We start from the raw sequence: 60,948 nt of genomic DNA, 5'->3' as shown, positions 1-60,948 counted from the left end.
GGGCACTGTTGGTAAGAGCCTGGCTGTGCACTCTCTGCCCACTCACTTGAGGTATTTCTACACATGGATGAAATCCTTCTCTTCTCCAGGCTGAACAGCCCCAGCTCTCTCAGTCTTTCCTCATCAGAGGGATGCTCGTCTCTTCAGCATCTTCATGGCCCTCCACTGGAAGGCCCAGTACATCCATATTTCTGTGGCACTGGGCTATCCAGAATGGGATGCAGTACTCCAGTGCAGTGTGGTATTCCCTGGTACTGAGTACCAGTGCTAAGCAGAGCAGCAGTTTCCTCCCTGCGTCTGCTGGCAGTGCTTTGTCAATGCAGCCCAAGACATCATTCCCTCTCTTTGCCATAGGGGAGAAGACACCAAGACTTGAGGTAATGTATCCTGAAGGACTGGTCAGCAGGGAGGGCATGCCAATCTGTAAATACGGGCTAAAGGCTGTATTCAGCAGGTATGTAAAGTGCTGACTTGTAAGACATAAATGGGGCTTGCTTTACAGTGACTCAGCCACCATGCTCTAAGCAAATCTCCACATTTGTCTGCTGGTACTGCAGGCACTTTGAAACCCACTTAGTCACACATTCACCTGAAGTGCAAACAGCCCCACCCACTCAAGGCATGGCTGAACAGCCTCCATCTATCCCAACTGCATATGGTCATTCTATGTAGGACACTGGGCAGGTGAGAGAACTTGGGGTGCTTTGAGATGCCCAAGAATCTCCTTTCACAAGGTCAAATCACATTGGTATGCATAAGTTTTGTTTCAGGAAAAGGTAGGTATAAGTACTTTCTACTGACTCTGCTGTCCCAAATTTTGTTTATGGTGCATAAAATGCATACTAGGGATAATACAGACATAGTCATCCAAGCCAGATTAGAAGTGCAAATGAGGAGCTGGCCTCATTTGCTTCTGCTTACAATACAGAAACCAGTGAGGGAAATAATAATGAGAGGGAAGAACCTGAGGTTGCAGGAGCAATACTTGAGAGCAAAGTTCCGGAAAAAGATGTTTGAATACCTGGGGAGAGTACTTAGGAAACAGCCTAATCTGAAATACTGAGAGAAAATCAAGCCAGGAAAGTAACATGAGAGACTGATTTTAAAGTATTCAAAGGAGTAATAGAATTCAGTGTGGTTTCTCCCTGAACTGCCAGTTACACAGTATTGCTAAGCCAGGTCTTTCTGTTCTATTGCTAATGAATTAGGTCCACAAAAAAGCAAGGGTTTCACACTGGTGGAAATGGAATGAAGTGGTCCCTAGAATCAGAGGGAGGCAGACAGAGATGTAGGTAAGAGGACTCTATACTGCAAAATTTTCAGGACAGGACTTTCTGTTCTTTTGCTAATGAATTAGGTCCACAAAAAAGCAAGAGTTTCACACTGGTGGAAATTGAATGAAGTGGTTCCTGGAATCAGAGGGAGGCAAACAGAGATGTAGGTAAGAGGAAGAGTCCTCTGCAAAATTTTCAGGACGTGTAAGCAGTATCCTAGAGCTGTAAAAGATTTTTGCTGGCTTAGTTGAAGTTAGATGCACACAAAAAGCATATTTGAAAATTATTAGGCTTGAAGCTCAGTTTCAGTTCCTTGTTTCTCCCTTCAGTTTTAATTAGACTTTTTATAGAATTAGTTCTCCAAAAGCATTTAAAGAAAAATCAAAGTAAGGAATCAATAAGGAAAGAGACAACCAGCAATGCCTGCTAGCAAAACACTATTCTTCCCTCATTACTGCCTATGTTTGATCTCTGACTGACACCTTTGCATTTTAATTGACACCACCACTTGACACCACCTGATACATTTATGATCTAAATGGCCTTCCCAAATGGACATCTTCATGTGTTAAAGACTAAGGAGAAGCCCATAAGAAATATTGATGTACAGAGACAGAAAATAGAAAAATATTTATTGGAGGAATTTTGCCTAGCCCATTTTATCTTATGTATAATCTGTTGAGAAAATAAAATTGAATCCCACTTAAAAATCAACAAAATCCTCACAAATACAACAGAAGTGGCATCAGGAAAATTAAATAAACAAAAAACCCATCTTAAAATTTTATAATCATTGTGGAATACATTGATTCTCAAAATCTCCTTTGTGCCCATTATTAAATGAAAGCCAAAATCACATAGTTAAGTTTTTATTTTGTAAACATTTATCTCTACTCAAGCAAAAGGAAGATGATTGTGAATAAGAAGCAGAGGGGACAATTTCACCTCTTCATTCTGCTTGTGGTTCTTTGTGCTTTCATTTCCTCTTTCCATGTCTTACTCTGCCAGTGTCAGTAACGGCTTGAGATCAAAAAACTTCCATAGTTGCTGAATATTCTTTTCATAAGTAACAGCTTCTATATCCAAATAGTGGGTTTTTTACACCCAGTATCTTAGAGCAAATGTCAGCTTAAGCAGGCTCCGAATTCAAAGTGTGCCTCATGCTGTTGAATAAAAAGAGAAACCTTGACTCAATTTCTGAGATCAATATATGTAAATCTTTTAAATCAATATGAAATATCACAGCCAGCCAAAGAAGAATCAAGGAAAAGCTATGTCTAATCAAATACTATCCAGTGAATCAAATAATTAAAGATTATTTTTTTTCATCTCTAAATTCTACAGTTTGATCAAATGTCATGAAGTATTTAAAAATATATTGTGAAAATTATTCTGACCTAGAATATGTCCCCTCTATTTCTGATTTCTGTGATTAAAAATAGACCTATGCCACAGCCCAGTTGCTGATATATTCCAGTATGATTCAGTTTGATAGGCCCATTCCCCAAAGTAAAAGTATGGCTAATATTTCTGTGTTTCTTGCTCAAGCCTGTGTATATTTGGTGAGTTTTCATAAAGACATGGAAGATTTCCTGCCAGATGGCAAATTAGAAAATAAAATGCAACATTTTTTTCTTTATATTAAAACCTCTAAGAATTATTAAAGTCCCTCATGAGCAACCATTCATCACCACAAATAATGTTTTACAATCTGCAACATTTTTTTCTTTATATTAAAACCTCTAAGAATTATTAAAGTCTCTCATGAGCAACTATTATCACCACAAATAATGTTTTACAATCGACTATGTGCCGAATGTGTCAAGATTCTTCCATAAGCACTCACGTGAAGCTGGAAAGATCAGTGGAGTTGTATCACATGGTGAAATTATTTTTTTATCCAAGCATCTAACTACATAGCAAAGCAAACTTATACAGAGAAATCCATCTCAGAGTAGCTAAAACTGACGGCCACCACATTTGCCACAATTACTTTCAGTTTGTTGAAAACTTTTAGTGTATTGATCTATTCTTAAAAAGAAATTGATTGCAATACTCTGTTGAGCTGGGTGTTAGAGAGACTGGAGCACCAGATTTCATCCCACACTCTCAGTAGATGTAATCACTGACACATCTTAATACTAGAAAACAACACAGGGCATGCAAATATCTAGTGTTTGGGGGGGAAAAAAATAAAAATCATTATGGGACAGAGGGAATTCTCACCTTGGCCATGCACAAATGTAACTGGTAAGAGATAGAGCAAGAAAGGCCAAAGAAACAAAGAGTGAGGCTGAGGCTTTGAAAGGAAAAATAAAAAGAGACAATCACAGAGAGATCAGCTACAACTAGAACAGGCCTGGAGAACTCACTCACTGGGCTCTTTGGTCACCTTAAGGAAAAGTACACCCAATTTAATGATATTTGGATTGGACAAAACTAAATGTTCATCTAAAACTAGATGAAACTTCAGTTTTTTCTTGCTTTGCAAAAGTATGAGGTAAAATGATTTAAGAAGGACTTCTACTGGCATATCCATAGCTATGTATTTTCAAAGAACTGCAAACTTGCAAATTTAGTCACATCTCACAGTGTGATAAGGGATGACGTGCACTGCATAATCTGTCCAGGTTTTTGTTGAAGAATAGATGGATCACAAGATCACATTCTGGAAAAGAAGCTGCATATCTTAGGTGATAAATAAAAAAGGAAACTTTTCCATCTATCCCTTCAGAACATTTTATTCTGAAAATAAAAATCTAAATTCAGTCAGAATTTCTAGGCTTACCATGATTTAATATGACCTGTTCCTCTGCATAGTGAAGAAATACACTACCAAATTACAATATAAATATAGATTCATTTATAAAGCCATTTTAATTTCTTAATTTTGAAAATTTGCATCGAAGGGTGAAATCACTTCATCTCATTGACAGAATCATGGTACATATGAATAAATTTAATTTTATTCACCATGCAAGGCATTTGGAGGGTTCCAGAAGAGCAAAGTATTTCAACAGCTGGGTGGTCAATTTGGCCATACAATACATAGATGCACCCAAGTTTTACATGTCTACCTAGCAAAGTCCATCTTCTAAGTGAGCATTTAAGAAAGACAAACACATAAAATGCTCCGTGGAGCACTTCAGCTTCGCAAAATCAACTTTGGAGCATTGTTTTGTTTCTCAGTAATCTCTCACTTTTGGCTTGGGCTGTGCCTTATAAAACAGACTGTGTCCTAAACCAGCAAGCTGAAGCATGGAAGTGTGCTGGAAAACAAACACAGTCCAGGGGATTTACCAAAAGTCAATTTGTTTAGCTTACATATTCTGTATTCTGAATTGCCCTCTTATTTTTTAAGAACTACCCTGCTAGTAGAACTGTAAAAGATAACATCCCAGCATATAAAGACTGTTATGTAAGTTGCAAAAGCCAATATATGGAAATAAGAAACCAGCAGAGATACAACATCCGGTGATAAAGTCACAGTCCCTGGTCTCCTTTCATTACTGGCTACTCAGTTTGTGAAAACCTACCCAACAGCTGGCAAACTAGAATTTAAACTCATATTTTTCATTGTCTTTTGGGCATTATTATAACTCATTTACTCTTATTTTTTCAGTTTAGACTCAGCTTTATAAATTGAGCAATTCACGTTCTGAGTGAGTAAAACCAGTTTATTCCAGTACTGCTTACCAATTTTTATTGTGGTTTCTGGTTTCATTCTGTCTATTCTGGGACAACCACAGCAAAAAAAACTATAAAACTGTACTAAAAAGAAAAAAAGTAGCTAAAAAGATTGATAGCAAAATCACAATACTCCATTCCTGAATATAAATTGTGACTAAAACCCACAAAAGAACAAAAGGCATTCTTGCAGGAATTCAACTGAGGAATTATTTTAGTAGGAGAGTAATCATTCTTGTCTGTAGTCCTCAATTAACGTTAACTGTAAGAGAAAGCTTATTAGGAATATTTAAATTTTAAAGTCCCCCTGTGCAATCATATCTGAATTCCCAGAAGCTAGTTACAGTGCAAAGTGTATTAATTAAAATACCACTCTGGGAGATCCTTCTTTATCCAGTGTTCATTATTAACATGAAAGATAGTGGAAAGGTTTTGATTTTTTATAGAGATTTTAGTCATTGTGACAGGGATTCAAATGGTGAAAAAGAGTATTTGAAATGTTAATGAAATTCTGATCATTTTACAGGACTCAGTAGTTTTTTGACACTTCTGCCCCAAAGAAATTGTTTGCACTGCTTTGCAAAAACCAAGGGCAAGGTATTGTCAAAACTCTGGATCCCAGAGTCTTTTTCTAAAGTGACTAAAGACGTGGAATTGTACAGTGTAGGGATTATCTATATTGATCCATACAGGAAGCCATATTTATTCCACAGCTCCTCTTGGCCTTGCTTATAAGATTCATAGCCGATTTCCTACAGCAAACCCCCTTTATCTGGAAAGACTGTTGGACATATGATTATTTCTAATTTCAGAGATTTTTGCATTGCATTTTACCAAACATATCCTTTACCTTTCTGGGTATCTCTCACACAAGAGTGGTTACATGACAAACAGGGCTTACACATAGGAAATGAGTCGAGCTTATTGTTGCCAGTCAGGCTGTGCCAGCCATAAACATCCAAGGGCTTACACATAGGAAATGAGTCGAGCTCATTGTGCCAGCCATAAACATCCGCCAGTCACAAACAAGTAAAAGACAACTTTACATCTCAGTAAGCAAAAAGATGACTTTACATCACCTGGGACCTGCAAGGACAGTCCTCCTGCAAGAGGCCTTGACAGATTCTGGCAGAAAGATTTGGTGCCACTGCTTCCCTAAGTTTTGAAATTCAGGAAAATTTCAAATCTTAGACCACAGTCCCATGTCTCTAGGCACTTGAAAATGCTGACTTATGCAACCAACCTGTAACTTTTACATATGCCCACAAACTATAGGGAAAACGGGTTTTTCTAATATATCACAAACTCATAATTTATCTCTTGCAACTTATCCCTGTGGGCAGACTCCTCTTTTTTGCCAACAAAAAATGAAAAACTGTCCCTTTACTGGCCAGCAGAAGGAGACCTGAGTATCTTTGGAAACTGTGTCAATGTTGCATGGCCTCTCTAGATACCTGCTTAATATCTGAGCAAACCTTAGGTTGACTTTTACCTCTCTTCTTTGGAACTCCTTCTGGAATTTGGGCATGGGTAAGCATGGCTGTGCCAGTGTTTGTACTTCAATTCTTTGAAACAGGTTTGAGCAAGGAAGATATATCTTTTGCATTTAGGACTGTGTTTTCCTGATTCTTCTAAGAGACTTTGAACACTCAGGACGGAAGGTGTTCAGACTGCATTACTTTTTAGAGGCAAAAATTTCTATCATCATTCCTGACTCCACAAACCAACTGATATGGAAGAGGAGCTAAATATGTACAGGTGCCTACAGGCTTACCATAGCATAGCAAATGTAACCTAAGATATATTCATAGAAATATTGCCAGCAGGGGCAAAGAGGTCTCAGTGATGCAATAAGATCACCTCTCTGGGACAGTTTAAGATTCTGATCAGACATGAAATATGAACTAACATGGAATAGGCCCAATAAAGGGTACCATGGTGGCTATGGAAATGGAAAGCATAGCTTCTGAAGACAGTGCAGAAGAGCTCTATTTTGTTTAGGCTAACAAGCCAAATACTGAAACAGAACGGATGCTAATTCCCTATAAACGCATCAAAGAAGTAAACAATGAAATACATCAGCCAGAAATAAATGTTGGCACAAATATACATGATGCTAACTAGCAATTAATAAATTTAGCATATGGTTTGGAAAAAAAAATCCTAAATGTTATAGGATATCATTGCATCAAAGACTTGAGTTTGGCACAGTAGGTCTACAGAAGGAAAACATGGGCTTGTGTTTTTTTCCAGTATGAAGGTAATTTTGTAAAGGCATTCATGTAGCACAGTGGCTATGATCATAGAGGACTAGTCCCCTGCTCCCCACAAAGACACCACAGTTAAAAGACAGCTCCTTTTCTCTTGGGATCTCCTCTGGTCAAGATGGCCCCAAGATGTATTAAAAATCTCTTTTCCCCAACCCAGCTGTCGAAGGAGTCAGAAGTCTTTGGCTCACGTTCTCAAGGTTGTTTATTATTTCTTATCTAAAACATTTTCTGTCTGGCCTGCCAAGGTCTGTTCAGCAGGTCAGTCCGAGGCACACTGCACTGCCCTGAGGTGGTGCTATCTCTTTATACTAAAAACTACGTGTACTTTATTTACAGTTATTTTCCAATACCTATCATCTATGTTAGACTGTGTACTTCTACTCTAAACCAATCCAAATATGCTAACATCACCCAGAAGATGGAGGCTAGGAAGAAGAAGGAAGAAGGACAGGACAACGCCCAAATCCCTCCATCTTGTCCCCTAGACCCCCATAGTAAAATTCTTCAAAATTCCACCTTTCATCCTGTGACAACTACTGTTAAGCTACTTAAACTTTTGTGACTTATAATTCTTCATATAAAGTTAGTAATTTGCTCCATGGGTTGAGATCGAATTCCCAAGTGTCTTTGGCTTCCTGCCAGGGTCTCCAAGCCCCTGCCAGGATTTTGAGCCATCCAGGGCACCCAGAGGGATCTCCTGGCTTCTGACACATTTCAGCATCAGAAGTCCTTTAAAGAGTGCTGTCCACAGTTATAGTTGTGCAACACCATGTTCAGAGACCACCACAAGAGCCAAAAGAACCTTTTAGTTTTGCAGCAGAATCCTGCTCTGAGGCAGGTATTGATGATCCACTTGTCTCTTTCCCAGGAGCAGATGATACATTTGGCCAAGCAGATCCCGTAGACCATACGAACGACAGAAACAAAATCCATTTGTTTCTTTGTGTTGCTTTCACAGTTGTGCTGTGATAAGGACAATAACTGTGATTCTATGTACAAGTGAATCTGTATCAACCAACTTGTCTAGCTTAAAAAGAGAAATTATTTGTATGTGCTTGTAAAGACAGCAGTAATTTCTTTAAGATTTATTGTACTTTAGAAAAACTTTATTAGTTGCTCGTGGCACATTGCCACAAGAAAGACAAATAAAAGATCTTAAGAAGTAAATCTAAAATAATGGCTTGAAGAGAGAAATATTGAAATGCTTTGGTTGCTAAAAATGTGGAGACCTTTTGTAAAAGGATCAGAAAATTTTCCATATGTATCAAGCATTATTTATATTAATTAGCCAATGGCAATTTAGTGGCACTATTTTCAAAAAACATCCATACTCAAATGTTGTCCTGTAGCAGGAGATTCCATCAAGATACTAATCTTTTATTAGCATCTATTTCATTTAAGAAAATAACAGAGGGAAAGAGGCTGGGGGAATGCATTGTCGGCAATTATTTTCAGGGCATGAACCTGAAAACGTTTTTTTCCTGTGTTTTTCCTGTAGTCGTCCTAGTTTTCTCATGAGCAAGGGGACACCCAATAAGGCCACACATCAGCACCCAGCTGTGCAGCTACTGGGTGCTGAGGGTGGAGGGTCCCTGGCACCACCCGAGTTGCTGCCCGTATCCATCCAGAGACGCTGGATGCTTTGTCAACTGCAAATCGGCAATCGACGATCATTTCTCCTTATCAGCTTCGCTTCAGTCTTCATGTTCAGGGAGGGTCGTGGAGTCTCCCTCTGTGGGGATATTAAAAATCCACCTGGACTCGTTCCTGTATCACCTGCTCCAGGTGATCCTGCCTAGGCAGACGTTTGGACGGGATGATCCCCAATGGTCCTTTCCAACCCTAACGATTCTGTGATCCTTTATTTCATGTACAAGCGCTGCTCCTGGAATGAGATCCCTGATCACAGCATAACCTCAACCTATGGGGTTCAGGACCTGAGCCAGAACACGCCCGGTTTTTGCAGGGAGATGCCCAGACCCGGTGCCCCGCTCTCCTGGGAACCCAGCCAGGGCGCAGCCTAAGGCCAGGCGGCCTCTCCCGGCCCGGGCGAGGCGGGGCGGGCAGTCCCGGGGCCGGGCGGCGGCTGGGCGCGGCGCAGCGTGCGGGCATCTCTGCCAGGAGCCCTTTTTTTTGCCAACAGATGGCTAAGGTGGGCGTTCAGATCCGCTTATCGTGCTAGGGAAATGTTCAGTGCGGTGAAGGAAAACTAGGTATGAATTTGCTGACAGGGTGTTTTCAACTTTGTCCTGTGCCGGTTGAATTAATGGAAACGTTCCTCCTCTCCGAAATGATAGCATCATTTTCATCGATGATGTTTTCCGTCATAGCACAGATATCAGCTTGGAATTCATGAAGTTACAGCTAGCAGTCTGAGCATTTTTGTAGGCCTGTCGTTACTGCATTTTGTAAGCTGCTTTAACCATACTACTTTAAAAAATACCTGTTCTGAAAAAGTATACAACACAGTCATTAAATCTTCCATGCTCTACTTCTCTAGAGGTATCTGAGTGCTTAAATAGGAGTAAGCACAAACTAACCTTTGTTCTTTATCCCTTCTAGAACAGTTGAAGAACTGAAGTAATTTTCACAGAATACCTGTGTTCTGTCTTTAGTAGATTTTACAGTAATCAGACCCTGTTCTTGAGCCTAGTGACTTCATCAAGACTCTAAATTTGGACATAACTTGGTATTAAAATCCCAAGAGCTTTCTTTGATTCACTTGGCATTCTTTGCTGACTATCAATGCCTTTGAAATTTGAAACATGGTGTCCAGTGTTTTTCAAATAATACCTTATCATGCATTTCAGCACTCAGGACCATGGTATGTTACCTCTCCAGAAGGGGAGAGCTTGCTTTAAATTTGAGTAAGCTGTGCATTTGACTGCATTTCAGACTGTACATCATCTGCAGTGCATCTATCAATTGATTTGCTATGTGCTAATTTACCAGGACCAGCTATGCTTGCTGTGTTATATAAACTGTAGCACTTTAATTACAAGCGGTAGGAGAAAAGTATCTACAGGTAGCAGCAGAATAGTGAAAAAAAACTTGTGATTTTTTTCATAAAATTTGTCCAGTTCCTGACTTTGTTGGAAATGGTTTGTATCTTGTTTGTATTTCAGGAGGTACTGGGAGTGAAGGGAACTGCTAAATCATAGGTGAAATCTCATGTTTTACTGAACCTTTTCTTGAAAGTACTTTCTAAAAGCTAGAGCTTATGAAAGCATTTTTTCCATCATGTGAAATTATTCTTCTGAACACTTGAGATTAATTCCAGAATAGCACAGGAAATAAGTTATGTCTAAAACTCCACTTGTCCTTGCCTTGTGAATACTCATATCTCACACTGTTATCCACTGTCCTTGAATGCAGAAGTTTTGAAACTGAAGAACAATTTTCTTCATTTTTATGGGTTATTTTGTGCCATGTTTTTATTTTTTTAAAACCACCAGAAGATAAAATACTTCTCTTTCTGCTTCAAAACATTTGAAGCAAGTGAGTTTGCTTTTATTTACAGTTTTTCAGTTTAGGCTGTCTCTGTTCATGTATATTAGCTTAGGCTCAGATTAAGATTTTGTAGAAAGGTTGCCCTGGGACAGAAGAAACGTAGGCAAAGCCAATAATAATAAGAATAAAAAAATATTTCATTGGATATTATGCTTTTATTCAGTCATTGCTCCATTGGCAACTCAGAAGAGCGTTGCTGGTTGCCGTCTTGGATTGAATTTATATTTGGATGTGCAATTGCACAGTCATACCCATCTGACATAGAAGTATGGGCAGCTTCTGAAATCTGGCTCAGCCTGCTGCCTCATTATATTAGTGCTTAGTAATATCATTTCCCAGAGCTGGCTGGTGCAGTAGGTGCTTGGCAGCTGTGTCTGCGAGGGTCGTGGTTATGGGGAAGGGCAGGAAGCTGTTGGCAGCAGTCTCTTGTGTGTCTGTGATGGTGGCAGACCCCCTCAGGCTCAGGATGCTTGTTCTTGACTTTGCAGCCTCAGAAGCTGGTGCTTTTGCTTTGCTGAGGATCAGCATCATAGATGAGAGATCTGGTTTACTTTGGTTTATATAAGCATGCTATTAATAAGAAAGAGCTTTACCCAGTTTATAATGATCTTTCCAAAAAGTGGAGAGATGAGTGTGTAATGGTTGGCATGTGGAACTGCATTAATGACATTTAAAAAGCTAAATAATATTTTCAGTATCACAGTTGCATTTTTTCACTCTGTGCAAGTTTAAATGTTCTTTGAAATGGCAAAGTGGGTTTCTATGTCAATTAAAAGTTCCTTCTAAAATTTACTTTTGTTGCTCCTTTAAGGCTGTTGCTCTATTAGGTTTTTATCAGTATTGTTATATTACTAGATTGAGTAAAATTCGTACCTTTAAAGGTTTGTAAAAGTAATGAGTGCATGCTTGTCATTAGAGGTGACAAATCTTATATTAGTGGCTAGCTCAACAACATTTGTTACTTTGCAGCTTGCATGCTGTTTGGCTGTTTTTCAATTTTCATTTTATTTACTGATGAAAATAGAGCCACAGACTGGCTCTGTCTGACAATGTAGTGATCTCTTCTAAGGTGAGCTTAAAAATCCTTCCATGAGTAGTTCACCGTGTGGTTAATCTCAGGACCGTTTTTGATGGATTAACATGTTCTTGTTGCTTTCCCTGCTGGATGTCAGGAAAAAAGCTGTCACACTGGCGTGTTTGTTGCTCTCTGTTTTGCCTGAGCGAGATGGAACCAAGCACTGAATTCCTGACTTCATTTAAGCCAGAGCAGTCCAACAGTGGTGTTTGATTGGCTTCTCTCCTTTGCTGGGAGGATGCCCACAGCAGCTGCTTGAGCCAACTAAATGCTGCTTCCCACCCTTGTTCACAGCCCATCCCAGCCTAAGGAGTAGGGGCAGAGGGGCTGCTGTGTCCGAGGGCAGAAGTCCAGCTCTCGGTGGTAGGTCATGGCAGCGCTTGCCCAGCCCCACGCTCCAGCAGCCAGGGAAGGCTGGTTGTGGTTGGAAGGGGCTGGCTGCTGGCTCAGGAAATAGCCTCCAGGGGCAAATCCAGAGCTTTCCCTTGCTGATCTGCCGAGGCACTACACTGGGACCAGTCTCAGTGTGTCCTCGAGGTCTCTCTGTACAGCATCTTCTGCTGAGAGCTGGGGTCTGTGCTGTGACAGCAGGTGTCCCTGGACCTTCCCTGGGTGGGGAATGTCTGAGATGCCTTGCTCCACCCCTAACAGTGCAAGACAGAGATCTTTGGGGTTTTTTGTTAGTAATGTGACTCTTGAGAGCTAGTGCTTATTCTTGCTTTGTCAGGATTTCTGAATGCCCAATCTTATTTTTTTTTCCTTAATAATGTAGAAAATTTTTGGGTTTTAAAACAAAATTAGTATTAGTGTGAGTGTTCTTTTCCTTTTAGAGTTGTCTTGCCTCACTGGATCCATGCAGCAGCTTCCTTGCTTTTGTGGCCATTTTCTTTAGCTCCATTTGACTTCAGACTTCAGCTTTCATTTTTCTAATAGGTGTATCTTTAGTCCAACAGAAGAATATGTTTTATTGTACACTGTTCTTAAATCAGTAACTTGGAAACTATTAAAGATTGAAATGCAAAACTAATATTAATGTTTATAATTTTTAATAAGTAATTTGTCTCTGGTAGCCATTAAAACACACAGATAAATGTGTCTTTGCACTGAACTGATGCTTTGCTGGGCATACTTGAACCTCTGTTAAATGATGTGAATTTGACATTTAGCACTCTGTAACTGCTCAATGTATTTACTCTTTCTAAAGCCATCATGTTTTTATTTTTTTAATTAGTGGTTATTTTGCTTAAGGAAAAATCCCAAAAAGTAGTTTAGGCTGATAAAATATGGAGAAGTCCACTACCAGAATATGTTTCACCTTTAAAAGAGAGAAAGTAGATAGGAATTTGAATGTTTCAGATTAGTTTCTTCAGTATCTTAGAATTAATAGATTTTATGCCCTTTTCTATAGGTTTTATTTTTTAGATTTCTTGTGTTTTTAATTTAAATTGCAGAAGCTAGATTAGAAGCTACTAATTGACTTCAATTGGTTGAATATAGTGGAAAGAAGAACATGTTTTACCTGCACACAACATGGTGTGATTGCCATCAAAAGCAGCTGTTGCACCTTGATGAAACCTGGTTTCAGGGGTATGGTAAGCACTTGACTGGACCAACTGAGGAGTGGGCTTACTTTCTCAAGAAATGCTGAGGGAGGGGCAAACTAGGAATGAATATATTATAAATTGACTTTATTACCAGGGTTTTTTTAACGCATCATATTTTGCCAATTAAGATTCTGATAAGCAAGCAGACTTAGGTAGGGATTGCTCTGTCCAATTACACTTGTGTTGTAGAGTGCATAAGCCCAGCTTTGCATTGGGGATCACTATGGCAGAACAGTCTTGGTGTGAGGAGACAAGTCTTTGCCTGACTGCCCTCACAGTCATCACAGTGCCTGTAGCCTAATGCGGGAGATCAGTGTGTATATGAAGCCAAAGCAGATCAATGTAACATTTACATGGGTTTTGCAGGTCACATGCTTTCTAATGCTTCTAGTTGGTCTTAAAGCTTGTTAATAGAAAGTCAGATGATGCATCTGGAATTCAGATCTGTCAAATAGTGCTGCTGGTTCGCCTTTGGTTGAGTTGCATTTCCGTAGGCTTTGCAGGGGAAAGTTTCATAGATTTTTCTGGATGACCATCATGACTGAATGACTCTCTAGAATGCCTGCACGTTAACACTCAGTATGGGAGCAAATGGCAACAGTCAGAGGTCTGCTCTCTGTTGCAGGGCTAGGATCTGGTTGGGATCATGTGTAGGTGGTAGGACAGCTCACAGGACTGCAGTGCTGTGGTGGATGAGTACAGGCTCTTCAGGAAGAACCAGCTGGACAGCACGGGGGGAAGTTTCCCTTTATGTGGGAGAACAGTGAGAATGCAACGGAGCTTTGCTGTGGAACCACCTGGGGGAGTGTGAATCAGGGTTAGCAGGCAGACCAGTGTGGGAACAGCTGTTGTGGCTGTCTGCTAAAAGCCACTTGATCAGGTAAAATATGAGGTCTCCTTCATAATTGGAAAGATCAGTGTATTCACAGTGTATTCCTCATGAGATACTTTAATCTGCTAGAGGGACAAATCAGTAAGGTGCAAGCTGCTAGGAGGCTTCTGGTGTGCATTGATGGCAAACTCCTGACCCAGGTGATCAAGGAGCTGGCAAGGGGAGGCAGTCCTGCAGTACTTCATATGTACAGATGTGTGAGATGTAAAGGTCAGGGGCAGCCTTTCCGCCAGTGACTGTAGGATGGTTCAATTCAGGATCCTGAGAGGAGGGAGCTGGGTAAATAGAACTCAGCCCCAGAGTTCAGGAATGCAGTCTGTGACTTTAGGGATCTGCTTGCAAGAGTCCCATGAGAAATGACCGTAGAGAGAGCTGGTTATTTTTAAGGATGTGTAATGTGACTGGCATGTTTTCACATTAAAAGTTACGCTTCCTATGAAGAAGGAAGCAAAGAAAGACAGTTGTAGTAAAGGGGAGTACACCATGATGTGAGTTGTGTGTGCTGCTTTTACTGTCATTCTTGACTGCATGGAACTCATTTCTCAGTCACCAAAAAAACCTATACAGAATCCTCCTCCAGGCTGTCACTTTGAGGCAGTGGGTCTCACCTTGATGTGTTATTTTCAAGAAATACAAATGAAATTCACCATCATCAGACTCATTCATGTTCAGTGCAATAACATGGTTTTTGAAATAGAATGCATTTTCATTGTCAGAGTGAAAAGCTGTACAAAAATGTGCAGAGGTACTGTGAAAGTCTTTTCAGCTTGGAGGAATGGATGCTACAGTGCTAAGGTGTTATCTTTTGGAAACAGAAGTGACAGGTTTATACAAGATTGTCAGTACAGGAGAATTCATAAGGCTTTCCTATAAAATTGGGAGTAGATAGATAAAAGTAGATTGACTTGCTGTTTGTTAGACAATTGTCAAAACTTAGCTGCTTAAAAATCTCCAAGTATATGAATGGTTGAATAGTAAGAGTCAGGGCTTACTATGGTTTTCCTCTTCCTTTGTCTCTTTCCTGCAAACTGCAGAATGGCACAGGTGAGAAGGGATGTGCTTGGTGGGGTAAAACATGCACAATATCATTTTCCAAGCAGACTTGACTGAAGTATGGCAAGTACTGCCTGTTATTAAGAATTACAGTCAGTGTATTTGCCTTAGTTGCGTTTTCATTTTAAAATTTCTTTTGGCAAAATAATGCAAATTTGCAAAGCTTCAATCATTATTAGAATACTTTTTTCCTACTTTGGTGCATTCCTATTTTCATTATGTTATTTAATTCTCTGCAAAACTGCTTTAAAAAATTAATGCTCTAATTTAAAGGAATGTCCAGAGGTCTGTGCAACCTGGTCTAGTTGAAGGTGTTCCTTCCCACAGGAGGGGAGTTGGAACTAGGTGATCTTCAAGGTCCCCTTCCAACCCAAACCATTCCATGGTTCTGTGAAGTGTTCCTACCTGTGTCACTGCATTGGTATCATTTTTAGGTGACCCTTGCATGTGGTATTTACCATTGGTTAGGCTATGGTTAGTTAGTGTGTTAATTAAAAAAATATAACCCAGTCATTATTGATTATTGGACATATGTTAGAGACTGGGCAGTCCTCAAAGAACCAGATGTTGTGCCTTGATGATACAGATTCTAACTAATATGGGGAATGAGCATTTTTTTATTGTACCATAAATATGTGGAACTCTTACGTTACAAATACCGTGGTTTTGGAGATGAGAATGGAGTTATGCTAAAAGCAATAAATACAGTTTTGTAGAAGAATTTGGCAAGTGCTCTTCAAGTGCTGACTTTCAACATTTGCAGATTACTTGCTGGCTTTAAATAGGTACCTGGTCCCAAGGCAGGGAATTGTACCAGGCTGTTTCTGCATGTTTGAATTCAGAGAGGCTTGATGATTCTGATTACCAAAGGTTTCTGGCCTAAATAGTTTAGTACTGTCACTGCTGTTGAGAAATAAAAGGTTTTGGAGGGCAGTCAGATTTTACAACCTGATTAAATACTGTTACAAAGTGCAGTCTTGTTTCTGCAATTTGTATCTATGTGCACCCCACGTAGCTCTATATACTTGGGTATATGGAGCTCTCCAAAATAAAAAAGTGTAACAAAACTTAAGTTATTCAGCAATACCGGAGGCTCCTGCTCCCTCTAAGTGTGAAGTCTATTTACACAACTGCTTTATCTGTGAACATGACAGCAAGAACAAGTGACTGTGACAGCTATGGCTGCGACTGTGTCAGATCAAGCTTGTATGTATTGATGGGTCCACGCATTGTACTGAGAAAGATAAATAGATCTGGTAGCTTGCTCTTTCTGCTGTAAATCAATTGTGCTATTTGAATATGAGAAAAAAGAAAGAAAGAAGTCGTTCTCTTGAAATCCAGGTTCAAAGAAGTCTAAACTTATCTATAATACTGAAAGCACCATGAAACTTCTGGAGACTGTATAGCTGTACTGTTAGACTTAGTGCTCCACCCAGACTTTACAGCTAAACTCCTAACTTCAGGATCAGAAAGTACAAGCAGGCTGTAACCGTACTCAGAAGGGATGTGAGCAGTAACTCGTGTAGGTACAAACCCAGTGATTTGGAAGTAGAGCTGGAGGAGAAGGACATTTTACAAGCATGAACAATAAGATTGTTGTAGTCCTGCTAATAAGCTTCCAGTCTGGTTAAGTCAGATACCCAGCATCATACTAGGTTGTACACTCTGTTTTTGTCTGAGACCTGGTCTCAGGGAGGCAGTAGAATAGGATGTAAAGCTCTGTATCATAGATCTGGCATCACTTCTGCTGAAATACCACTTCTATGGTCACATTACAATTCTGATCATATTTATCTTTTCTCTAGATGTGTTTTGATTAGATAAACAGTAATAATTATTTCAATCCTTCTCCAAGTTAACTATATTAATTCATGTTAGTACAAGAATCTAAACTGTTGGTGATTAGTGGTATTAAAGTTGGTAAAAAGGAAAATAGATATAGCTGCTGTATAACCAAAATGATTTTTAAAAGTCCTGCATTGTTGCTAAACTTACAGACTGAAGAAAATTGCCATGGCACTGTCTTACTACCAATTTCTATTCTCAGACCAATTTCTCAAGCGTGTCCTCCTTCTGTTTCCTGATTTGAGTGTGTTTTTTTTTTTTCCTTTAGCCTCCTCCCTGCAGTACATCCCAGATAACAAACCATTTTGGTTAACTTTTTTCAGGAAAAAAAATCAGGAAAAATATCACACATTAATGTATTTTTAAAAAATAAAGCCAAAATTAAGTCAATTGCAGCTTACACAATTTTATTCCCATGTCTTACTTTTAAGTAACCAGATTTCATGTGGATAGCATTGCTTACCCTTCTGTAAGGGAAGACTCATAGACTCCTAGAAAGAAATGTTAAGGTTTTGTGGTTTGTTAGGTTTTGGTTTTTTTTGGTTTTTTTTTAACTTTAAAAATGAGAGACTCCTAGAAAGAAATGTTAAGGTTTTGTGGTTTGTTAGGTTTTGGTTTTTTTTTTGGTTTTTTTTTTTTAACTTTAAAAATGAGGAAAATCACAGAGGAATTAAGAAGCTAAAGGGGTGTGTGTGCCCCTTCATAAAGGACACTTGGCTTCTCATTTTCAACAAAACTTCAGGAACTCTCATTTTTTAAAAATAACTTCCTTATGTGCTTTGGGTCAGTGATTTGTGTTACACAGTAGGTGCTGGCAGTGGAAGTAGCTCCAGGCAGATGTGATTACCTGCCAGCAGCAGGGGAGGGTGGGGGTGCTCTAAGGAAATCCAGGTCTGTAACTGCAGCTGCTCTAAGTGGCAGTTGGCATTCCTTGTGCTTTGGTTTGTCGTGTGTAAATACTGCTCGTTCAGGTCAGCAGCTATCAAGTCTGCTTCTTTTCATGTGGAATTTAAACACCAGCTCAAATTCTAGAATACAGAAGAAAACTGTGGGACATGTAGTTTCTTTTACTAAGGCAGATATTTGAAAGAATTCTCAGCCAAATTCTTGACCTTGTCAAGATCACTAATTCTGATTTATTTCACCTAATTTATTGAAGACACAAATAGTGTGACTTCATATTTTTGGGAAATGCCTCTCTCACTTGTTTCTGCAAGGCTGAGGATTGTATCAGAATGATGTCATAAAAAGAAGTTGAACTCTTTAGCAGAAGTGAGTTTGGGGTGATGTAGGTTGTCATTATTAAGAGTGCTAGGGACTCTGAAGAATGTAGTCATGAAATAAACAAATCTGTGCATATTTTTTTTGCATTTTTGAGTGGAGTAATTGATGGTTGCAACCATTGCTGCTTACCCTTCAGAGCAGTGGTGAGGGCAGGTTCCCTGCCATCTAAATCTAAGCTTTGTACCAATGTTCATGTGCTCAGGCTTGTGGATTTAAGAAAACAGACCTATGGAAAAATTTTCGGACATGATTTTTTAAAAAAGAATGTGAAAAAATACAGTTAAAAACCAAGTTCCTAGTAAATCTTTATCACATTCAATTTGAAAGTATCCAAATTTCTTTATCACAATTCAAACACAATTCAAATGCAAGAATAGGAAAAAAATCAAGATTCATCTGCATGTTTTGCATTTTTCCTACTTCGTGTACTTGCGTGCATCTAAATGCACAAATATTTAGATGGCACAAAAGGAAACTTGATTATGAATTCCATTTGTAAAGCTGTTTACTGTCAGTGCAGTCCTGCTGTGTTGTGGTAAGGAGAGGCATAATCATATCTGCATGGAAAAGGTGCATAAATTAATTAAAGGTATGAACTAAATGTTTTGAACTGCACTTTTCATGTGATTTATGATTCTTAAAATGTACTGTGCTCCATAGTATGTTCATACAACATTGTTATGCTCTATTGTTATGAACATAGTATGTTCATACAATATTGCATGCAGTTAGTTACTGGGGGTGAACTTGCTTTAAATAATTGAAAAAAATCAGAAATAGACAATAATTGCTTTTTGGTGATACACATTTCACTCAGTTTTAATCTTTGCATTTGGGCAAAAAAGGTTTTCAGTGGGAACCATGGCTGCCTGAATCTGTTTGTTTGCTGTGAAATATTTCATTAAATTATTTTTTTAGTTAGCAAGTGTGTATGTTTAGATGGAAAACAGGTTTCCACTAGGAAGCTGGGAGCAAAAGCTGATCAAATGATTGAAGATTGCTATGTTGGTAACTTTGTTAGTTTAAGATGCTGCTTCGCCTAAAATACAAGTAAATTCGAAGTGGTTTCATTTTAATGGGGTGTAAATAGAGGCAGTTGTATTGTCTGCAATAGTCAGATTGAGTACAGAGAAAGCTACTAGTACATCTCAAACATAATCCAAATCTACTGCTTCTTTCTTGATATATACATGATATAAAAATATCCCTGTATTCCTCTGGTATAGTACTAGATATAGTAGATGCCTTTTATTGGGAAACACTGCAGTTTTTCATCTCTGCCACAACTCTATTGCATAATGCATGCTATATAAATATATTTGCTTGCATAGGCCTTGATACTTTGACTTGTTGGTCTTCTGTCTGGTTCTGTGGATCTGCTGTATGTCAAATATGCTGTTTACATTTTTGTTACCAATGCTTAAATAGCAACATCAGAAATACTTCTGTAAGCCATCAGTAATAATCTGAATAAAATATATAGTAAAAATGGCATCAAGACTGTTTCCTTTACAAGAGAAAGTGGGATAGTTTATCTTGATACAGCAAAATAAATAATGGAATGTGTCTTTTCTATATTTGATACTAAATATGATCTTTTCCAAAGACACAGAAATACCCACTAAATAGCTTTATTCTTGGTGTGTATTTGAGCTGTCATTGGGACTTACAAGGGATTTTTAATTTCCATATTTATATGCATCCTTTTAAGGGAGTGGAGTTATGTATTACAAATAAACAGATTTGCTGGTAACATGTTGCTGGGCCTGACAGCTTCCAAAAGTACCTAAGGACTTTGGTATATTTTTTGCCTTTCTCATCTGCATAGCCTCTGCACAAGTCAAAGGATGTATACTTTACAGTAACAACTGTTATTATGGCTAAGTGTATATGAGGTTCACATTTTTGAAATAATGTTTTGTCATTAATTTAATCAAATTTTCTTAAAGAAGTATGTTGTTTTTTTTTTAAGGTGAGGTTACAGTGCAAACTGGAGATCTGTTGCCATGTAAGATTTGTGGAAGAACTTTCTTTCCTGCAGCACTGGTGAGTAGTGTGAGGCCTCTTGGCATTTAGATTTGATAAGTTGATATGAAAGTTAAGCAGTGCTCAGTATAGCTAAATAAAATAGACCTAGGGGCTTTGTTTTGGTTGGGGTTTTGTTTCCCCCCCCCCAAGTAATTACTGATTCCAGTTGTCTCAGGTTTTAAGCTCCTTAGAAGGGGTTTAATTTTGTTTTAAGATTTCATACTTTTCTGAAATACATGCCTCTAAAAGCATCTTTTCTAGGGTTACAGAATCAATCCTTGTCTTCTGCAGTTTTAAGTCTCAGCTAGTAAATTAAGTGTTTTGTTTGCCATTTCCAAAATTCTCTTCTCCATTTGTTAATAGAAATTGGTCTGTCCTTAAATGTGAATATGAATTTCAGACACAGATTTGTTTTGCTACTCAGTGCAAAAGCTGCCTACCTATCATCAGGTTTTTTTACATACAAGGGGCAAATGTAGATGCCTTCAACTTTTCTTCATTATCACCTGTGTTTTTGTGACTCTCTGTATACATCAGTGAATTCCTGTAGTTCTGTTTTAAAGGTAGTGGCAGGCATAAATGTTTGAGGCAAAACAGTCTCAGCTTATTCATCAAGAGTTGGGGGGTTTTTGCTAGTTCTTTTTAATCAAGAAAGAGGGAAATAATGTGTTAATAAGTTCTGTTTTCAAAACTAAGTTCTGCATTCTCCTTTTATTTTGCTTCTGCTTTCAGAAAAAGCATGGACCCATTTGCCAAAAAACTTCTACCAAGAAAAGGAAGACATTTGATTCCAGCCGACAGAGAGCAGAAGGAACTGACATTCCCACAGTAAAACCTCTTAAGCCACGGGTATGTGGTAATTTACTCTGAATATGACCATTTTAGGCATACTATATATGCATTTTAATAAGGCTTATTTCTGCTGGCAGTTTGTGTTAATTAGATCAACTAAGATTTGAAAGAAATCTTAACTATGATGTTATGTACTAAAATAAGGTGCATACTTAGCTTGAAGTAAAAACTTCAAAGCCTTCTTTTTTGCCTCTTAGCCAGAACCACCCAAAAAACCTTCTAACTGGAGACGAAAGCATGAGGAATTCATAGCAACTATACGAGCAGCCAAAGGACTTAATCTTAAAGACGGTGGAAAACTCCCTCCACCACCTCCACCATCATATGACCCTGGTATGTAAAACAGTCAAGTTCCTTAGAGATTCTTCTTTAAGTTAATATGAAGAAGTTTGAATTGAAAAGAAATTTGTTGGAATGCAGCATTCACAAGTTCTTGAAGATGACTTACTATCCCTGAGCAGGTGCTGGATTGTGACTTTGGGTCTGGCTGGCTCACATCCTGTGTAGCTTTCAAAGCCCATGACTTTGTTTTTAATGTGTGAAAAGATAGCTGGGGCCAATTACTGTCTTGTAAACCATAGGCTGGACAAATTATTTCAATACTTTGTTTGTGCTCCCAACAGTAACAGATTGCCTTTTTGATTAGCTGACACCCATAACATATTTACATTGTGGGAATGTAACACTTTTGTGTTCTTCAGATGTTATCTCTCCCATTTCTGAATTCACATTTGGTTTCATGTATACAGTGTATGCCTCAATGCCTCTTGTGGTGTTGGTACTTGTGTTTTGGATATGTGAGATGTGTGGAGTTCATATTGGCAAGGGCAGAACAGTCCTTGGGTATCTTTGAACTGAGAGTGGGTAAAGTGTTCGAGCAGTCTGATGTGAATGAGAAGGAAATACACTTTTCATTTAACTTCCGGCATATGATGAGGGATTGAAGAATATATTTCTTCCTCTTGTCCTAAGAGTTACACATTTGATTAGCTGAATGGCTATTTTCAGAAGGATTGGGAAAACATGTGTTTGCTTCTGCCTGTCTCTGTGGTCAAGGGAGGATGTGAAGTGTTGCCTACCCTATTTCTGTGCAGCAGATGTGTTAGTCCAGCATTAGGATTGTAATGATGCATTCATTCTAAGAGGCTGTATTATTCAGCATTCTGTACTCACAATCCTGAAAACCCATATAGCTAATTTTAAAAAATAAAGCCATCTTAAAGCCAATATCAAATGCTGTGGGTAAGAATCACAAGGCTTGATCATGGAAAGAATCATTAATAATCTGTGTAGCATATCTATAATTTATCTAGTTGTAGTTAGTTTTAGTCTCCTTGCTTCAGTCCTACTGCAGTGGGTAAGACTTAGGAAGTGGAAATCAGGAATGATTTGCACATTGCACAAAAAGATCAGTGCATACTCTTCTTACAAATAGAGCAGGAATTATCTAGTTGTAGTTAGTTTTAGTCTCCTTGCTTCAGTCCTACTGCAGTGGGTAAGACTTAGGAAGAGGAAATCAGGAATGAAGAGACCATGCACAAAAAGATCAGTGTATACTCCTCCTACAAATAGAGCAGGAGCAGCAACTGATACTCCTTTTCTACTTGTCATGTAGGAGTGGGAAGATTGTGAACGTACTGTGTGTATCCATCCTCTCCTACTCAGCTCTGTCTTGGGCACACTTGTTTCTAACAAGCAGCAAGTCTTTTTCATTTTCATAGAAAGTCTCATATTTGTATTTTCTACTTAACTGCTCTGAGCTGGAAAGTATTGCTGCTTCTTTCATCTCCTCTGCCACTTTTTCTGAGGAAGTGCAGAACAGCATCAGGTTAAGAAGAACCTTAAGTCACCCTGAGCTTGACTGCATGTGTGTACTGCCCTCTTATTTTGATTGATTTGTTTTATAAATCTTACTTTGAATCCTAGACGTTCTTCTGGACAGTATGAGCAGTACATTCAGAGAGCCAAGTGTCTGACTGGCACTATGTGTTTTACAAAAGGATGAAGATACAGTTCCTGATTCCTAAAAGTATACATTCATCCTCTCTAGTGTGATACATTTGTGGGCTTTGAAAGTTTTCTGTGGGAACTGAGCTCTGCACTAGCCAGAAGTGGTGTATTATCTAGGGGCTTTCAAAGCTGCTTTATTTTTCTTAAGTTTCTTTAGAATAATTTAGATTTGACTACATAGCTATTACAGTTCTGTTTCTGATTTTTTGTATCTTAAGATGTAGTTGATGTTCAAGTATACTGACAGTAGCAGAGTATATGTAAAATAAAAAAATTTAAAAAATGTTGTTGTTACCCCATGAGATTCCCATGCTATCACTTCTGTGTTCTTCCTCTGTTCTTAGCTCACACTTCTTGGGTCACAGTTCATGCTTTGGTGGCCATTACATCATTTAACTTACTCAAAACTGTTTATAAATATTTAAAGGGACAAATATTTAAGCCTGATCTACTGCATTTGGACTAGTAACATGTAATCCAAAACTTATTTTAGATTTTATGATATCTAATTGTAATTTTGGATGCAGTGACTGTTGAATTTAATCTCATTTTCTTCAATACATTTCTAAAATTACCTAGAAACACACTAATTTAACCTGCTTTGCTGGTGTCAAGCTTTTTTGATGCTTGCAAAGGGACAAATATTTAAGCCTGATCTACTGCATTTGGACTAGTAACATGTAATCCAAAACTTATTTTAAGATTTTATGATATCTAATTGTAATTTGGAGGTTGAATTTCATCTCATTTTCTTCAACACATTTCGAAAATGACCTAGAAACACACTAATTTAACCTGCTTTGCTGGTGTCAAGCTTTTTTGATGCTTGCATGGTTTTGAATGCTCTAATCTGGGGCATACAGCATTAACATCTCTGGGCACTGAAATACACAGTTGTCTGAAACTGTAGTCCAAACATATAATTTTCCAAGGGCACTGTATTTTAAGGTGTGTATTTCCAGCATATAGATGATGTATCTTTTAATATTTTAAGCATTTCTGTAGCCCTTTCTGTTTTTCCCCAATGAGAGTAATATTTACTGTATGTAATACTGTTTGCAATGTGACTGAATTCATCTTGCAGAAGTAACATGGCCACCAGTTACTTTCTTTTGCATGTCTTTAGAGATAGCTCCTTATTTTGGCTGATTTTCTTCTGATTCTTTTTGTTTGTTAAATTTCTGATATTTTTTATAGTGATCACTTCCAGTATTGCAGTTAGTATTTCTCAGTTCTTTCAAATTTGTCAGAGGAAACAGATTTGTTGTCTTCTGCTGCCTGTGTGGGAAAGGTTGTAATGTATTCCCATATCTTGAACAAACTGAACTGTTTGTGATTTTTTGAAAATTTTTCATTGTTTGTTTGTTTAGCTTCTTCTCTACTTCCTTCCAGCTGATCTCTGTGCCACATCCCTTTACCTCTTTGGCTGCTTTCTCTGCAGAATAGCATCACTTAAAGTGTTTCTCATTTTGCTTAAGTTATTTCTAATCCTCAGCTACTCTGAGCCATCAAATGAGAATATGCATTTAGCTGGCAATCTGTATTTCATTTTCAGATTGAAAAAGATGCATAATTTCCCCTGGAGGGGAGGCTGGTCTTTAAAATACTTTAAAACACTGTCATTTTTAAAACAGATAATTAATGTTTTATGTTTTAATTTTTATTTTATTTAATAATTTATTTCTATGTTTTTAAGATTACATTCAGTGTCCATACTGTCAGAGGAGATTTAATGAAAATGCAGCTGACAGGCACATCAATTTCTGTAAGGAGCAAGCTGCACGTATTACGAATAAGGGGAAATTGGCAGCTGATACCAAAGGCAAGGTTCCTACTCGAACACAGGTGAGCTATAACACTTTTTTTAACTCAAAACTTGCATTCAATGTCAAATCAATCTTGTTAAATAGTGTGTTACTTCTAAAAAGAACTATTCTGCAATTTTATTATTTGCACTCACTGAAATTAGACACCAGCATGGATGAGGCTTTTGCTTTCTTAAACTGCAGAGATATGTAAGTCAGATGGCAGCAGTTGCAAAATGAAAACCAGCCATAAATGCAATTGAGAAGTGTGCAAATGGCAGGTAAAGATAGCAGGAGGAAATAGAGATGCAGTTTTTGTAGAGGAATTTGAATTTCTGTTGTGCTAGTTTCTAAATTCAGTTGAAGACTTGCTTAAGGGGCAAACAAAGGTACCTGACTACAGGATAACTGACAGGAGTATTGTGGCTAATTAGAGGCTTTAGAGGGCCTCAGGTGTATTACACAGTATTTTGAATTAGTGCAGGGACTGGTCCAGACCACACAGGTGAAAGTAAGGTTTGGATTTGAAAGACAAAAATAATTCTACTGTTGAGTATTCACTTTTAAATTAATTGATAATGAGATGTTACTTTTAATCTTAATAAAGCCATTAAGTTAGGGAGTGTTTCCTGCCAGCATCATCTGTAAGTATTAGAAAACAAACTATCAGAAACCATTTTGCATGTTCCCATACCAGAAGCAGGTTACTTAGTAGGAAGTCATCCTCTGTTCTCCCACAGTACCTGAAAGAATTACCTGTTGTGTTATATAAATAGTTTGATTTATAGTTATATATAGTTTGATTTAATTGCTTAAATTTCTAGGTTGTATTTTGTTACAGTACAAACCTGCTCCAGTTAAGAAGATGCCTTCTGTAGGATCAACACCATCACCATCATCACGCTTACCGCAGCCAAGTGGTGTTAGCAAAACTGTTGTAGGTATGAAATGAATGTTATGAATTGTTCCATGTCCTTTCTAAATAATAACTCTCAAACTATGCAGTAAAAATTGATTTTTACTGATATAAAATTGATATAGTGGTTTGTAAAATCTCATTTAAAATAAATCTGGAAGGGGCACTGATTGCCATCTATCTACAGAGACTCCCGAGCTCTTAGGATTCCGGTTTATATATCAGGTCAATTTTTTTTTTAATTTTAGATGAAAAATCATTCAGGGTAGTAATGCATGATTGTATCAAATACTGATTTCTCTCATGCTTAATTCTGTAACTTAATTTTTCTGCTGAATGTGATCATAAATTGGTGAACATATGTAGTCAAGGCATGTATATTAGAATTATGCAAACAGCAGTCTAATTTAGGTTTCAGATATCGTCGGATATCAAACATGTTCTGTTTGTACATACTTTGACTTTTCTTTCCCTTTTATTCCTGAGCAAAGTAATTGAGATACAGCATGTTTTCTTAGAATAAAATACTATGTCTCAATTACATATTTCTTATACATATCTTGAAACATTTTCTTTTTGTCTTGTCTTATACTGACTCATATCTCTGTATTTCTAAAACTCTTGTTTTGAATTTTGCAATGAAAATGTTTCTCAATAAATTGTATCATTTCAGCAGAAAAATCTTAAATTTTCTTATATTTTTATGCTTGCTTTTCAACTGCAAGGTGTCTCTTCAAGTAAAACACTGTCTTCATCTGGATCCAGTGGAAGCAAAATTCAGACGTTATCACCAGCTCATAAAAACTCACTGGGAACGATGAACCCACAGGCAGGGTGAGTTCCACCTAATGTTGTCATTTGTGCTTTATTTCGTGTTTATGTTGTTCTAGTTTTAGAAGTCTCTGTGTTTTGTTTCACTTGCTTTTAATTTGTTTTCCTATGAACTTCAGAAGTACAGTGTTTTGCTTTTATCCTTTATCTGTAAATATAGCTAAAGTTCAAGGAACATTGGAGAAGGCAAAGTTTTACCAAGTTGATTTAACAACAAAGGAGGTCAAGAGATAAAAATAAAATATATTAAAATTTACAGAATAGGGATAAGTGGTTGGAAAAATTATTTTTTTCTTGGTAAAAGTCAGGGGTCTTAAAAAAGCAGAAAACATTAGGCATAATTTCCTACACTGCGTGGAAATAGAAGAAAGAGGTTTCTGCCATAGACTACAAGGCAGTTGTGACAGAATCTTCTCTCTTAGCACAAAAGGATGGGGGCTTTCTCTTTTCCCTTTCCTAAGAGGCAACAAATGAATGAGCACAAATAAGACAAAACCAGTGCACTTATAACAGCAAGGAGTGCTGCATGAAGATTATTTGTGTTCAGTGTAAGTACTGGTGTGATCAAGGCTGTGACTCATGCTTTGCTGGAGGGGTAGACATTTCACAGAATCTCATAGAGAAATCTGTGGAAGGGATTGAAGAAAAGTTGTGCAATTCTGCAGAAATTTGAGGAGCACCAAGGAGCACTGAGAGCACAAAACATAAAAGGAAGTGACTGCAATTATAACATTGGTGATTGAAAAAGATTTATTCGTATAAGAATGTGTATCCAATTGGTGAAGACTGTATAATGTGAAAAAAAAACCAATGTCTCAAGTTCATGAGGAGGAAAAAAAGACTGTATAATGTGAAAAAAAAAAACACAATGTCTCAAGTTCATGAGGAGGAAAAGGACATTCTGAAAACTCATGGGGCTGGACAGCAATTACACAAAACTAAATGATTTTTAGTTTCTCACTCTTAAATTTTACAGGTGTGGCATGAATATAAATTACAGCTCTGTCATGCTTCCCTCATAATGTCCTGTAGCATCAGGATTCAATTCTGCCGCTCCTTGCTCTGTCTACTCATGATAACTGTTTGGGACACAGCTCACATGCAGAGTCCATGAGGTTGACAGATGTCTTTCTTTTTTTATTTCTCCCCTCTTCTGGTGTCTTACTAGTCTTTGGTCAGCTTCACTACCATTTGTAGGCGTCTATGCTATGACTGTCAGAAAATTCCAGCCCCTTATTCACTGACTTTTCTTTATTTCTCCATTTTTAGAAGTTGAATTAACACCTACTGATGAGTGGCAAACAAGCAGGTCTGCAAACCACAGTAAAAAAGTCAGCTGAGATCATTTGAAGGCATGTTTCTGAGTCCAGTAATGTAACCCAGCTGGCTGGGAAAGGTTTTTTCCTGTTGAAAGTTCCTAATTGAAATCTCTATTTGTCAGTGAGGATGCAGCAATTTTGGTCTTCACTTGTTAACAAGGAAGTTCTATGTAATTTTACCAGTCAGTTGCTCTTGCAGTAAGCATATGAAATTTGGTAGAAAATAAACCCCCTTGTGTTCCAGCTACTCCTCAGAGATCAGAGGGGCTGAGTGCAGCTTGGCTTAATTTCTGATTATAACCAGTCAGGCACTATGGCTGGTTATGTTCAGTAAGAACTTTTACAATTCCAGATTCACAAATAATGTACTTTATTGAAGCAGCAGATCATTGACTCTTGTTAGATTGCTGGTGATAAACGCAGTAGATCTACAAAATGTTGTATAACTGTTCCCAGCTATGCTCTTGATGCAGCCAGAGGCACCAATCTTACCAAAGAGTCATCCCTGCTTTGGGGAAGGGAGAGAGGAGCAAGGCCATTGTCTATGAAGGTCATGTTCTCATACTCTAAAAATGGAGGATTTCAAATATCAGTTTTAGACTTTCTGGAAAAATGGAAGTGTAACTATTGTCAAATATAATTGGTTACCAGTTGCTGTGGTCCTAGTTGGTGGAGAAGAAGCTTTTTTCTCATTTTCATATTGCTGGGTGCATTTTTCAATATATTAATTATTTTTGATACCTTTGGCTGAACTGGTGGTAACAAAGGCAGCACAGATCCCTAACAGTTCAGCATCATTCTCCACCCAGGTGAGGGAGCAGTGAAGGCTGTAACAGGATTACTCCTGTCAGCATGTTACAACCTCTCATCATTATCTTCCCAAAGGAACAGATTTGTAACAGAGGCTGGTTGGGCAGGGATAAGGTGGAGTGAGGTTGATACCGAGGTCTGGGTGCACTCCTGTGCTTCACTGAGACACCACTGGGCTGTGAGACCTCGACCTCACCCCATGCATCATTCAGCTGTTAAGTCTTGCTCCAGCCTAGCGCAAGGTAATCAAGTGGCTCAGCTCACATTTTTGCTCAAACAATCTCATGAGTTCTCCACAAACTCACAGCATCTCTGTGTCTTGACATAATAAGTCTGGCAATTTTCCACAGTTGCTTACTGGACTTTGTTTTCAGTAGTCTTCCATTTTCTCCTCTGTTGCTTGGAGAAGCAACTGTGACGACATGAAGCCAAATAGCAGCTGGGGAGATGTTTGCCCAGGTTCTCTCTGTTTATGCATTCTGCTAAGCACAAATAGATGGCTTCTGGCTGACACAGCTCTCAGATAATGATCTCTGCTGAAAGACAGTCATTAAATGTTAGCTTGGCTTATAACCTCAGTGCCTACACAATTTCCAGATTTTAAGATTATAGGTGGGTGTGATGAGTGTGTTTCTGCCAGCAGTCCTTTTCATTGCTCAAAAAATCTTGTTGTCTTCTGTTTTCCAGCTCACCCTTATGGTATTTGCTGCTCATACTAACCAGTTTTCCACAGGTGGCTGTTAAATGTGTCTCGTTCCTAAGTGTTGTATCTGTGACCTGGCATTTCTTTTTTTGGCTTCATTGTATTCACTTCCGGGGACAAATTTGTCAGAAGTTATATTGAAGCAAAGAGGTGTAGGAACCAGTTACATCATGGAAAAGTTAGTTTCGTTGGATTGGTCACTGGTGACAATTTTGGCCTTAATCATCTCAACTTCTGCCTCGATATTGGGGCATGAGGGGGAAATACAGTGAGTTTTGTTGAAACAGCTACAAAATTATACTAAAGCAAGGACTGAGACAGTAACAGTCAATGTCCTGCATGAGCGTGAAAATAATTAATACGGCAGTGACAGATTTTAACCATTAAAACATCTTACAATTTAGGCTGTAGATAAATGCAGCTGGAATTACTTTCTAAAATAGAAGAACTTTGGAACATTACCCTTCAGTAGGATTAAACAAGATTTATTTCTTTTACTACATTTATGTTTTAACCAGTAGAATGAAGCCTTAGTGTGAGATCTGGGATTCTGTTACATTGAAGTCAGACTGAGCTTATGCTGGAAGGAAGATAAGATGTTATGCTCTTCTGAGTTGTTAGCAAAACAATTTGCTGAGCAGTGTTGTGTGGGGGTATTTTTCAGGGCAATCTTTTAAATGGAATGTTAAGCAATCACTTTTTCTTTTCTCCTTCACAAATATGAAGGAGCCTACACACATTATTTTGACCAGGTTGAATTCCAGGTTTTGCTGTAAGAAACAAATTCCTGCAGTTTGCACTAAGGAAAGCTGTAACTTTGGTGGTTTTTTTAGGTATTACTTCAGTGTGTAACCTTCCATCTGCCCAGATTCTTGTAATTCTGGATTTTGCAGAGACGTAATAGAAGAGAGGCTTAACAGTGCAGTTCCATTGTGCACTGTCAGGGAGGAGTTGTGTGTGCCAAGCGATGGGACACCCCTGCGCTCCGTGCGGGCGCTGCTGGCGCAGGACGCGCGGCGGCTCCGCAGGGCCCGCGTTGCTGAGCGCGCAGCGCCGCCCGCGCCCGGCAGGTGGCGCTGGCGCAGCGGGCCCGGCCTGCGAGCCTCGTGTGGGCACAAGGGCAGCCCTGGCTTGTGACCTGGGGTATGAATGGTAACTTATTGTCACTGTGCCCTGTCCTTTTTTTTTTTTCAATTTGAATTCTCCTGTTCTGCTCCGCTAGTAAAGGACTGCTGAGAGAGCACAGCGCAATACCCTCAACATAAGCCGTGTTAGTGCCATTCAGCTTACTTTGTACCTGTAAATCAGCGTGTGTCAGCCGAGTTCTGCTGTGAGTTTTCCTTTTCTGCCTGGACAGAGTGAGGACACAGACAGTCCTTCCAGCATGAATGAAAATGTTGCATAAGGGCATCATTTCTGGGTCAGAAGCAAGTGAGGAGTAGCATGTGACTATTGTAGTCAGTAGGAAAATCTTCATTCATTTGGGTGAAAATAGATTTTTATCTTCTTGATATTGAAGATCTAAGAAAAGGAGAATTAATTCTATGTAATTTAACTTTCATTAGGCTTATAATTTGATATCATGTTATGAACCCAACTTTATTATGCATTTTATTACAGTATACAGGTTAGTGGTGTCTTACATTTCTTGAGGTGTATGGCTGTCAGAAGTAATCAGATGTTCAGGAGAAAAAATTGGGTAGGTTCTTCTTAACCTGAGGGTAAGCAAACAGGTGAACTCCACACCCACATGCAAACTGTTTTGCTCATCAGAACCTGACACTGTTTGTGGCCAAACAGGGGTCTTTCGCATGTACAGAATCATTGTCTGTACACGTTTCACTTCTAAACAGTATGTTTGTTTGGTTTTTTAATGGGAGTTAGGGTAAGCAAACAGGTGAACTCCACACCCACATGCAAACTGTTTTGCTCATCTGAACCTGACACGGTTTGTGGCCAAACAGGGGTCTTTTGCATGTACAGAATCATTGTCTGTACATGTTTCATTTGTAAACAGGTATGTTTGTTTGGTTTTTTTAATGGGAGTCGGAAATTATATGATATTTTTTAATATGGCAAATGAATCCTTAGAAATTAATTTTTAATTTTGTTTTATTTTGGGGATAAAACATACACTTTAATGTTTCCCTCCTGGGAATCATGTCTGCTAGTGATATATTTTTAATTTTGTTTTATTTTGGGGATAAAACATACACTTTAATGTTAATCTTTCCCTCCTGGGAATCATGTCTGATAGTGATACATCCACTACTGTTTTACAGCTGAAATACAATATGAACAGCACACCAAATCAATAACAGTAAACTTTAAATTCCATTTATGTTTGCCATAAAGCATTTGTAACCTTTAGAAACATTGTATTTTTAAAACAGTTTGTTCCTTTTGTGAAGACCATAACTTACAGGGCTTTGTTCAATGAGATCAAGGTATGTAAGTAGTTGTCTTCAAGATATTTGCATTTCAAAAGATTCTTGTAATCATGATTTTTTTTCATCAGAAGGTGAAATGGCTGTCAGCTTTGGGTTTTTGGTTTTGTTAAGGTGTGAAAGAATACTGTAGTGCTTTGTTTTGACAGTATTATGATGGCTTCTAGGATATTTCCTGGGTGTTCTACTCGATATGTGCCTGGAGTTCATAGATTATGCTGATAATTTGTTAAAGTTCAAATATAACTAAGGAAATCCTGTTAGGTTGGAGTATGTGTCTTACAGTGTCAAAGACCTCAGTCTTGCTTCTCAGTTTTTTGGGAGTATGTAAAGAGTATATATTGGGTGAAACAGGAGTTACTTAGTTTGAAGTAGAACATCTGTTTGGGAGGCTATTTGTAGGTTTTACTTTATGATGATAAGATGATAAAAATGCAGAACTTAAAGATCTGATTTTCTAATCTAAGTTGTTATTTCTGAAAGTCTACAGTTTTCCTTATGGTGATTTGAGGGAGGTTTTTTTATTTTGTTGGTTGCCTTTTTTCATTATTTTTTTTTAAATTTGATTTTTGATTTATTCTTTTTGGTTTGGAAATGTTAACCATAATACTAAAAAAAACCTATCAAAGTATTGGCTGTGTATGTAGTACTATCTATTTTGAATGGGGTTTTTGTTGTTAAAACAAAGCTGGGTTTCCAGTGATGGATGTTAGGCACACCACTGAGAACTGGAAGACATATGCAAAGGTTTTATGATACTGATACAAAAACAGACAGTACCATCAAAGGACCAGATGAGCTGTTGCCTCTGAAGAAGTATTACAAATCAGTGTGGTTTATTTATTTTGCAAAACTGTTTCTCCTAATCAGAAAAATGTCTCTGATGAAAATCACCTGCCCAGTATGTCTTCCATATAAATGCTGTGAGAGAAGGGTAGATGATATAATTAATACCAGGGTGAGGTAAACAGCTTCACAGGACAGGGAAGATGAAGGTTTCCCTCAGATTTGATTTCTTCTGTCAGTGCTTGATTACAGATTACAAGTAACAAATTTGTGTCTTGATTACAGACTAAAAGTAATGAACTGGTGCCTTTCTAAACCCAAGATAAAACTGATTTGCATGATGCAAAGCTGAAGTAAGCATTTATGCATGATAACTATACCGTTTTTTGACAGATTAAAATTGTAATTTTATTATCTTAAGGTCAAATATTTCTCTAACTCCTACATCTGTAAGGTAGCTGTGATGATCCAAAAATATGAGGAAGGCAGACTTTGTAATGAAAGGTAAAGTCTTTGGTTGAGTCCAATCTACCTCATATAAAATTTCTGGATATTCAGGAGTCATTATAAGATCTAAGTTTGGAAGGAAGGTTATTCCAATTATTCTAAACTTTTAAAAAAGAAATAGATACTAAATTGGAGTTAAGCCTTTGTTGTATTTTGGAAGATGTCAATTACTGCATTTTGGAAGATGTCAAATACTGCGTTTTAATACTCTAAAAGAGAAATAATGAATTATGAATAATGAATTCCACACACATGGAATGTATTGCTTTACATAGTAGAAATGTGTCTGAATCTCTTAATGCTGTAACCAAAACTGTGGTATCTTTGAGACAGGGACTTGGGTTTGAAGAATCAAAAACAATTGAAAGGAATGGGAACTCTTTTTAGACAAATAGTTTCTTTGTTTTTATTTGCTCCCTTGAATGTTTGGTTAAAGTTATGAATCCCACAAACCATCAAAAATTAGCTAAATTTTTCATTTTGTAATACATTATTAAGATTTGAAGTTGAAGATTTAGCTGTTACTACAATTGCTTAAAAGAGGCCCTATCCGTAGAGCAATGATTTGATTTTTCTTCTCAAGAAAAATTCTTTAAAAGTTATAGGCACCACTTCTGCTCTTCATACAATTCTGTTGTTACTCAATTATCTACTGAGTTCAAGAATTAAATCTGCCTTACTGGTAGTAAGTTATTCAGTGTATTGCATGCCAACAGCATTCAGCAAGTTGAATAGTTCCTAAACTTTCTTAAATTCAGCATAGCAGTGTGGATGGTTGCAGTTTATGGCAAAGGTTTCTGGACTTTGGGATGCATGCCATTAGTCAGCAGAAAGTTATTTATGACTTTGCACAGAACTATGAGCTGTTGTGGGTAACAGTGGCAGCTGTCAAGGATATCTGAAAACACTCTAAGAAGCAAGATTTATATATCAGTGTTTTATGATAGAATTCAAGCAAATAATACATGCATGAATAGAAAAAGTCAAGCTTCTTTTACCAATTACTTTTGGATTTTAATTTTGCAAGCACTGGTAATTCAACTGGATATAGAACATGAGCTGCTTTAGGAAGGGAAGTCACTTTCAGTCATTTCTTTTAAAATAGAGAGTGGATAATACATTTCTTTACAGTATGTCTAGATTTTAAGAATTCCAGCTGGTGTATGTACACAGCCTCATCTGTTGTCGGACTCTATTCATGCTTCATGTGATACAGTGTAGAGCAGGGATTTATATAGCTTTTCAAAATCAGAACACAAAACCCAACCAAACAGGAAAAACACAGAAGTGGACAAGGATATAGAGAAGGCAGAGATGGGGCAGATCAGAACAAGCCAAGCTCTGGTGGGACAAGTTGAAATAACCAAAAATACCTGACGTTGTTGGAAGGCATCTGTCTCTAGAGATCAGATTGCTACTTAAGGATGCAATTTCAAGTTTTTTCACCAAACATACATGAAACATGATGCTAATTATGTGTCCAGATATAGGCTGAATAAAGTTGTAGGCAGTGGCAGCCTACTCCTTATGTTCATTTACTCATCAAAAATGTCAGAAATCACAGAATGGGTAAGGTTGGAAGGGAAGTTTCTGGTCTGAAAACATATTTGAGGTTTCTTCTATGTTTTTAGGAAACTAGTTGTGGAAAAAGACTGCAGAAATATGCTTAAGGTGTTTTTATACATTTTGGAATGAAGATGTCCTGTTAAACCTTTAATGAGTCATGTTTTATCTGAGACTTCTGAGACATTGCCTCCTTTATACAGGGTGGACTGTGCACTTTGAATATGGCTTCAGTCTGTACAGTATTTCCCTTCCCCAACTGAGTCAGTGGCCTGAATGCTGTATTAATACTACACTGATTTCTCCAAAACTTCTTTAGCATACACCTAGTACCAAAGCACCATGTGACTTTTCAGAGTACTTAGTGAGATAAGGGTGTCTGATACAGTTGAAATACAGGGAAGAATAGTGGACTGGTTTTCACATCAATTTATTTCAAATTTCCAGGACTCCTAACATGATGTTCAAAATTGATTCAAAGTACACTCTGAAGAGACTTCAATTTAAGAAATGAATGCTGTTAGTTTTGAAAAAGTAGTATGTTGGTCCCAAGATGAAAATGCAGAGAAAACTGAGTCAGTAATAATTATGAATTTTTGGTTTTCAATTACTTTAAGCTGTCTAAACAGGAATTGAGACACAGTTCTATTCTTAGCTTCATTGCATGATCATTCCTGATCCATGATGATCCCATAATGTTTCTCTGTGCGCAGCTGATTTTTTCTTTATATGTCTTTCTGTCTTCCATAACAGGTAAAATAACAGTCCAGTATGTTCTTTCTACTATAGAGATCTAATGAGTTTTACTCAGTTATAAGCAAAGGTCTCTCTTCACTGTATAAGATGGGGAAAAGAGCACAAGATGAGTTTTTAGCATCTGTACATCATAGCAGTGTAATTCAGGTTACATTTAGAACTTTTATTCTAGAATTCTGTAACTTCTGAAAGGCTGACGTCACTTCTAGTAAGTTTTAATTCTGATATAACTGATGTAGTGCTTTTCAGTCTGTACAGTATTTTTTTTTAATTAAGTCCATCTTTAGAATCTCCTTGCAAAATAAGGGGGCAAACAGGAAAATTAATGGAGAAAGTTAGTGTTCTGCCTAGTAATCCATAATCTTTGATCATTCTGCTGTACCTGTTGCAAGTAGAAGCCATTCTTGTTAAAATTGAATGCCTTAGTTAGATATAATTTCAATTTAAATAATCTTGCATTTAGTTGCTCATTTTCACCTTTGTGATTAATTATTTGATCACTTCTCCACTGGTTGAAGTGATAGAAGGAGCTGAAAAGCCATCTTTATTGCATGTGCACAACATGAAGGGAGAAATGTTTTATGCAGCAAGTCAATAATTCAGGAGTTATTGCATGTTTGTCATTTGTGTCAGTGTTGCATTTGAAGTTACTGGAGTTGAATGTTTTCTTATATGTGGTTTGAAAACCAAATCAAGACCAGACAGTTTATAATTCTTAAAGGATTATCTGTTAGGTTTATCTGAAGGGACCAAATGATCTCTTGGTGACTATTTTTTTTTAATGGGGTCTTGTTTCAATTTTTTTAATGTCCTTGGGTGAGTCCCAACTTAATTTCATTTATGCATTGGTGTTCAAGAATGAGAACAGAAAAACTTGATCATGCACAAGATGTCATAGTCTGAAGATTTGCCAAAGAAGAAATCCCAGTGAATTGTAATTGTTTTGAGCAATGATGAAAACTTCTGTCCTTGATCACTAATGATAAAACTATGCCCCTTACAATTTATTTTTCTTAGTGCTACTCAGATTTTTTTTTTAGGGTATTCTGGTGTTTCTCTACTCATCAAAACAAGCAACAAGATGTTATCAGTGTTTGGGATGTGCTGATCATTGTATTGTTTCTCATAATGCTCATGAGTCCTGAGGGAAGCAGTTTCTATATCTGTGTGCTCATAGTATTGACTCCAACCTCAGGAACACTGTGACAGTTTAGAAAAAAATTGAGGCCTTAATGCCCACCTGGATGCACTTTCTTTCTCTCCTTCTATTTATATTCATAAATATAATTGTGCTTTGAAGAAAAAAGACTTACAGCATTATCTAAGAAGAAAAATAGTCTTGTTCACTCACTTCATTATGGGTCACAAAGTATTGAAAATATGGTATCCTTTCTACAGATTTTAAACTATTAAAACCTTCAGTCATCTGCTCGCTATTTTCCTAGAAGACCTGCCAGTCCTAAAAAGTGACTTATAATAATTTGTCAATGTAGACATTAGAATGTACTGAGCAATCAATAATGCAGGATCTACCTGTTAGGAAGTGAGACACACGAACAGGAAGGGACTTGCTATTTCATTTAACTTGTCATTGTGAGGTTCAAGTCATAACAGTTCAGACCCTGCAAGTTCATGCCAGAGCTCCTCTGTCTGCTGTTGGTAGGAAATGAGTTATTTTTCATGCAGTTAACTAATGTGTAGATTGATGCACTTTTATATGTGTGTATAGATATACATATATATTTGAAAATGCATATTCTTGTATGTATTTCTCTCTGTGTGTATAAAATATCAGATATTTCTTCTATTTTAGAGGTGCAGCAAAAACCCGGACGTCAACCCCTCCTAGTGTGGCAAGAGCCATGAGCACGGGTGCTTTGACAAACAGAAGAAAAACTAGCAATTCAGACATTCACTCAAGGTAGCTTTTAACTTTGTGGACTTTGTCATTAATAGAGCCTTCATTAAAGGGGATTACCTCCTACAAAAGAAATTAGGGAATGTATCATTCTCTGCAGTTAATAGATGATCAATATTATTTTGCTTGTATAATGTGCTCGATATATTTTGCATGTTTATCATCTGACAGCACACCTTTGTCATCAGCTGTCTCAGATGTGCACAGAAGACCCTGTTGGAAATGTCAAAAACTACTTGGGAGCTGTTGAAAAAATAACCAAATATTATTTCAGTAGAAACTGAATTAAATCTGCATGCTAAGCACACAAATTGTTTTGCCCTTTAAAAGGGTAGGACTAAAATTGTATTGTAGGTTTAGCCTTCCCTCTTTAACAAGCTAAGTTTTCAAACACTTCAGGTAGTCTAAGTAGTCAATGAAATATTTGATCCTGCTCCTCAAACTCTGGTGTTTTTTATTTTCTTGCAGGGAAGGTAGGTATCTGGGTATATGTATGGGAGCCTGGGTAGCATTGTATATAAGATATACCACTGTATATAGGAAGTGAAGGAATTAAAATGACAGTAACAATAACTATATTCATTGCAAGGATTAGAGTAATTTTACATTTTTACACTGAACTGACTTAGAGAATTTTCTTCATCTGGGAATTTTCAGGTCTGATGGGAAAACTGGGTATGACAATGGAGACTGCCCATCCTCAGTGAATGGAGGAAGTGCGAAAAGCAGCGAAGGAATTTCACCTGTACAGTTATCCAAGTTCTGCCATGAATGTGGAACAAAGTATCCAGTGGAATGGGCAAAGTTCTGCTGTGAGTGTGGAATTCGAAGAATGGTTGTGTGAACACTTTCTTTAAAGCAGAAGGAATACAAGAAATTGGAACATCTGCTATGTACTGTTGCATGGAAAGCTTGAGTACTCCTTCCAGTTAGACTTCATGCTGCAAAAGTCAAAACATCACTTTATAATTTTCTAAGTGCAATCTTCTGGTTACACAGTTATTTATAAACAATGATATATACTGTATATAAAAATAGCAGCTACCTAAAACTGTGCCATTCAAGGAAATACTCTTTACTCTTTGTTGAAAATATTTAAAAGTAAGGTAAAAACGCTTTAAGTAACCTAGGTAGCAGAAGAGGTTCAATGCTATTTTTCTTTGTAAATCCAACTAGGCAAAGGATTTTTTAAATCTCTTATGTAGGGTAATGCTTACCTATAGGGAACTAGCCATGAACAACTTGGGCTTCAAAAGTTTCTCTGTGGAGGCATTTCTTTCATGTATGACAGTAACTTAGATGCTGTGTTCTAAATGAAAACAACATGAACTCCTTATGAATTCCTAGATAAACGTGTAAAAAGTTCAGATCTTTAAATTCTTTAACAGTAATATGCTAATTGGATTTTCCAGTTGCTTCCTTAAAGAATCAAAGTGGAAAACTACCTGAGAATTCTCTTTGCATCTAAGAAGAAAGGCAAGATTTTCTTTTTGTTGCTTTCCATGTTCTGTTTTTCAGTAAAAAAGTGTTAATATTTTTATGTATTTATAAGGAAAATATGCTATTAATTTTATTATTATTCATTTTATTAAGTTCCTTTTGTTTCAAAATACTTGTCTTCCTCCTCCTGTGTTCCACCATGACTAGCATATCTAAAGGTGTTGTGCTTTGTCCTGTTTCCAAAGGTCCTGCTCATTTTTTCTTTTCCCTCATTTCCTCAAGCAAAGTCTATACTTATCCTACCTAAATGTTGAACTCATATTTTGAAAATAGCCTTCTTGATGTATCCAATACCAAAAAAAAAATAGTTCTATAAAAATGAATGCTATTAGAGCAGTAGACCTTGATGTAAGTAGTGAGTCTTTATTCTTATTCCTGTGAAAATAGCACAGCTTACACGTATGAATGCATAGGGGAGTAACTGTGCTTCACTGCTATCAATATCTGACCTTTTTTTTTTTTCAATTTTGTGTATTTGTGATCTCAAAACAGCAGTTTCTTCAAGTTAGTAATAGACTTCACATTAATCCATTGGGAAGAAGGGAGAGACTCAAAGTTGTTCGATTTTTTACTAATTACATAGTAAATTGGTAAATTACACATTTATTAATAAAACCATTCACAAGCCAAATCACTTAACTTGTATCTTAATGTTGTAATTTATTTTGTGAAGTTTTGCTTTGAAGTACTTGCACCATCTTCATTATGCGTGACAGAACAATCTGAAATAACTGTGCCTTCCCACAGTAAATGCATTTTTTGTCAGAAACTGGTACTTCCAGCTCACAAGCACCATTAGTTTCAATTAATTTAATTTCTTTACGACTTAGATGAAATATGATGTAGTGTTCCATGATAGTGTTATGGTCATTGCTTACATTCTCAAAAATTGTGATTATCAACGGGGCAAATTTGGAAGAAAGTGATTGAAGAAAAACTTATTCAAGCAGATACCAGTCTAAGAGTGATTTAAGAGACTTGATGTAGTTATGTTGCAGGCCATGAGCTATTCATGTTTTAAAATCAGTTCAGTGAATGTCTTGCACTTTTTATACAATTTTTTAAAATAAATTATCCTTCATTCAGTGATTCAGTGTAGTCGTCTAAGAGTGATTTAAGAGACTTGATGTAGTTATGTTGCAGGCCACGAGCTATTCATGTTTTAAAATCAGTTCAGTGAATGTCTTGCACTTTTTATACAATTTTTTAAAATAAATTATCCTTCATTCAGTGTAGTTGTTTCACAATTGGTGTAAACTGGCTATTGAGCATGATAGGATGGATGACTGGTCATGACACTTAGAACTGACAAGTCCTAGCCAGTTTATTTTCTAGGAGTTTAAATTCTAGGATCCATAGCACATTCATGTTTGTATTTAAAAAAACTGGAATTCTGCATTCTTTCTTTAGATAAGCCTGCTTTGGAGATCTTGCCCTGGACTTGGGTCATGGAGGTTTGCAGACTGATGTATTGTGAGCTGAGAGTCCAACAGCAAAGATACCAGTCCAGAATAGGTTTGATCAGATAGTGAATCTACTCTTGCCTGATGAATTTGCAGTTGTTTCTGCTGGAAAATGCATTTTTGCATTTATTAAAAATGCTTTCTACAAAGGGAATGTTTAGTACAGCACTAAATACTTTTCAGATTTTCCAGGACTATTGTAACAGTAGGAAAAAACATATTGACTTTCTTCTTTGAATTGTAGGTAGCAGATTTCAAATCAATACTCATACAGTTAGTGTGTTTGCTGCTTTGTGAGCTGTTTGTGGGATTCTTTGCTTTCAATGCAGCATTTAGTAAATTACTTGAGTAGCACATCATTTGCTTCATTTACACTTACGTGATTTATCATGAGGATTAGATAGGGAATTAACCTGAAGGGATAAAACTATTTAAAACCAGTTTTTAAAACTGGTCTTTTAATTTGGCCATACAAAGAAGGTCTATGAAACATAATTGATTATTGATGGTAACACTGGATAATGTGTGCGTGTTGTAATCCACAGTAAATATAAGCAGACAATGAAATTCTTTTTGACTTTGTAGTTTGGTGCTGTTTGGTAAGACTTATGATGCCCGATATGTTTTGTGTTTATCAACTGGTTTTGTTAGCGAATGACATAGGTTTCTGAAGTCTGTGATGTTACAGACCCTAGCCTGTATTACTCAAGGTATTAGCACAGATCACTGTAATTCCATCTCAGTGGATGTTTGTACAAAACAGTGGATTGGTTTTCATGACATCCCCAAAGAACTGAATGTGGGAAACAAATTTGTTATATTTAGAGAATAAAAAATTCAGGGAGTTGGACTGAATTTTCAATCTTTAGTGTCTTACATGTGTCAAGAAGTTCCCATTTAATTTATTGGTGGTCTACATCCAAACCCTCTTGCCCTAGTCCTCTCCACACCCTTATGCCTTGGTTTTCATGGGAGGAAAAAAACATGAACTATGCACTGTCTGTTTATAGTGAAATTTAGCGATGCAATTGTTGTGATGATTCCTATACCAATGTATAACCCTATGACAGATTTACTGTCTGTCATTTTATCTTCCTGATGTTCTTACTAAGGTTCTTCTATCTATTAAAGAATGAGGGAGTAAAAGGTCAACAGTAAAATTCCATTTAAAGAAACAAGAAGAGGCTGGTTTTGATGTTTGGCTGAGGGAGTTTGCATTCCCATTCTACTTTTGTGATTTTCTCTTATACAAAGGACCTCTCTGTGCCAGGAAGTAGTGCAAGATCATTGGAATTATGCTGATAGAAGTGCAATGGAGTTATAAAAAATGCTAGCTTCAATAGTAAAAACAGCATAGCATGAAGCTTAATTGCTATATGATGTACCTTACACAGGTTTATATTTATGCATGATGCCCACACCCTAGGTAGTGTCAGAACTGGAATCTTCAAATATACAGCAATTAAAATATGTGTTTATATGAATAATTAGTCTTGCACACCACTGCAGGGAGGTGTTTCACCCCCATTTCAGGTTGTAGCTATGAAATGAACATATTGGCAGAATTTTTCAAATTTGCCAAAGTGACTCGAAGAGCCCTTGAACTCCCTGGAGGGAGGGGAAGCTCCACCTGGGAGTTCCTGGCTGGGAGCGTGTTGGGCAGGGGAGCTCTCCTCGGTGCTCCAGCACTGAGCCTCTCCCGCAGTGCTGGGGCAGTGGCCACTCCAGGGCAGCCACACTCCTGTGCCTTCACAGGGTGGGAACTCCAGATGGTGTTGTAACACTGACCCAGTCTTTCTGCATCATGGAAGTGCTGTCATCTGCAAGGGACTAGCTTTAATTCACCATCACAGCTGAGAGCTGCTGCCTGAAATGCAGGGAGAGCGTGTTTCCATGATGCCTGTTTACCGAGTCAGTGGAAGGAGGTATGACTGTAGTACTTTAAATAAGCAAGATATGTGCACACAGATGTAGGCTATGCAAATAGTCTGCATATAAAATTGGATGGTATTGTCTATGTATTACAAAGGTCACAAGAAGTGCTAGTTTCCATCACATAGACTTTGTATATCTGCAAAGAACAAGCCTGTTATGAGTGTTTATAGTCTTGGCTGAAAAAACTGTGTTTAATAACAGCACTTTTTTCAATTTTATTTCCATCCAGTTTGACTAAGCTATGAATAGTTATATGGGTTGTATGAGAAGGTAGAATTTTCATCTTTGGTAAAATTTGTTTTAGTGACTCTGGTGAAAATAGTTTAATTGCCTTTCAAGTACAGCTTATTCCAACTTGTGATTGTTTTGTTGCTGGTTGGTTTGGTTGGTTTTTTTCCATCTTGCTAAGTAAGGTTTGAGTGACCTAATTGTGCTGTTGGAAAAAGTGTTAGGTAAAAGACTTCATTAGCTGAATTCAGTAGTTACTTGGTTGATATTTTCGTTCCAGTATTGACAGTATAAGAGATTACTCTTGCATACTGGTTCATTTTTTCATTTGTTTTGGGTTTGGTTTTTCGGTGTTAGGTCAGTCCAGAATAATACACATTTCTGGAGGATCCTATTTACTCCCATTCTACTTATCTTGCCAGAAAACAGCTTCTTCATATTTTCTCTTAATAAGTGTTCATTCTTTACAAAAATAATCAATAGGGAAATTATATTTCTCCAATTTGAACGTTTGAGTCAGCAAATCAAATACTCAGTTTAATATGGCTGAATATTGAACCCACGTTCTAAACAGAAGTGCATCTTTTACCATAGTTCTGTATTTCAGTTTGGCTTTCTGGCAGAACCACGAATGGGTTTGGGTGGGATCTGCTCAGTACAGTACAACTTTTACAAAACCCACTTTATGTGATTGTTCTAAATCTTGGTGTTCATCCTTCGTATGACACTATGTTTCTCTTCATAAGTTTATTTATTAATGTTCTGTATTTTTAAATGGTGTGTTCATTCATGTGTTGGAGGTGATTAATTTTTTCAGCCTTGCATTTATTATGTTTGCCTTGCCCCTCAGTACATGGAATATTTGTTTGTGACCATCCAGTGAGGTTTATTTTGCCAGAATTCCTTGGTTTGTTTGCCTCTTATTTCGTATATTATGTTTATTTTAAAGTGTCAGTTCTAATTAATAAATGTAAATCACCACCTAATGCTAATTTGCCACTTGTTAACAATAAAGCAAATATGCCAATCAAACTTCTTGTGATGCGCAATTTTGTTGATGAAATTATTAAGAGTTTATATTTTTCTTCAGAAGTTCATTTATGTGAGCAGAAATTACAATAAGGGTTTGGATTGCTGATTTTTTTTTTCTAAATATGAATGGATAGAGATCAATGTCACTTTTCATTCCTTTTTTAGGGGAAACTTCCTTCTAGAGCTCTTCTCTAAAGAGCTGTACTGAACTCTTTAGCTTACTTGGAGAGGTATAAATTTGAAGGGTAGACTGTTCAGTGGAAAAGGAATTGACGGAATGGATACAGCTGGAAAGTTGTGGTCAGTGTCTCTGTGTCCAGGTGGAAGCTGATATTGAATGCTGTCCCTCTGGACTCTTGTTTTGGGACTCTTGTTTAGGTGCACTTACAGCATCTTCGTCAATGACACAGTGACATCGAGTGCGCCCTGGACAAGTTGAAGGACAGGATGCCATCCAAAGGGACTGGACTGCCATGACTTCTCAAGTATCATGGATAATGACTTAGACACTTCCCTGCCAGTTCCCTCGGAACCCACAGATGTGTTACATCAGGTGCCATGGACCTGTGCACCTTCAGGTTCTTTAGGTGGTCTCAAATCTGAACCTCTTGCAACAACATTGTGAAAATCCTTTTAATTTAAATACCTAGGTTTTTATCTTTGACACCTTCCCATAAATTCCATGTACTTCTAAATCATGGTTTTGACCTACTCATTTCTTTTCTGTGGCCAAATAAGTAAATAAATGCATAAGTGAAGGTGGCAGGAAGGTAGGCACAATGGTGATGATAACGTGCACAGTTTTCAATCCTATGCCAATTCCTGAAAAGCTCTTTAGTGCCACATTTGTAAGTTCAGGAAACCTGAGGAAGTTCTAAAATTGAAGGAACAAACCAAAGAGCACAAGTCAATGCATTTAACAGTTAGTGCTTACATGTAAGTGGTGACAACAGGAAATTTGGAAATGAGAATCAGACAGGCAGGATATTTATTAAGAGAAGTAATCAGAAGAAATCCACAATTTCATAATCACTTCATTTAAATTTCTGCTCTGGATCTACCCTTGGTCTTTGGCCCAGGGTAGTCCTGGAACTGATTTATTTCTCTCAAGACTTAAGTTGTGGACTGATGATTAAGTAACTTAAACTGACCGACCTTTCAACTTTGTAGTAGCTAATACTGCATCTGTGTATTTTTGCTTTAACTCACACTGCCCTTTGCTTGCCAAGTGGTTATTAGGAAATAAGTGTTGGCTTTCAACTGTTCTTGAATTTCCAAAAAATATCAAAACAACTGTTCTTCAGTCTCAGAGACCAACTGAATCCACAGTCTCCTGGGTCCTCTTTCAGAAGAAAGGATTTCCAGCGAAGTCCTTACAATTGTGGTTACGTTCTCTTTATCTGCAGTATGATACTGGGAAATGTTTCCGTTTCCTTTCCCTGCTCCATTAAAGATTTATGGGTTGGGGTTGGTTTCAGTTTTTTAAGGTGTTTGGAGTTAAAGTTGCAATCTCTTCTATGAAGAGCTAAAGAGAATATGTGAAAGTCTCAGTCACAGTTTACAAAGTTACCACTCCTGCCTTATTGTCATCAAAAATACACAGGGGTTTGGAGAGGGAAAGCATAGCATGCTTTGCTCTTAACCTCTTCCCTCTCAGATTTAGTACAGCAATCTTATTCCACTCAAATACATAAAACTAATGTTCTTTACAATCAACTGAGAAAACAGTTCTTTGAAGCACATCCTACTGCTTTTTCAGGTGTTTGTTCTGAATACCAAAATTTTTACAGAGGAGTTTTACAGAAAAATTCTTTTAGCACAGATAAAACAATTTATGTTAGTTTACTTCAAACCAGGAAACAACAGGCTGAATTAACTAAAGCTTTCCTGAAGTATTCAGTTCAAGGCAGATGGGTGGTATGGAAATGTTTACCTAAATTGGGCAGGTTACAAGCAGCTAAGAAATGGGTATTTTAAGATGGGAATTCCCCAGCTGGGCTTCGAATGACTAACTATCTCTGAAAAAAAAACTAAAAAAGGAGTAATGGTAGTCAAAAAGTGAACAGCCCAATTTCATAGAAGACAAATATTTTATTACCAAAGGAGTTATATCAAAGTAAGAAACTGCAAAAGAGTAGTAACTATAAAAATACTTCTATTTATTCAAAATAAAATATGAGCACTTTATTAGTTAAATGCCAATATATTATTCTCTGACAATATTCACATATTTTAAGTCACGTTTGCCTAACATCTTAAAACATGTTACATAAAATAATTGCATATGAGAAATCACAATCTGAAGCTAAGGAATTCTAGCTCCTCCTGCAGCTAACTCTGGGTTGATCAAATGAATGAGTGTAGTGCTGTTTCCAGTCAACTGAGCAACTTACATTCAGGCATCTTTTTCTTCTTCTACAGGATTCTGTCTTGCCTGTGCTTCAGCCAGCAGAAGCTGCATCTCTCAAAAATCAGTTCCCTTCCTAAATTTTTCAAAAAGCTAACTTTTTCCCTGTTTTTCCAAACCCAAATCAGTTAGCAGACCCATCAAACACTTCTGTGTCAGGAGAACATATCCAAGATAATCTGCTGCTTTGGTAAATTGTTACTTTTGGTCCTTGGTGTGTTTTGCATAGATATAAAGAAACCAGCTACTTTTTCATACTCTTTTTCTTCACCTGCAGATTCCAAGATGGTTTTTTTATAAATTCCAGTAGACATGTAAGTGGCTGCTTTCATATGACAGTATTATAAAGTTACTTGAAAAATCAGAAAATCCAGAGTAGTTTCCAGAGCACAAAGGTTGGACACAGACCTCTGCAGAGGTCTGTGCAGAGTTCTTTGTTTCAAATGCTGGTCTTCTTTCCACTCCACATTGTTTCAAATGCTGGTCTTCTATTTCCACTTCTTGGACTTCAGCAGCTTGGTTCAGCCGTTTCTGTTTCTGTTACCTCCAGGAACAAGGTACAGTAGCCTTCCATCAGAATTCTGGCATAAAGTGTTCATATAAGCGAGCAAATTGACTTGAAGAATGCATATAAAATGCAAAGATACCAAGTAATGCCACTTCGAAAGAAAAGAGCAGGATTCACCTGGAAATTATTTTTTCAAATTTATTCCAGCAGGATCGAAGGCTAGATATATTTTCTTTTAGTTCGCAAACTTCTTGGTTACATTTCTTTCTGGACTGTTCACCTGTCTCTGTATCTTCTAAACTAAATACATGTGGGCAAACCTAAAACAGAACAGATTGTATTGTTATCTGAGAACTGCTTATTCTATTCCTGTAGCCATCTTTCAAAGCAAACCAATTGCCTTACATCTGAATACTGGAGAGACCCTGCCCCTGGGACTGTGAGAATGTGGCTTTAACTCAGAGCAAAAGGACACCTGAAACAAGTGTGTCCAACTGAGAACATGCACATCCTCCATCACAGATTAAAATTTATCCTCTATTGTCTCAAGGGTTGAGAAAATAAAGCAAATTAATTTGTGACCCAAACTTTGACTATATGTGTTGAGACTAGTGGAACAAGACAGACCAGTTCCAGGGGCTGGTGCTGTGTCTTAATGTTCAAGATCTCAGCCAGACAAAACTACTGTGGTTCTTGTTCATATTCAATGACTGCTCATAGTTTCTTGCTAAATTACTTTAATTGGTCTTTAAATAAAAGCAGGAATCCATAAGGTTAGGCAGGAGTTGCAAGGGTGTCACTGACTTCTATGTCTTGACTGGAATACCTTTAAAGTAAGGCAAATGTTGGATTCACCAGAGGTGACAAAGCAAAATATAAACATCAACATGACTTTGAAGATCTCATTCCAGACTGTAAGTCTCTCCACTTCAAGGAGAAAAATAAAAACCTAAATGAAGCCTTCAATCCATCTGTTTAAATATTAGATTTTTGGTGCCTATGTGAAGACTTTTTGATGTTGGTTAATATTTTTGTATTCAATAGGTAACACTGAGCCACACTTAAAAGAACACTCCTCCTTTGCTACAGCAGTCAGTAGATTGCTGTGCTACATTTAAGTGGCACTTCAAAAAGAAGATTCTGCCAAAGACTAAAAAACCAGATATTATCATACCCAATTGTTCTTTTTGAATTTGAGAGATTGTGGTTAAAATAAAGACCAAAGAGGTTACAGAAAAGAGAGAATCTCACCCTAATAGTTTGTTGAGACAAACCAAATTAAACATTACTCAGGGTTAGTGAGAAGTTACAACAACTCTGACTATATTCCAGAGAAGTTTAAACACCTTCTTTGCACAAGTCTGATCCTTGTCTCTCATTGGAGATTTAAGTGAAATTCAGTTCACTACTGAACCAGAGCAGATATCTTCACCATAGATTTCCAGATGACTTTCTCAGTCTTTGCACTGGACTTAATGTCTATTACAAGACAAATGCTATAGAGACAAAACTTTCTTTGGCATAGAACATGTACAAGATAGTTGCATCTTTTAGAGGCAGGTGTGATAGTCTGTCTTGAAGAACTCTAGAAAATAAGGCAAGTAGTTAAAAGTTGAGTACTCACCTTTTCTTTTTTAGGTCTTTCACACTTACACTGTAGAACTTGTAGTGTCCCACATGAGACAAATGCTGCTTTCTGTCTAAAGGCTTTGCTGATTCTCTGCTTATTAAAGAATCTGAGCATGTTGCATGCCATGCTCTGTAGTGATTCTATTTCCTGTCAAGAGAGCAAGGAAAATATGTCCTGAAAAGTTTGTGCACCATTAATTATTTGCAATGTTGATTTATATTTAAAAACCCCAAACCTTCCACCAATTACTATTGGTTTCTCTTGCTTTCATAGTGCAAATCTTTTTCAATAAAATACATAACTAATCTGACTTACCTGCCATCTTTTTAAGATATTTAAAGCAGCAATTTTTAGTAGTAATAATAGTAGCATAAGGATGTTAGGGAGAAATCACAGCTGTAATCAAATCAATTGATGCAGTTAGGAAAACAAATTATTTATGCAGCCACTCCTTTTATCTAGTCATGTTAAATCTGTAGCAACAGCTGAAAATTGTGCTTTTTGGCATTTGAGATCTGCCCAAACTACTATTTTAGTTTGCAGCTCTGAAGTGAAAAGCTTAGCTAATATAACTTTCTGTAGAAAAATTTTTAAAAAGAGATTGGGAAATAGTAATGTTTCCTTGGCAAAAAGGAAAGTGTCTGTTTTGTTTAAAAAATATAGAAGAATCTTCATAGAAGAGGAAAAAAACTCCACATATCTTGGACATGGAATCGCTTAATATTTAAATGTTTAAGATATCAATTTACCCAATACATCATATAATTCCAGATTCAAAAAACAAACCATCCTGAATATTGTGATTTGGCTTTTAAAACTAAATACTACCCTATCACGCTATTTTATCCTGGACTGTTCAAAGAACTCTCCACATTCTGAAAAGTTAAATTTTACCTCAGTATCATTGCAGAAAAACACTTTGATATTTTCATATTTTTTATTCTTGCAGCACCTGTCACGATTCTCTGCAGACATATTTACCTGTAAAATATCATATATGTTTAGAGATAGAAGTACTGTGCCAGTGCTCAGTCACCCTCACAGTAAAAAGCTCTTTCCTGATGTTCACAAGCAGCCTCCTGTGTGCTGGTGCGTGCCCACTGCCCCTGGGCCTGTCACTGGGCACTGCTGTAAGAGCCTGGCTCTGCACTCTCTGCCCACTCACTTGAGGTATTTCTACACGTGGATGAAATCCCTCTGAGCCTTCTCTTCTCCAGGCTGAACAGCCCCAGCTCTCTCAGCCTTTCCTCATCAGAGGGATGCTCGTCTCTTCAGCATCCTGATGGCCCTTTGCTGGACCACCACCAGTAGCTCCATATTTCTCTCATACTGGGGAGCCCAGAAATGGACACAAATCTCTTCAATTTAAATCTTTAAATTGCTTTGTTTTGAAATTTTGAGACATGGAGCAATGTTTAAATCTTACATTTGAATTGTAACATTGAATACAGTGTTTGTCAATGTTTGTCGCAATAAATACATGTCTCAGCTCTAAACAGATGGTAGCACTCACTTTGTATATGTAATAACAGAAGATGGCCTAAGCAACATCACACGGTCTTTTGCCTGATTATAATATTATATCAATACTTTATCCTCTCTTGTAGTTTTTTATTCCACTTTGACACTTGTCATCAAGATGACAATGGAAGCCAATTCAACAGAAATTTTGTCTTCTTCAGCCTGTATCCAGACATTCCAGTTAAGCCAAAGGGCTTCAAAAAAGGCAGCTCACAACAGTATTGTTTCAGATCACTTCACTTAGCACATTAGACAGTTAATTCTTAAAGTTTTTTTGCAGAAAATGTCTGTATTTCAGAAGTTCACCCAAGATAAACAGAGCTTTATCCAGAAAGCGTTTTCAAAACCAAGAGTTTAGGGAGTCAAATATTCACTGACAAAGTAAAAAAATCACAAAACAACAAAACCAAATTAAGAAAGCTAATGCACATCTTATCTTGCACCACAACAGATATTGCTGCAGTTGCACAGCACCAAAATTTATAATTATATATCTCTATATTTATATATAGTCATCCTAAAAACTATATATGCGTCACTTAATTTGCTAACTGCTATGAGATTTTACCATCCTCTCCAGTTTCCTCAGATCACCTTTAGTATAATGTACAGTAACCACATCTGAAGGCAGTTTATTGGCTGTGTCTAAACCAACCTAAGGGAAATCCTGAGCTCAGAAAAGGCATTAGTGAAAATTTAATTACCTTACAAAGCTCTAGTATATGACTCACTGTTTGCTCTGCAGCAAACCCATAGCTGCTCCAAACATCTGGCTGAGGAACTGAAAGCCATTGACCTTGGCTCTGCAGTTGCAGGAAAGGGCCTGCTGGGGCAGTTGCTACCACCCACACAGCACACCTATTATTTGCTGTTAACTTATAATGACAATACATTGATTATACACAGAAGACAAATTTCTCTTAAACAGTGAAAAGTAAAGACAGAAAAAATAAAGAAACTTACACAGTAGCTGATTGTGTATGTCTTCAAGGAAGTAAAACTTCGGAGCTCAGTACATTCCCATTAGTTTTCACAAACATTAATTCATGAAGGTTTTATTTACATATTTATTATGATATACAACTTTATGCTCCACCCTACAATAGGACAGTGGCGAGGCATTGCCCTATCCAGACCAGAACAGTCCCCCAGCATCCCTGACCCTGCATCTTGAGCAGGGCTGGGATGAACCTCATGGATCTCCACCACCAGAAGGTAGCAGAATCTGCCTCCCAGAAGGTGCTATTCCTTCGTATAATTTTCTCTTACAGGTCAGCTACCTTCTAACTGCTCACAAAGAAAGTTTGTTTTTGTTCTCTAGGGAGTCTCTGGGGACTTGTCTTTGTCAGACATACAACAGCAAACTAAAGGGAATATTCATCTATTCTAATATGGCCATTAATATTCTCCCCAGATTTGATGCCTCATTCAAGATAAAGTCATTTACCTGCAGAGAAATACCTTTCTCTCTTCATAATCTCAACCAACATAACATGATTAAAATATTAAAAGGTCATTCCCTGACCCTAAAGGTATTTTATTTCCAGATGAGGATTGGTATGTCTTGGGCTGGAGACCACTGCCGTAATGCTCTGAAGGATGGTGGTAGTTCATAAGTGTGAAGAAATGCAATGTCTCCTGATTTTTCCCTTGGAAAAAGGCTGAATATTATTTGTATTTCATGCAAATATATCTTGATTTAAGTCTGCAACAGTATGGTGAACTCTCATTTTCCTGACAATCTGTCAGGAAAATCACAGCTTTTGTGGGGATGCCTCTGCTAATAGAACTGTTTTAAGTGTTCCCCCATGGAAGTGTTCTTGACAGATTAATTTAATTGCTAATAATTAATGAGGAAGAATTGGAAGGTAAATTTTGGGCATGGAATGGTAAACTGTTAAGAAACTATTTTGCAAAGTTATAATAAATGTGGCTGATACAGCCATAATGGAGGAGATTTACACATGAGAATGTTAAGCTCTTCTCCACTGCCATCTAGAAAAGATAATTTTTGTTGGCTAAATAAGATATATTAATAGGTACAAAGAAACCTATTAAGATGCAAACAAACTTTTACTGTCATGAATTTTGTGCCTCTGTGCATTTTTATACAATGGACGACATAAAACTTCAGTCAAGAACTATAATTAGTAGAACAAATTACAGGTGTAATGCTTTCTTCTCTTGATAAAAGCATACAAACAGAAAGAGTCATGAAATTACTTTAGAAAAAAAGTACTTTCTAATCAAATATATGATGTATGGCCAAATAGTACATGTGTCTAACTAGAGAATGCACAGTCACAAAAAACTGTATCACAGTACTTGTACATGCAAATAGCATTATCCACAGATTTCAGAGATTTTAAAGAGACTGAATCGTTGCATCCCCTCAAATAAAACCACCATTCCATCATAATGCATGACTTTAAATTGGTCTTTTATAATGTTTTAACATTAGAGTTTTTATTATTGTTAGCATCCAAAAATAATCAACGTGTTTTGGAAGTCCAAGAGCTACTACCTACCAGCTCATTGATGTCGTGACTTAGTACATTCTCATACTTCACACGGATTTCTGCTGTTTTATTTCCCATTGCACAAGTAGATGCATTCACTGGAGACAGAACAAGGAGCAGTGGCAGAACTGGTAAGGTAGATCTAAAAAAGGCTGGATTACAAGAAAAACAGTTAGGTACATGTTAGTTAATGTCACAGACTGTATGCTGTATTAGCAAATACATTCTGTAATATGATAAAACAGTTTAAAAGGGACCTTTGTACAACCAAATCACTTGTGCCTTGCTAGAGGGAAGGATTCATCTCCAGATTAAGACATTCTTGGGTGTTTAAACTCCCTCACACACCGAGATGATTCACACAGTGTGGCTAAGAGCCTACAACTATTGATCTGACCAGCTACTTGGTGACTGCTTGGGCTGAATCCATCCTCAGGATTCACTGCAAGCATTGAATTTTATTGGACCATAACAACATCAGACACATGTAGTGTTTTAATCATATATGTTTAGACATTCAAGTGCTTTACCCAGCCACTGAATGTCATCTTGACTGTCCATTTTTCCTTTGACAACTTCTACAATCCCTATGAACACACCTCTATAACAAAAGTGTGTTTAAACACATTTTCAGGCTGACCAAATGTACAAATCTATGCTACTGGCCATAACATGAGATAAAGCAGCAACACAACCTTCAACACAAGATTTTTGCAATCTTTTTAAGCAAACTTCACTGCCCATCACTTTGTTTGTCCCTTTAGTGGACTGCCTTCTTTTGCTTTGACCCCTGGTGTTTTGATTTGCATGACATCCAGGAAAATATGAGTTCTGTGAGGATGGGCAGACAGAAAATACCAAAATATCAAAAGAGCCTGAAGAGACTGACAGGAGGCTGCAGGTGACTCAGGGGGCACTGGGAATGAAGGAGACCAAGTACATGATAATATGTGATTAGGAATAATTGGACTCTGGCCTATTGCTGGCTGGCTAGGATAATGCTTAAATTGAAGGTTTTGGAAAAAAACCCAAACCAAAAAAGGTAGAAATTTGTGATGGAGGACTAGCAAAGATCACAGCAAGTTCCTGGAGGAGTATGCATTGTTTCTGCCCATCTTCACCATTCAGTAACAACAACTGCATACAGAGTAGCTGTGAGACAGGAGCCAGGAAAAAAAGAGGGGATGCCCTGCCCCAGCTGCTACTTTCCCTCCTCTCTGGGCAGGGATGGGCTGTTGGGTACAGCCAGTCCAGCTCAAGAGATTAGTACCTTTGGACCTGGGCATCGCTCGTAAATCACAGCCTCAGAGAGGAATTTTGAACAACTAGGAAAACAGCAATAAAACTTGACCATAATTTGCATTGACCCATCTATCTTCTGCAATGCAAGAACCAGAGGCACACCACGTGCTCACTGCCATTAAAAGAAACACAGTCCCTTACAGCCCATCCCAGCCAACTCCCACCACACACAGCAGACTGAATCCCCAAAGAAGAATGTATGCTTTTCCTGACTAGTGAAGCCTCCTCTTTCTGACAGATTTCATGTGAGCATGCAGTGATGTACACCTCTGTCCTAGAAACAGGACTGGAAAAATTTTACCTGTACAAGCTAAATCACAGAATTCTTGAGCAAGCTGCCTGATAAATTCTAATTGGAAATTTTATGGGTTGAAAACCAGATTTTCTGACTGATCAACTGAGGTCTATTAATGTTTCAAGAAATCTAGCCTGATGAGCTAAGTGAATCTTAAATGGATCCTACATGTAGTAAATTACAAAAATTCTGTAAGGTGACTCTATTATGATCTTCAAGCTCCGGGTGGACACACCTGACTTCCACAGAGCTTTATCTTTGTAAATCTCTATGCTAACTATATCTCTGTTGCATGATTTATCAGTTTGAAGGACTAAGATTTAGTATTTTAAAAGACATAAAAAACATTCAAGAACTCAATTGTGAGGCAACATTTTTCCAATTTCCCACTGCACCTCTTGGTTCCAGTGCAAAGGATGAACTGCAATGCTTGCTCACAAATAGAGTAATACAAACAATTTGGATATGCTGCTTCACAAACACACTTGAAGGGACGAAAATAGCAATCCTCTAAATTAAAACAATCTGACTCCATCACTTTAAACTTGGCTTGTCCAGCAACAAGCAGAGATAAGAGATAAGATATTGTACAGATTGCCAATCTTTTTTAAATGAGAAAATTACAGAATAAAAGTCTATCACGTGCTGCACACTCATGAAGTCCCTTGAGTCACTGCAGGATGGTGATCAAATTTTTTCAGACATTCCTAAATGAGTCCTCTGGAAAAAATATTAGACAAGTGTCACAGAAAATTCTAGGAGATGTAGACTGAAAATTGAAAGGGATTTTCTTGAGGTTGGGTAACTTCGAAAGAACGGGAGTTCATGGCGCTCCATATGGCCAGCAATTCAGAAGAAAGAGAGCATTACTGGTAATAGCCCATCTTTCCGGTAAACTCCCAGAAACTCCTAAGTCATATCTGGAAAGCCCCAAAAATTCTCCTAGAAAAGCCGGGAAGAGCTAGTATTCCAGTATTTCCACATATTAAAAAAAAAAAAAAACAAAAAAAAACAAAAAAAAAACACAACCCAAAAAAACCCCAAAACCCCAACCACCCAAACTAAAACAAAACCTCTTGTCTTTTTAACATTAAAACACCCTTCAGTGCATACACCCCCAGGCACGTCCTCGGCGGCACCCAGCGGGATCCTCGCAGCAGGGATGCTTCACAACGCGCCCCAATCTCGGCGGGCCGCTCCCTCTGCCCCCTTCCCCTCTCCGCATCCCGCAATTCCCGCGGGCAACGGGGCACTGCCATTCTTTCCCCTCCATCCCCCTGGACCCGTGCGGAGGGGCGGGCGAGCGCTCCCGCCCGAGGGCGAGGAGCTGCGCCGCACCTGCTCCGGGGACACCCGCGGGGCAGCAGAGCAGGTGCCCACGGGAGGCAGATGCCCACGGGAAGAAGATGCCCACGGGAAGAAGATGCCCACGGGAGCAGGTGCCATGGGAAGGCAGGCGCCAGGGGCGGTGGGAGCAGCGCGGACCGGAGCTCAGCAATGCCTCCCGCAGCTCCCCCGCCCCGCGCTGTCCAGCTGCCTCTGCCAGTCCCGAGCCGCCCTTCCCGGCAGCAGGCGTGATGGGAACCGAACTCTTTTACTTTCATTCTGCGCGGGAAAGAGGGGAAAAAAAAAGCAAAACTGGGAATTTCCCCGGCCGTCACCAAGGGTTTAAAAGGCACCGGGAAGCACCGCGCCGGCAGAGCAGGCGGGACGGCGGGGCCGACGGCTCGGAGGCAGCGGGGCAGGTGAGGAGGCAGCGGGGCAGGTGAGGAGGCAGCGCGGCCGGGGCGCGGGGCAGGTGAGGCGGAGCGCCTTGCGCGGAGCGGGGCGGTGCGGGGCGCGCTCCTTACCATGGAACATGGTCCGTGCGGAGGCTGTCGGGGAGCTGCGCCGACGGGTCCGCGGTCATGGTGGCGGCGCCGCCTCGGCCATGACGCCCGCAGCCCGCGGGGCTGTGCCGGCGGGGGTTACATAGAGCCCCGGCTACACGCCCAGTGCCGTGTGTGCGGCCGGGGAGGGAAGGATGGATCTTGGCACTACGCGTGGAAAGTCCCCCACCCTCCCCGCTCTCTTCCCCCGCAAATGAATCTGAAAGGATTGAGAAAGAATGGTGGATGGCTCTGGAAGGTGTTTCAGCCTGGAAGATGCCCAAATTCTATAAAGCAAATGTGTAGAAAGATGTGCTTTTCTTGGTAAATTCAAAATGCAAAAATTTTCATGTGCAGTTCAAAAGGCTTGGAATAAAACAGGGTATTAAATGTCTTAGTAATATCCCCTTCACATCTCCAGCCCAAAAACTTTCTGAGTTTTGAGATCTACATCACTCTTCCTGCTCTGCATGAGCACAGAGAACTGATTCCATAACCCCTTTCTTCTCGCAAGAGTGCTTTTCTAAGGGGAGATAGATATTGAGGTGAGAATATTAAGGAGCAAATATGTGGAATGGTCAGGACAGTTTCCTCCATTCTCTTGAACTGAAATTGTGGTGCTTCCTTCCTGTGTGAGGAGGACCTCAGTCCCCTTTATTGTCTGTGAATTAGACTCTGCTTTAGATTGGCTATACATTTCTCATTTATTTTTCTTTGGAAAACAATTTAGTCAATTCTTCTTCACAAGTATTCTGTCAAGACTCAAGAGAGAGGAGTTTTTCCACTCCTTCAGCTTTGAGCTGCTTGATTTCACTAATGATTACCCTTGACTATGATTTGGGAAGGGATCAGTATCAACACGGCTCCACACAAGGAGTGCCTGTACTTGCTTGTTCCTTAAATGAGTGCCAGGTTGGGTGTGATGTATTGTTCAGTTCTTGAATTTGAACAAGGATTTTGCCTCTTTCATGGCTAAATTATCTAGTTCTTATTGTGTCTTAAGTTGTCACTTTTTTGCTTGTTTTCATTTACTGTTTTCTTTTTTCTCTTCTGTCAAATATTGTCTGAAAACATCTTTGTCCTTTTCAGTTTGCTGTCATGTGCGACTCAGAGAATGCCACAGAATTTTTCTTTTGGGGGGAGATTAGTACCTGGTGTAATGCAAGCAAATTTGTGAATATCTGTTCTATGGTCTGGTACTTAGAGACTTGCACTTTCAATAGTCAAATGTTTTGAAAAAGCTGCATTATGAAGCTCCAGTCACACAAAACTGTGTTACCAAAATCAACTTTCCTTCTAGGCAAGTAGTTCTTCCAATTTCTTACAATAGTGCATGTGTATTCACAAAACGAGATAGTTTATGCAGATTGTCAGGGCACAAAATATAAAGGAAATACTTCTCTAGCGTCCTCGTTTATGTTAGTTTTCTGGCTGAAACATCAGGAAAACTGGTAGTTGCTTCAATTTCGTTTTTTTCTTTAGATAACGTAATTGATGGAAGTCACTATAGTAGCTTAATGCATTAATGGAAACATGACTGAAAAGTGATGCTGCAGTCTTTTACAGGAATTTTGCTCTTTTCTTCAGTAGTGGAAGGATTTATTTTTTTTTTAAGATGAAGTGCAGTAAATGTATGGGAAACTTTTTATTCAGTCAAAGTGACAAATAGATGGTGTGATCTGTATTTTGCCCCATATCATGTTCAGATCCCAATCAATCTCTCTTATGTGACCTAACCCTGGACCGTGGCATAAACTTGTGATAAGATGTTATTTGATGTATTTGTATGTAAAATATTCAAACTTTTTCTGTAAGTTTTATGTGTTTTTAAAAATCTCTTGAATCACTATATTAATTTTGTTTTCAAAGAGTTTCTTTTAGTGATTTAGGATTATTTTGGAGCTTCTTTCTGAAAAGATTACCTGCCAAAAGATCAAATTCAAGTGTTCAGAAGAATTCGGTATTTTTTTAAAGGAAAAACAAACACCAACCTGTTGAAAAATTAAAAGATAGGAATTTCAGATCGATTATGTGAATATCGTCTTAACAACACATTTTAATCAAGAAATCATGAAAAGAGTCCTGAACATATAAAAGTCTATCCTAGCTGAGTCTTACCTGGTTTAAATGATTGGTTTACCTGCTTTGCAAAACACAGCTGATGCCAAGCCGTCACAGAAACTTCTCCCTCGGGAGTGGAATTAAGCTGCAGTTTGTCTGGGGCTGAGGGTAAAACATTTGGAGGTAGAATACAACTGAAATATTTCTGTAGAATTTCAGAGACATTAGGGGTCCCACTTCACTTTCATACCTGGAGAATTTACAGACTGACTGTTTTAATAGGAGATATATTAGCTTTATTATGTAGATAATTTGACAAAGTATGATTCCAAATAAGCAGCCTCTGGAAAGATGTAGTCCAATGCAGGGCATTGCTGCAAATGTGTGTAGCTTTCTCTTTCACACTATTTTTGAAAATAACTTTTTAAACCATAAAAGAGAGTACTGCAAATTTTGTATCTAACAACTGAAAAGCACCAGTAATTTTAGATGTTTGTGTATGAACATATGTCACGTTCAGTACATTTCCTGAGGACAGTTTCTCTAAACTCAAAAGTTTAAATTTAGAGATCCTCCTGACATGGTCAAATTCATTCTTAGAAAAGCAGGCATTACATATTAACCTCCACCTGAATACCTATCTTGCTACATGAGAACTACATGATTGCAAAGCACATAATTTCTTGTTACAATTCAGTTCTCCAAAGCCTAAGTACTTCTGGGATTGTTGCTGTCTTTTTCCAGATGTTGCTTGTCAGCTTGAAAAGCTCTTTTGATCATGACTTTAGATTTGACTTTAGGCTGCTTGCAAACTTACAGCACCATCTGTGAATTATTGTATTGTTGAATAACATTGGTTAAAAAGTTATAAATATTTTTATGTCATTTTGGAATAAAAAGTATGTGCTCCAGTTTCCACAAATTGGTGGAGTTCAGGAAAGTGTGACCACTGCTATGCTCTTATTTTTAAGAATAAATATGTCTGGAAGTTGAATTTTTTGTAACTAACTGGGGGAAGGTGGGGAGAAAAAAAGACATGTTGGCCCCTCTTCCTTACACTAAATAAATCTTAACCCACAAGATAACTCCTACTTAGCTGGGATTCAGACTTATATTCAGACTTTATTGTGCACCCAAAACTCTCATTGATACTCTGGTCTGGGAAGTTCTAATCTTCTGCTGTATTTGGGCTAGACCAAGGGACCTAAAATATTACCATTGCACTAGAACGCCCACTTTTTATTAATTATTGTTGCTACTTTTTGTGTGCAAATAGTTTGTCCTGTCACTGAGATGAGCACTGAAAAAGCCACACGAACTGACTGACAAACAGGTTTTAATGTGGAATTATACCTTCAGTTCTTTCAAATGTAATGTATGGGTCTATTTTTCTTTGGTGAGAATTAAAGAAAAAAAATATTTCTGGAAAACTATTAAGATAAGATTTGTGGACGTGTAGGAAACTCACAGGAATGTTATCAAGCTGCAGAACAGAAGAGGTAATTACTTTCTCTTCCTGTCTTGCTGTGCAGGAAGATGCCAATAAAGATTTTATCAAGAGCAATATGGCAAATAAGCGTATTTTGAGAAACACCACTAGGAAGGGGAGATCTCCCAAGGGCAGCACTACCGGTGTTGAGGAGATGGTGGCAATCAGGCTCCTCACTCCTGGCTGCCAGGGCACTGCCCCAGAGCCCCGTGCATGAACCAGGCTTTGCCCCAGCTTCCCCAGAATGGTGCCTGAGGTGTGCCCAAAACCCAGCTGGGAGCCCCTGGGTCACATCACTGAAACCCGGCTGGGACTGTGCCCCTGGGTCACATCACTGAAACCCAGCTGGGACTGTGCCCCTGGGTCACATCACTGAAACCCGGCTGGGACTGTGCCCCTGGGTCACATCATTGAAACCCAGCTGGGACTGTGCCCCTGGGTCACATCACTGGCTGCTGTCACCTCCAGCAGGACAGTCCTCCTCACCACACCAGGTTTTGTGCTGATTCTTGTTTGTTTCAGTGGCTCAGATGAGGCTGAATGTGAGACAAATGGATATTTCAGCCAGGAAAAATTATGAAAATCCTGTTCCTGCTTTAGTGAGGCACAGAAGAGAGAAGGGGTTGGGTGTTGGTTTCTGTCAATGCATATTCTTCTATTTTTCCTACTTTAACAAGTGCCTTTTTAGCCAGGAAGGGAGGTCTGGTAACAGCAATAATCATTGCAGATATTAACCCATATTGAAATTACGACAATTTCACTGTATTTCAGGATCGTGACATTTCCTTTGGGTTTGGTGTTGTGCTTTGAAGAGTTTATTTTCCAAAATTATAATAAAATATTTTTTATGATTTGAGTAAACCTATGTGTCTTAGTGGTATTTCTTTTTACAATGTTATATATACAAGTACAAAAATGCATTTATTCAACTTTTTAATTTTCTCCTCTCCTTCATTGCCGATTATTTGTTTTGAGAAAATATGGTTAGTGAGTTGATTTCAGGGAAACTGTCCCTGAAACAGTACCCAATTTGTTCCAGTTTTTAGCTTTTCCTTTTTCTTTTTTTTTCTTTTAATATGCTTTTAAATTAATTTTTTTAAAGAGAACTGGAAGTTTTCGTCCTGGTTTTAAAGTCAGACAGAAAATCACCCTGAAAAGTCACTGCAACTTAATTGGAGCCACTGTGGTAAGGAGTAAAATTACATATCTACAAATTTTTTAGAAGCAGAAGACTACCTGAGGAATGAATGTCAGGTCTTAAATCTTGGAAATATGATACAGGTGCTAAATATTTTTATCCTTGCTTTGGATTAATAAATGTCTGTGTTCGATTACAGTTCCAATAAAGTTTTTAGGTCTGTTCCTAAATTAATTAAAATACATTTTTTCTCCATCTGAAAGAGGTATTGGAGGGGAGGATTCATTAGTTTTTCTTTGGTTTTTCC

At 38.0% G+C, this 60,948-nt stretch overlaps 2 protein-coding genes across 2 annotated transcripts; one reads left to right on the top strand and one right to left on the bottom strand.

Moving 5' to 3' along the window:
• The first annotated feature begins 413 nt into the window (after positions 1-413).
• Positions 414-39,550, top strand: ZC2HC1A (zinc finger C2HC-type containing 1A). Its single transcript, XM_039702766.1, has 10 exons — positions 414-454; positions 8,730-9,016; positions 20,464-20,540; positions 21,255-21,371; positions 21,572-21,707; positions 25,081-25,229; positions 26,031-26,130; positions 26,831-26,939; positions 37,641-37,748; positions 38,403-39,550. Exons 1-10 carry the CDS (start codon positions 414-416, stop codon positions 38,587-38,589), a joined length of 1,311 nt encoding a protein of 436 aa, XP_039558700.1. The 3' UTR covers positions 38,590-39,550.
• A 5,384-nt stretch (positions 39,551-44,934) lies between these two features.
• On the bottom strand, positions 44,935-56,052 carry IL7 (interleukin 7). Its single transcript, XM_039703004.1, has 5 exons — positions 55,936-56,052; positions 52,498-52,640; positions 49,343-49,429; positions 48,443-48,595; positions 44,935-47,138 (listed from the first exon to the last, which is right to left on the bottom strand). Exons 1-5 carry the CDS (start codon positions 55,943-55,945, stop codon positions 46,992-46,994), a joined length of 540 nt encoding a protein of 179 aa, XP_039558938.1. The 5' UTR covers positions 55,946-56,052; the 3' UTR covers positions 44,935-46,991.
• Between the last annotated feature and the right edge of the window lie 4,896 nt (positions 56,053-60,948).

Source organism: Passer montanus, unplaced genomic scaffold (assembly GCF_014805655.1).
Source record: "Passer montanus isolate IOZ18808 unplaced genomic scaffold, ASM1480565v1 scaffold16, whole genome shotgun sequence".
Taxonomy (NCBI): Eukaryota; Metazoa; Chordata; class Aves; order Passeriformes; family Passeridae; genus Passer; species Passer montanus.
This window is presented reverse-complemented; position numbering and strand designations above follow the sequence as displayed.

What these genes read in the sequence shown, in the direction of transcription:
- ZC2HC1A (XM_039702766.1), top strand. Translation starts at nt 414, where the DNA reads ATGCCAATCTGTAAATACGGGCTAAAGGCTGTATTCAGCAG. An exon ending in AGGTTCCTACTCGAACACAG is followed by an intron (nt 25,230 to 26,030) that starts GTGAGCTATAAC and finishes ATTTTGTTACAG; the next exon opens with TACAAACCTGCTCCAGTTAA. An exon ending in AATTCAGACATTCACTCAAG is followed by an intron (nt 37,749 to 38,402) that starts GTAGCTTTTAAC and finishes GGGAATTTTCAG; the next exon opens with GTCTGATGGGAAAACTGGGT.
- IL7 (XM_039703004.1), bottom strand. An exon ending in TTTTCTGCAATGATACTGAG is followed by an intron (nt 48,596 to 49,342) that starts GTAAAATTTAAC and finishes CTCTCTTGACAG; the next exon opens with GAAATAGAATCACTACAGAG. An exon ending in AAAGACCTAAAAAAGAAAAG is followed by an intron (nt 47,139 to 48,442) that starts GTGAGTACTCAA and finishes GTTCTGTTTTAG; the next exon opens with GTTTGCCCACATGTATTTAG.